The sequence below is a fragment of the Bacillus rossius genome, chromosome 8, assembly GCF_032445375.1.
Source record: "Bacillus rossius redtenbacheri isolate Brsri chromosome 8, Brsri_v3, whole genome shotgun sequence".
NCBI classification, from domain to species: domain Eukaryota; kingdom Metazoa; phylum Arthropoda; class Insecta; order Phasmatodea; family Bacillidae; genus Bacillus; species Bacillus rossius.
In genome coordinates, this window is record NC_086336.1 from 2,403,954 (window position 1) to 2,475,244 (window position 71,291).

The window sequence follows — 71,291 nt, forward strand, 5'->3', positions numbered from 1 at the left end:
AGTAAAAACAATCATTCTAACCATCCCTACTACCAAGTAAATGGGTGGAGGTTCTACCATGTTAAAAATTACCTGGTGCACCAATTCTAGTTCCTCCAAACATGATTATTTTTTTTACAAGCTTCATAAAAGAACATATTAAAGTCAGCTTATACAACCAAAATTAAATAATAGCAAATACATATATTCATTTTATACAATCTAAAGGAACACAATTTGGAAACTATCTTTTCAGACAACTCCAAAGTAAATGGCCATCACCAGATAATTATAACCAAAAAGGGTCACATTGTGTGTGTGCATGAAAAAGTATGCTGGAAATTAAAGTTTCATGAGTAAAAACAGTACTATTTATTTAGGGACTTTTCCCAACCCGTAGACAGCCAGTTCAAATAATGAAAAGTATTGTTGCACGCGATCATCACGGGCTGAACAAATAAAATTCAGCAAGTGCACACAAAAATTAACCAAGGATGAGTAAATGGCAAGACTACTCACTAGCAAATGCTTAGACCAAGTTCCACTAGTATCATTGCACCTGACAAGCCAGACCCCCACAGCAACTACGGCGACCAAGAATTGAATGTGACCAGGAAAACATGTCCTGTGACCACTCGCTAGCAAGCACTAAATGAAATCAGCCTCCAAGACCCTTGCAACAATCACTGTACTGAAAAAAAAAAATATATATATATATATATATCCACTGCTTCAAGATAGCTACAAAGGAGCCAAGAGAATTTTACTGTCCTGTAATACTTTAAAATGTGCAAGAGATTAAGCAGCACAATAATGTTAGTTCTGGAGCAAAAGAAAATTTCTGGACTTTTCGTAAAACAAATCACAAAGCTTTAATATTATTCCTACCTCCGTGGGTTGCAAGACCATTATTATGTAGCAGGTTCCATATACACAGATACCTAACTACTCCACTCTTATAGAAACTGCAAAATATGTCTGCAAAATTGCACAAATGTCCAATATCAGTGTTCCATCATAGGACAAAGGAGCATAAGTAATACACGACTACCACAAATAAGGTTCTTATTTTATTTATTTAGAAATGACTTCACAGTCTCAGATCTGCACAAGGGAATAAATACGTAGTACCTATGCCAAGTGACTTATCACAAGCATTGGCTTACAACACCAGACTCCTTGCTAAAATAAAAAAAAAATCATCACATTACAAAACCTTTCATACATTCTATATTACAAATTTCAAAAATGTTGCAACACTTGAAAACTTTCTCCTGCGGAATGCTTTGCAATGCATGTGGAATGCTCAGTCGTGTATAAACAGAAAAAAGGAATGGCGATTGCTTGAGGCAGCTATAATGAAACGGAGCATGTGCCCATCTAGAAGCACTTCCTGTGCACGATGGAGGGGCCGGACTCATCGTACTCCTGCTTGGAGATCCACATCTGCTGAAAGGTGGACAGCGAGGCCAGGATGGAGCCACCGATCCAGACGCTGTACTTCCTCTCCGGAGGTGCAATGATCTTGATCTTCATGGTGGAAGGTGCCAGGGCCGTGATCTCCTTCTGCATGCGGTCAGCGATGCCAGGGTACATGGTGGTACCACCAGAGAGCACCGTGTTGGCATACAGGTCCTTCCTGATGTCCACGTCACACTTCATGATGGAGTTGTAGGTCGTTTCGTGGATGCCACAGGCCTCCATGCCCAGGAACGAAGGTTGGAACAAAGCTTCCGGGCAGCGGAACCTCTCGTTGCCGATCGTGATCACCTGGCCGTCGGGCAACTCGTAGGACTTCTCCAGGGACGAGGAAGATGCAGCGGTGGCCATCTCCTGCTCAAAGTCCAACGCCACGTAGCACAACTTCTCCTTGATGTCGCGCACGATTTCCCGCTCTGCCGTGGTCGTGAAGCTGTAGCCACGCTCGGTCAGGATCTTCATCAGGTAGTCCGTGAGGTCTCGTCCAGCCAGGTCCAATCGCAGGATGGCATGGGGCAGAGCATAGCCTTCGTAGATGGGCACCGTGTGAGAGACGCCGTCTCCAGAGTCCAGGACGATACCGGTGGTCCTACCAGAGGCGTACAGCGACAGCACTGCCTGGATGGCCACGTACATGGCCGGGGTGTTGAACGTCTCAAACATTATCTGCAACACAAACAAGATGATAAACTCTGCATCCCAGCATCTGATTTAACTATGACATTTTACTATTTTAATAATTCTCATTGTTAGCTGAGCTTGTTCATGGCTATAAATTCTTCATAGAGCTATTAAGTCACAGTAATATACAAATAATGTATTTTTTATGAACTACCTCCCCACTTGTCCAGCTATATTATTTACCATCAGAAAATCACTAATACTTTCTGTAGAAAAAATAAATTTAAAAACTAATTGTATTGATAAACAACTCTTCATAAAAAGGTGTGTGTCTTAGGGTGAGCTGCACCAAAATAGCTACATGCTGCATAAAAAAACTTAATTATAACTAATTTATTAGTACGCCTGTGCGAGTATCAGATTTTTAGTTCAAACCTAAACCAAATACATCTGTAATACTAACAGAAATTCAAAGTTTAAGAATACCAATTATAATCCCAATAATTTTTTTTTCTTGTCAAATCGTGTAACAAATACACAGGGAAAGAAAAATTACGTATTGTAGTACTTCTGGGAAATTACAAAGAAATACTTTAGTTGAAAGTGAGGATATTATTTAAATTTGGAACAAAAAAAATTGGTTTTTAACTATGCAAACCTAGCTTAACCTAAACAACCAACATTTCCTATTCAAATATTTTCCAAAACTTGCTACTCCGCATATTGATCAAGAAAATTTTAGTGAAAACCAATACAATCCATTTTACAAAAAACTAGGGATGGGATTTTCGAATCTTGGATTCGTCGAATATACCGAATCCTATGGATTCGAGGATTCGTAGGATCCGAGGTGGGATTCGAGGTGGGTTTTTAAGAGTTTTAGGTAGTAATTGATAATTGTAGTGCTGGGCGAAGTTTGAAAATTTCGAACCGAACCCTTACGTTCGGTTCGGTTCGAAACCTCTTAAAATATATTCGAAAAACCGAACGTTAGTTTAAAAAAATTACGTTTTTCTAACCCCCATTTGAGACCATTCACAAAACAGCTCAACAAAACTCTATTACTTGTAATATTCCGACTTTTATCGCATAATCGTCGCCTCAACAGTTTCAAGCTCAGACAAAATAAAATAAAAAATTATTAATCTTCGCATAACTCGCATACAGCGAAACCCCTTATTTACGTTACCGTTATTAACGTTTTCCCGTTATTTGCACTATATTCTTCAGGTCCCGTTTGGTTCCCATATAGTCCAATACAATACTTTCCCGCGAATTACGTCTCAAAAATCGAATCAATCCCGCTATTTACGTCACGTAACAACCATAAACAACCAGAAAATACAGTGGAGCTAGTAGGCAATGAACATTTTAAATAGCAAAATATACATATTTTATAACATGAAAAGTTGCTTTTATTTCTAAACATGTAATAATTTAAGCCTAGGCGTGTAAAAGTACGAGTAATTATAGCAGGAGACAATCTAAAATGCACGAGGGAAAAACGTAAACTCATGAATGTACAAACATGGCTGCTTGTAAGTTCTGATACTGTATTTATGTCACAACTTAGCCGAAATACTGGTACGAGACATAAACTTCACAAGATAAAATGAGCGGTGTCTTGGTAACTGTTTTATACGTCTTTTATAATTTGGGAAGTATTGTACAGTTGACGCCATATTTTTTAAACTAACCATTTATTTCTGGGGATCGTAAATAATTAATTATTGGTACCAAGACATCATGATAATATAAACATAAACTTGAACATGTCACGGCAGCGAGAAAACTGGTGCGTATACCAATAAACTGGTATTAGAACTGGATAAAATTGGTACACGGGAGGTGGAGCTTATATTTTTTTCCGCTAAGCTCGCATCTATTGGTTGGCGGCTGATGGCGTCATGAGTCTGGGCGGAGCATAGAGTGCGCATGCGCCGCCGCGTCGTTACAGCAGCTGACCGAGTACAATGACCTTTCTCCGCGTTTGGCGCGCTATTGACGGTAAACATTCATCAATTTGCGGCCTTTTCTTAAAAATTTTTTTACTGTGAGCAATGTGTATGTAGCCCGTATTTGTTATAAACCCTGCCGGTTGCAACTGTATTTATAATTTGGAGAGGCAAATAATCTCCTTGAACAGCCAAAAAAGCAAGCAGAAGAAAATTTCAAATTTATTTTTTAGGAAGTAATCAGAAAAACATTTTGGCTTTCATTCTCTTTTTATTTTTGTCAAATGTGGTAAATTAATAATTGATTAAATACTAAAGTAAAATTTGTTGTTAGTGTGTTTGTACCTGCATTGTAGTATGTGCTATTAAACAAAAGGAAAAAAATTCTAAATAAGGTAAACTGTACTCCTTTTTATACTTTTCCCTTTATTTACACTTTCCCGCTTTTTACACTTTTTTACTTTGTCCCCATGAAAAGTGCAAATAAGGGGTTTTGCTGTAGCATTTTTTCATATGGGCGCGCTTTGTTTTTTGATTACTTTAGAGAATTTTGTATGCATTTGTCGTACTACGTAATATAAACTATCGTACAAATGCCAAAGGTATTGTATATTATACCTTTAACTATAGTGCGTGTACGAGAAGTGTTGTAAAATCACCAAAAATTGCGTACCCCATACGTTAAACTAAAGCACATGTACGAGAACTCTCGTATTTCGGCAAAACTAACGTGATCAAGTTAACACAAGACAAATGCGGTAGGAAATGATTACGTAAATTACGTATTTTAAATTACTGGGATGTATATTTCCTTTGGCCCTTTTGGTTATAACAGTCAGGTAATGAAAATATTAATTTAATCTTTTTTATTAAAAGTACTGGTCCAGTAAATTTTACAGTACGGTACTAATTTGACTAGCGTAGTCGCGGCAGCCATCATTATTTCTCGCGTTTTCTTTTTTCCGACGCAAATTTCTATAACCACACTTTTTACGTTACGTTTACAATATTATTGTTCTTGAGGTGATTTGCGATGAGCAGGCTAACGTCGTTTAAGTTTTCCAAATGGAGAAAAGATAATGATGACCCGGATGACCCAGAACCACCCCCAAAAAAAAACGTCTAAAGTTTCTTCTAACGAGCAGCATTCTTCCAAGAAAACAGCAACTGCAGTCAGCAGGTTTTGTAATGTAGATAGGTAACTTAATTCACATTCGCCTTTTTTTTTATGTCCTATTAAAAAGTTTCACTTATTAAAAATGTTAGGTTATGTCTACCACAAAAATATGTAGATAGGTAACTTAATTCACATTCGTCTTTTTTTTTATGTCCTATTAAAAAGTTTTACTTATTAAAAATGTTAGGTTATGCCTACCACAAAAATATGTTATGTGGCCTTATGCTGAATGTTCGTCATCTTTATAATATTTTTTTAAATGAAGGTTAGTGTACACTTAAAAAGGAATATAGTCTTTTTGAAATTTAGATGTAACTTCTTCACGAATTAAAAGTTGGTATATATATAAGCTAAGCTATATAATGTTTAAATTTTACATATGGCTGGAGAATCTTTCTTTCTCACCACTCAGTTAAAGACCAAAATGCTGGAACTTCTTCATAAATTAAAAGTTGGTATATATATAAGCTAAGCTATATAATATTTTAATTTTACATATGGCTGGAGAACCTTTCTTTCTCACCACTCAGTTAAAGACCAAAATGCTGGTCATCGGTTCATTTTAATTCAAAGAATTATTTCTGTATGAGGTTCGGTTCGGCTCTGTTCGAAACCAGAGAACTGAGGTTCGTCCAGCTCTAGAAAGTTGTATACCTAAACTATATTATAAAGGTAACGGAAATGGCACAAACATAAGATAAACTACACTGCATTTTGTCAATTAGCATAACTACTCTATCATTTTCAACCTTCAATAATATAACATTGCAGAAAAAAACATAACTTTTTTTAAATAGTGTCTGTTATACAAACGTATTTTATTGAAAACATAGGAAGGATTAATTTAACAGAGAATTCGACAGATGCAAACTTATGTGTGTGGTTTTTGAGGTTATTTGTCTTTATTTTATATCAGGTGTATACACTATGCACTTATTTTATAATTTTATAAATACACATGTGATTTTTTTTAATACATAGGTCTATGTAATTTTTTAAAATAAATGTGTGATTTTTTTTAATAACATGTGGTGAAGTTTAGTGTGGGACTGGGATTCGAGATTCGATGACAAACACTGAGGATTCGAACAAGGATTCGGATTCGACCAAAATGTGGATTCGTCCCATCCCTACAAAAAACATTAATTTTGTTTTTAAAGATGTTATATTCTCAAATTAGTTATTCATGTGTCTTCATTGTTAATGGCAGTAAGGTAAAACTATTTTAGTTCGGCAATATTAAAAAAAAATTTCTGCTAATTTCATTTTCAAATTTTGTTTTATTAGTTGCAACATACCTATGTTAAGTCATAGATACATACAGTAAGTATGTAAAGTAAGCTGCTACTATGTCACATGATTTAGGATAGATTGAGACTAACTTTATATACCATTGTAACAATGGCATTCACTTTTTTTAATGCAACAATGGAGTGCCCACATTTTGTGGTGTTTTTGTCGATGGTTATTTTTTTATCACTACTGGTACTAGCGACGAAAATACAGATAATATTTTGTTTACAATTTCGAAAGATCAAAAACTGAGTTTTGAATTGTTCACGAGATTGTTCTTTCCATTACTGTTTAGAGACAGTAGTGAAAAAACAACACTTATCGAGTGTTTAAAACACTGCTTATTGTTAATGTTTTTAATTATGAAATCCCAGTAAACCATAAAAAAAACTATATTGCACAAATGACAACCTCCACAGTGAAAATTGGTGTATGACAACTCACCAGGTATACAGTATTAAATATTCATAAGCAAACTAATATTTATTATACCATAGTGTTTAGTATTCAAGGTAGGATCACATATTAAACTATTTGTAGGTATTCAAATATTCACACAGGACTATCAGCTAGTTTCTATATATTATATATATATATATATACACATACATACACACACACACATATATATACACACACGTACTAAACCTGGACACAGTAAATATATTGTAATGAAAATGTTTTGAGAATACTCAATAAGCTATTGAAACATTTTAAAAATATCACAAATGTATGGAATTTTTTTTTAACAATATTGGAACGTTTTTCAGGCATGTAACGCTACCCACTACACAGTACATTGTTTAATATTTACTAAGATCTTAATAAGGCTTTGGTAAACGTGAACTCTGCAGCGGCAGTGGCTCACCTGCGTCATCTTCTCGCGGTTGGCCTTGGGGTTGAGCGGGGCCTCCGTGAGCAGCACGGGGTGCTCCTCGGGCGCCACGCGCAGCTCGTTGTAGAACGTGTGGTGCCAGATCTTCTCCATGTCGTCCCAGTTGGTCACGATGCCGTGCTCGATGGGGTACTTGAGGGTGAGGATGCCCCTCTTGGACTGGGCCTCGTCGCCCACGTAGCTGTCCTTCTGGCCCATGCCCACCATCACGCCCTGCAACACGGGCCCCCGTCAGCGCGCCCGCCACACGGCACACACGGCCCTGTGCCGGGACCACCCGGCAGACTCACCTGGTGCCGCGGGCGACCCACGATGGAGGGGAAGACGGCGCGCGGGGCGTCGTCCCCGGCGAACCCGGCCTTGCACATCCCGGACCCGTTGTCGACCACGAGCGCAGCAACTTCCTCGTCGCACATGGTTAGGTATTAGCAATCTGAAACAATCACCATCTTTCATTATAAGATGCAACAATTTTTCCACACAAGTCAAGTCATATCTGAACCGAGATGAGCCAATTACATTTCAAACTGCACTAAATAAAGCCGGCACAAGAGGTATTGCTGACAACTGTTCCTTGGTAAAATCTAATTTAACAATTTTTTTTTATTTTTACAGCAAAATATAATAAATTAAGTAATTTGCTAAAAAAACATAAAAATATTACCCACAAGGTAACCCCCTGATATAAAATACAAAAATCTGCATACCAACTCATTCAAAATTAAATAACATTAACAAGATTAGTCTATGCAATGATTTGACAGCCACATTAAAGGAAGTCCCATTTTTTTGAACTATTGCTTATTTATGAACCAGCTACAAATTTTTTTTATATTCTAGCCCTTAGCACTAGTTCATTGATTGTAATTACATTTATTAATACACTAATCCTGTTACAATACAGTAGAATCTCAACCCACGACTTAAGAATTTCTGTGATAAATATATTTTTTACTTGCAGTTATATTTCCCTATTGTATTAATGCATTACTTTCCCACTCAATATGAAAAAAAATTCCCGCAATTTACATTGAAACAGCACCACATTTAATGGCAAACTATCAGAAAAGTTGGTGGAACAATGAAAGTCTACAGTGAATACTGTATAGTTTATAAACTATAAGTTACTGCATGAGCATGAGGTCACTGCAACTTGCAACTCTGCTTGCCATTACAAACTTATATTTTATTGTGTCGGGGTAAACCATACAGCCATGAACCAAAACTATGGTGATGTGAAAGTGAAAATTATGTTTATTATAAGGTATTTGTTTATATATCACACACATGAAGTGTTTTGTGCATTGATGGTTTGGAAATCTGTCAATTTCAGATTCATTTAATCCTTACAGTAAAGGATTTTTTTTTTAACATCTCTTCAATGATTAATGAACTGTGAATTCAATCAAAAAAGTCGCTGACCCTTTGACTCACCCTAGTTTTGGCATGAAGTGAAACAAGCCTATCACACGGTATTAGTAAACGTATAATATACCAGTTTTATTTGCTGAACGAATTTAAGATTCCAATAACTTTTGTTCTAATAATTCTAGGTTTCATTATATTTCACTGAGGAGTTTGGTTATAATTTGTGAGCTTTTATTTTAAGAACTTTTAAATTTATAAATTGTCAGGGTTTAGGCTGGTAAATTTTTTACCATTTAGTTTATACTTTATTGCTTTTTATTACAGTATTGTATAATCATTTGTATCTAAAACATAACCTTAAATTCTCTGAGTGTGGAAAGCTAGAGGAAAGTTTCTCTATGAATTATTTTGGCAGCCAATCAGTATTAATTTTTAACCTTTTAGACCCCCGTCCTCTTCAACTTCTAAGTTTTTTTCAAGTATGAAAATTAAAGTAGACCAGCTGCTTAAATAATTCAATGTCATAATGCTCTGGATTAATAGTGTATATTTTATTGATGCAAAGGTTTTAAATTTGTCTTTGATATGTTCCAGCAATTTATTTCTAAAAAACCAATTAGTAACCCTTTCAAGCTTTTGAATTTTGTGACCAAAATTAGTTATTTAAAGGGGTTTGCTTTTAACAATTTTATAGGGATACTAACCAATACCAGATGCTTTGCTTGTGCAATCTCAGGGTATTTCTGATAACTTACTATTGAAAGAAAAGTGTGTGATTTATTCCAAACATCTTTACTAAAGAAATAGGAAGAACAAAATAATTAATTCATAACAGAACAATTTCAGAATATATTTTCAAGTGGTTATGCATACGCCTTTTAATTTTTAGCTGCAAATTCACAATGACCAAGGGGGGGGGGGGGGGGGGAGGAAATAAATTATACAGAACCATGCGCTTCTAAGTAAGGATAATTATAGCAGGTAACAGAAGTTAATGCTATAGAAGTGAAGAATAATTAGCCTATATCCAAGATATGACAGTTAAAATTACATTAAAATTTCTTTGTGTGACATGATTTCAAGCCATTATGAATTGATTTCAGCTTCAATAATATGTACTTTAGAATTAAAATATATGCAGTTAAAACAACTTAATATTTATATTTGGACACTAATTTGCCCCATCACCCCTCCTGCCCCGTCCCGCCGGCGATACGAGAGTGCGTCACAACTACTGCAAGAGGGCGCGGTCACGTCAGCGTAATACAAAATACTGTAAACCTTGTTTTTATTCATCAAATTAAATATATATTCACTAGATATTAAAAGTTCAGAATGGAAAAATTATCGAGAACACTTCACATTGTGATATCGTAACAATGGTGGCAACAATATCCAGTATCACATTTTGTTAATGGCATGTTGTAATATCCTCAAGAATCACACTAATAAAGATATGTTTCTTTACGTTCAAAACACCATACTCTCACTCTTGTACCATAAAAAACTTACAGGTCTTAATTACTTCAGCACCATCTTGTTTGGGACTTCCATCTACTATACGGTAGGGCTACTATACCTAATTGTTTTTGAAATCATGCATACTATGCATTAAAGCAGGGCACAGTTTTGATTTAAGTCTTGTGTAGAAATACAGGTATCTTAAGCGTATACATGTCAATTATACAGAAACTGTTGGCTCATTACTAAAAATTTTTTTTTACTGCAAAATCATTTGCCAGTAAATAAGTTAGAGAACCTGTATGCCTTATATATAATAAAGTTATACTAAAAAAAATATATATTTTATTCTTAAGTACATATTAAAGCCAAAATAAATTTATAACATCCAAGTCGTCTTGTCCCTCATACGTATTTAAATATAATATAATCAAATATTGCATACATGTATCCGGTAAATATTTACTTGGGCGGTATTTCCAAAAAAAAATGTTAAAAATTCGAAAATACCTTTATTTAATGCTCTTCAACTTCCTCTTTTCATTAAAAGTGGCGGAGGTAAGAAATTCCAAATACTTTAGGAGATATCGAATTTTTAATTTTCATCATATGTAGTTGAGCGGTATTTGCAAAAAAAAATGTTAAAAATCCGAAAATACCTTTATCATATGCTCTTCAACTTCCTCTTTTCATTAAAAGCGGCGGAGATAAGAAATTCCAAATACTTTAGGAGATATCGAATTTTTTAATTTTGCAATACAAGACCTGTGGAACCATTCGAGCAGCGCCATTTTTGTTATTTTGCCGTGTGTTCGTGAATACGTTAATCGTGAATACGTAATTAATAAAATGGTTGATTAGGTCAGGTCAGTTACATTATTAATACTTTCAAACTAAGCCGACATTAAAAATTATTTCGTGAATTAATTTTAATGGCTGTTTAGTTTTAAAATATTTATAATGTAACTGACCTGACCAAACAAACCCGGACAGAGGGTGAACAGTAAACTAAAATGGTCGATAAGGTCAGGTCAGTTACATTATAAATACTTTCAAACTAAGGTGATATTAAAAATAATGTGAATTAATTTTAATTATTCTTTAGTTTTAAAATATTTATAATGTAACTGACCTTACCTAACAAACCCGTAACAAAGGATGTACATTAACTCACGTAAATTTTTTTTGTTACTTATTACTTGCGCAACCATATCAAAATAACAAATAAGACTTTAAAATTAGAAACGTTAAAAACTCACATAAGTTGGAGGCGGTAATTAAACACCGTTTTAAACAATAATTGAACTAAATAATCACGTATTAGTTCATTTGAATTCTGGCCTATCACGAACAATCACGTGACGGTGACATCATTATCCGATAAAAAAAATAGATACTCGTACGTAAACAAGAAACAATGGTGCACGCACGCCACAGGAATGCGCTGGTTTTGTGCTGAAATTTAAAAATTCGATATCTCCTAAAGTATTTGGAATTTCTAATCTCCGCCGCTTTTAATGAAAAGAGGAAGTTGAAGAGCATATAATAAAGGTATTTTCGGATTTTTAACATTTTTTTTCGCAAATACATCTCAAATACATATGAAGAAATTTAAAAATTCGATATCTCCTAAAGTATTTGGAATTTATAATCTCCGCCGCTTTTAATGAAAAAAGGACGTTGAAGAGCATTAAATTAAGGTGTTTTCAGATTTTTAACATTTTTTTTCGGAAATACCGCCCAAGTAAATATTTACCATGTATCCTTTTTCACTTTGATAGCATTAAGGTAAATGTACCAGTAGTCGTCATGCTAAGAAGAGTTTTAGGAGAAAAAAAATTGTGTACATAACCTCGTAGGTGAATTACTGCCCCTACATGTTTGTTTTTAACCTCAAACTTTACTCTACAATGCTATCCAACACTCTTCGATAAAAATAAATTATTTTTGTAGATTTATAATTTTGAAAAAAGTGTGATTTCGAGCCAGTAGTCATGCTAATTTTCGTGTTTGCCAGTGTTCGTCACATGTTCGTGCCAGTAGTCGTCATGTGCGATTTCGGCTGCATTAGTTTTAATTCATGGATCCAGAATGATAGTATTGTACTATTTGAGCTTCAAATTTTATTTTGTACTATATTTTAAACATAAAAATGGCAATTCATAAAGATTGTTTAGTAATATAATGAATAATCCTCATTAAATTTTGAATTTACTTAGAGCACTCACGGAACAAAGAGGGACAGCACAACTAACATGACAATATATAGAGCTGTAGCAAACCGTATGTATTCGGTACTGAGTAACAGGTGCGCCATCTAGTAACGAGTAACGAAACGTTACACACGAATGCATTTTGTTACTCGCATTTCTCGTATATTTTACGCATGTGTGCGCATATTCGATGAATTTACGTTACAAAGAACGATGTTTGTTTATTAAGTAAAGTATAATTTGGAAATTCCTCGTCTAAGTTTTTTTACTGTTTATTAAAGGTATTATGTGTGTAGACAAAGTTTGAGATTGGAACAGAAACAACGTAACAAAGTATTTTTTTACAAATTAGAAATAAGTATGTTTTTGTTTTTCACTATCGCGTATTTTCACGTTTTTTTGTTCTTATCTTAAAAGATATAATAAAGCCGCTCTAATGAGATTTAATTGTTTCTTGGTTAACAAAAACTGTTTAATTATCAAATATTGTTAATTGTTTATATTCTATTTATTATTATTTACGCGACGTCATACTGTACGCGTACGCAATACGACTCGATTCGTTGCTGCAACATAACATGGCATGTTATGCGGTATCAGAAGTAAACTTTAAAAATGAATCAGGGCCCATCTTCCTACCCAAGGGCGATTTGCCTTTGTGTTTATCGGACAATGTGTTTCTTGGCACACTATTTTTTTCCTCTGCTCGTTTTATACTCATACCATTCGCTACATCTTTAAGAGCAGCTTCCATGGCTGACTCTTCATACAACAGTATTTTCCGTTTTGGCATTTTGCCCTGTAATTAAAGAACGAGACACATTACAGTGTTTAATTTACTTATTAATGTCAAAATATATATAGAATGACCCCTAAATTAATGTAAACAACAATGCCTACACAATTTCTGCAATCAATAAAGTTAAGTAATTTCCGACCCAGAAGTCGTCATACACATGCATCGGAAGTCGTCATAGGTGACGCCTACTGGATCTGATCATAATAATGTACTTTGTCTATCAACAACAAAGAACCAATATTATTTAAGAACTCTAGGGTGTAACTTAGCACAACTTTAAATAAAATATTAGATGTACCAGTGCTCGTCAGGTATGACGAACACTAGCAATACAAGGTTTTTATTGAGCCAGTTTTCGTCACCCTAACTAAATCATACAAAGAAAACTTTTTTTTTTTAAATAAACACTTTCACCTCTTCAAGAACATTTAACTAACACATTCAGCACAAAACATCACGAATAAACATGAAAAATTACAGAATTAGAAGTAAAAATTAACGTACGTCCTTAGTGTTTTAGTATAGGAATTCCCCTATTTATCTTCACTGCTCTACGAACTTTTGATGCACGGACTTTTTTTGATTGAAAATAGTGTTTGTTCCGAAAACTATTGTGGTAATTTCAGCTAGAACGTCGACCAAATTTTTGTCAATATTTAAGTTGGCGATATATTGAGCTACTTCTCTATTATTTACATTTGAAGTTGCTAGTGACGACCATTGGAGCAGTGACGAGTACCGGTGCACTTACCTTAACTTCTAATAACTCAGAAATATAGCCTGTTCTTAATTTTGTTTGAGAATCCATGATGCATTCTCAGGCACTCACATAATTAGGGGCTGGTTTTTAAGAACTTCCATTAAATCTTAAGAATAGCCTAACTAGTCAACATTATACACACCTTGAACAATAAAAATTTAAGTTTTTTAAAGGACCCCTTTATTTCATTGCCCTACTATCAAGAGTAGAGAACCATCTGTAATATCACAAAGTACTTCAAGAAAATAACAAAAAAAAAAAATTTACTTTGTTAATTCTTACTATCTCTAACACCCCACCCAAGAAGTGTATTTGAATTTTATACCCCTAACCTTTACTATGATCACTAAATTCAAAGACAATAAAACTAACCATTTTAGTTTAAAGGCGAGATATAAACAATGAATAACAAATTCAAAATGTTTTTACAAATTTTACTGGGGATGCACAAATTTTTTTTTACCAAGTCTGAAAAAATAACCTTAAAGTATCCTAAATTGTCCATCCTTTCAAGCTATCTGCCTATTAAGGAGTTTTAAGTCTAAGGAGAGTACGGACACTGTTGTAGTAGACTAACCAAAACCTGAAGCGTGTGGTATTATATTGGATGAGTTGGTAATTAAATTAAGGTTGGCTGTTATTTTTTTTTTTTTTGGTGAGATATTGTGAATTCTGAATCTAATGACATCTGCAACAAAAGTAATTTATCTAACAATACTTTCACACCTATTCCACAGAGACAATTGGCGTCATAAAGACCGCTAGCGATATATTGATTATACACATACTTCCTTAATTCTTTCTAGCTCTTTTTGAAATATGGCGCTGCCTCATCAGTCATGGTGGCCACTCAGTGTCACCAAAAATATTCCCTGATTTTTCCCCGATTTCCCTGATTAAAAATTCAAAATTTCCCTGATTAAAAATTCAAAATTTCCCTGATATTTACAATTACAAAAAAAAAAAATACTTTTGATGAAATAATATAATATTATAGAAAGAGATTACTCACATTTTAGCACCCTGCTGTATTTTCTTCATTATATACATACGGAAGTTCGTTAAATAACATAATACATTTTAAATGTCACTTTACATTTTAGCATCCCTTTCAATGACCTGCAGTCTGTTTTGTTTTATGGCTCTTCACAAATAACAAATAAAAATTAATTAATTACACACTAGCATATCTTGTTACAAATTGCAGCAATTTCAAATGCACACTACAGTTTTCATTTATGATAATGATAAATGATAATGATGATAATGATAAAGCAAACAAGCAAATTGTCAATAAACCAAAATGTTTTCTCCGCAATACATGTATCACAGGAGCATCCTGTTGGAGAAATAAATTTACTTGGTTGAAAACAGGAAGTGAACTGCTAAGAAAATAACAGTAAAGTTTCGTAAGTGGATCCTGCATTAGAGATTTTACATTTTCATACTGTGAAGTTGAAGACTTTTCAGGATCACTACAAAAAAATAATAGCTTTAGTGCCTCCCATTTTTCCAGCACTCTGTCAACTGAATCTAGGAGAGAGAGCCAACGTGTGCTAACATATTTCAAGATTTTGTGTGACTTTGCCTCACATACCTCTTGATACACTTTCAGATGATTCTGGCATTTTGAACTTTTTCCAAGTAATAGAAAATATTAACCAAAAATGTCTCAATGCTAATTGTTAGCTGTGCACTGGCTTTTTTAGCAGCTAAATAAATGAGGTGACATGAGCAGCCTTGCACAACAATAGTGGGATGTTTTTCTTTAACAAATGCCACCACATCTTTGTTTGTGCCAATCATAGTATTGGCATTGTCACATGCAAACGCTACACAATTTTTCCAAGAAATTCCAAAACGTTCAAATACCTTATCCAGCACAGAGAAAATACCATGTGTTGTCTGTACTCTCAACAAGTGATAATAGTACAGTGCAAATTTTACCTTGTGTTTGATTTAAAAATGAAACAACTAATGGATAAATCTTCACTGCATTACAATCAGTACTCCCATCGATAGCTAAAGCAAATGGTCCACTTACTAAAGATTCAACAATTTCACTTTTAGTTTCACCAGCCATATACTCCACTAAGGCAGATGTTTTTGTTCTCGCAGAGCTGTATTTCTGTGCAATTTTTGAGTCCGGAAACATAGCTCTATACAAATTACCGGAATGATCGGCTACTGCTATCGGTAAATTGTGTTCTACCAGAAAACTTGTAAACAATAACTCTGCGTTATTTCTTTCGTTTCTTCAGATGTAGCGAAAAACGACGATATAGATTTATTGCTCGTCACGGCTTTAAAATGTTCTGCATGTTTCTTTGATTCAATATGCCGTCTACAGTCATCCCTTCCACCATGTGCAATCGAAAAGTCACACGTGCATACATTACAAAACGCGTGGTGTTCCGAAACATTTTAAAATGACAAGCATGGCCATTCTTTTGAATAGTTTGGTCAAAAGTTCTGAAGAATAACGTTCTCTTTTTTTGCCCCAGATACACATTGTTCTGTCACACGCTTCATTTCTACAACCGGTACTGAAGAACACAACACTATCGAACAACATAAAAAGGTTTCATGACTGTAGACACGACAAAAACACATTGATGAAAAAACTGGCTTTCAAGAAAGTAAATAAAACAACACAGGTTAGCCAAAGTACCGTAAAAAAATTATCGTGATAAAAGTAGCTAACAAACGATAAGTCCGAGAATATGTACTAGTTTTATCGTACAAAGGACGTAATACCATACAATTTATATTACAAAACACAAGAATTAATCTACTTATTTCGACAGTACATGCGCACATTTATTAGTTCCGTTATCTGCGCAATCACGTGATGTATTCGAACTACATTCACGAAACTGAATTTTTTTTCCGTTACCATGCAGCACAAAGCCTCGTTTCCGTAATAAACCAGCGATGTTCCATAATTCCGTGTTGAATCCGTAATAATTACGGAAAATCCGTAATGGTTGGCAGCTCTGCGGAAATATACATGACACAAAAAATTCCCGGTTTTAAAAAAAAAAATTCCCTGACATTTCCCGATCAACGTGATTTCCCTGATAAATCCCGGTTTTCCCGGTGAGTGGCCACCCTGTCAGTGCGCCCGCGCGGATTTTAATGGCATGATTTTTTATAGTACCAGTTTAATTTCTGAATCAAATATCATATATATTTGCGAAGAAATTAACTAAGTAATACTTAAAAATCAGGCCAAAAATATCTGTGAAAGTGGCTTCGCCAGTAGTGTCATAGCAGGGTCTAATGATAAATTAATTTAATCCACAGCAAACTGAAATGAGTCTACACAAAAATTACAGAGAAAATAGATTTAAAATAAATAACTATTATTTTCTACCTTTGTATTTAATCTATTAATGTAGACCCTGCCTCATGGCAATTTTCATTTCACTAGTTTGGGTTTTATTGGCGTGCCATTTTCATTTCAATGATTAACGACACATTTTACTTATATGGTAAAAAATAGATTAAGTTGCAAAATAGGGTAAGGAAAAAAAAAAAGATAACCTATATTTTCACATTTAATTCTAATTAGGCAAAATTGATCTATGCTGAACTCTTAAGTACATTTCAATCCAGGAACAGGGTTACTTTATTACAAATAAATTTGCACAAATATTCCTATCACAAGTTCTAGTAGTTAATCTACAGGCTATTTGTCGCATACCAGTTTTATTGGCTGGAATGACACTTTTTGAAATTTTTAATGCACTACATATATATATATATATATATATATATATATATATATATATATATATATAAATTATTCCCTTAGGGATTAATTAAAGCCAAATATAATACCTATATGACTCAACATAGACCTACCGACATTATCACATCAAGTCATTTTTTACCTAACTTCAATGAATGGAAAGAAGCATTGTGTACAGTATTTCATTAGTTCTTCGAATCCTGCTTTAACTCCATTAGAACTCCCAAATTATCAGTCCCACTATTACTAACTTCACCTGATCTCACCAATTTATTTCCTGAAGCTTGTTAGTTCCAGGTTAACCAGTTAGCCACCAAACCATGGTAAACTTTAAAATAAGGGATATCTCAAGAGATCATGAAATAAGTGAGAGCAATCTTGCAGTTATATTTTAGCCTTTGGTTTACCTTAATATTAAAACCAGCCCTCAGAAAGGTAATTTAGGGCAGGTGTGGCCATTATGTAAATAAAACCTAGACCCACTTACATCTAATTTTTTACACAGTTGTCTGCATGCAAGGGGGGAGGAGGGGGGGGAAATTGTTTCCTTTAAAATTTTATGCCACAATCAAATTTTCTGTAATCCGACATCATGTCAGAGGGCGGGTACCTAGTCATTCTTTACACTTTAGTGACAAAAATAAACAAATTTACATCACAATATTTACAATAATTTTACACCACCCCTTAACACAGAAAAACCATTAACCTGGGCTAGCACAGCAGCAGCAGTCACCACACAGGAGCACAATTACATAACTGTTTTTGTATGCACCTCGATAATTAAAAATAACTTCAAAATAACAGAATAAATCCATTTTCGCAGGTTTGAATTTTTTTTTTTAGAGTGGCACATCAATAGACAATCGCCTAATTTTTGTTAAAAAAAAAAAGCCATTAAAACGTGTTTAAATGCAGCCTAAGTTAACAAAATAATTAAGGAAGCAGCTAAACAATTTAATTAAACCTACTTAATACCTTGTAATGAGATTCTACACAAAATCCCTGGCCAATATTTAGAGGGTTATAATTTCATGAGTCAGTCAAAAGCATTAGTAACCCAACATTTGACAGACGGAGGCGACGGACTATTGCTTTTCCAAACATCTCACTTTCAATGGCCAACATTTTTCCCCACAATCAAAATCTGTGGTTAAGGACCGGTATTCCGTTTTCAACTTGACCCTAATTTAATAATTAACAGCACTCGAGTGTGTGGTGTAGTGCCCCAATAGTCTGAACTCTTAAATCAAGGCAACATACATATGAGTGAAATCGGCTTCCAGAAGTGAGAAAAAGCACACATCTTTATCATTTAGTACCTTATTTTATTTTAATCAACCAAACTTTCTGGTACATACGAAGCCGGTAATTGTAGATTATACTTAACTACGCACTTTAGTAACCATATATAAAATCAACTTTGGTGGAATTTGTTAGCCTTCACAAATAAAAAATAACACAAAAGTGCTGCAAAATGTCTGAGAAGTAACCATACAGTCGGAATAAAGACATAAACGGCAGTCAATCCCCACCCGTCTTCAAATAAGGACATGGCAGCAGCAACCAATGGCAGCGCACTTGCCCATATAAGGAAGTCTGCGGGCAGTATGGGTTGAAAGCGCCCCACCAGACTACCGGCAACATCACAACCGGCAAATTAGTGCGGGCAAAAAACTTAAGCCACTTAAATCAGAAGTAAAACTATTTAAACTTCATAAAATTATGACCACAATGGTCCCTCTGAAGCTTCGACGTAACGAAGCTGTCAAATCCACGTTTACTACGTCGGTGCTCAATTTGTCGTAATTGACCAGTTCTCCCATTAAACGAAAATTAGCACATGATACGCAAAAACAATAACTCTAGATAATGTCCTAACTAGAAACCCTAATTAGAGAATAAATTATAACAATTAGAAAATCGTTACGTGGCAGAAGCAATGTTTAACATTTCCATAAAACAAAACTCCGCGACTCACGCAGGTTTCACACAAAGACCTCTAACGTTGAAAACAACCTAGAAAGAAAAACACAAAAACTATTACATACCTAAGAAGTATTAGTCAAGTCCCACACGCCACAACCACCGACTCGCTCCAACCGACACTACAATATTAACGGAAGTGAACGATGCTGCCGTTTGAGCAAGGACCGAACTACAAAATGAACTCGTCCAGTAAGTAGGGGAAGAGAGGAATTAAATAGTTAATAAAAAACTACCTACTTAAACTTTAAACACAATAAAAAAATATCAACAGGTCAGAAAATGTTAAAAACCTTTTAAATATAAAAATTTGAATAACTCCACAGCAAAAATTATCAACGAAAACCATATAAATTATTAACAATAACAACCAAACTCCCCTTAAAATGAAATCGCCCAACATCCCCTCCCTTTAGAAGACATGACGTTGTTCCATATATGGGCATAAAACAATCGCAGATATCTGATTGGCTAGTTGGAGACAATCCAAAGATTAGATACATTCCACAGAAAAGGTAGTAAAAGGTTAAAAAGATAGACAAGAATATTTGTTTGATACGATTTGTGCAATCTAAATAAAGTTCTAGAGCGTTTGAAAAGACATTATAATATATTGAACCCAGTATTTCTTTACCGTATCAAAAGTACCTTGCCTAAGTTTGAGGAAATAAGCAACATTTATAATTTTTAGAATAAGAACTTGATATTTCATTTTGATTTTCAGAAAATACATAACACAATTACAATGCAAATTTACAGTTAAAAACTTTTAACAGAGTATTTCACAAAAATTTGTAAATATGAACCTGTACAAGGAGGGTGATTATCCACACTCTCGTGGTGAACATCTCTTCTGTTTCGTGACCCAGTTTGTTAAGGGTTTTAATTTTTAACTAACAAAGCGAATAACTCATACTTGTGAATATGATCATACAAGGCCCTACAAGGACCCGATTCTTGATGCTGTCGGTATGATTCTGAAAGTGGAATGACTGAAAATCAATAGAAATTTGCTAAACTGTATTCTTAATTACATGCCAACGGTAATATATGTACTATAACTTTTAAAACGAAAGGCAGATTAACATTTCCAATGGATCGCAAACGTAGATAAATGTTTTGCAATAGGTACATTTTTTGAAAACATTGGAACTTCATTCATGAAAAATATTTTTTTTCTGCTAATTTTCTGGCTTTGAAACTTGAGACTGAGTCAGGTGTTAGTGGTATTTTCATTCCGAAGGTTTTATGAGAAGTGTAACCATTAGGCAGCAAAATGGAAGTAATAACGGTAAAAGCCATACATTTCACTTTACACTGTTTTCCAGTAAGCATGTAGACTAGAGTTTTATAGATGAAGGTCTTTCCAGTAACTCCTTGATCATCAATGAAAAAGCATTTTGTTTCACCATTTGTATCATTTACAAATTGAAGATTGGTGTTGAGACACTTCGGGTGTCTCATGTGATTATGTTTAGTGTTTATTATGTTTAATTATAATTTTAACGTAATTTTTTGAAGTAATGTTTTAATATTTATTTTTATATACGTCTTTACTAGTTTTAGTTAATATTTAATCAAGTACTGTGGTTTACCGTGCGGCCATTGACCCCCTGCTGAATGGACTTGTCCACCCATGAGAGAGGGGGAAATTAGCGGAGGGAGTTGGCTGACGTCACGGCAGTGTGACGTATGCGGCGAGCGAACTTTTTTGGACACTTGGCAGTCGAAGTTGAGAGAAGCTTGCGGGCGGGTCAGTTGTGAATATGAGATCCCAGGGTAACCCCGTGCTCGGGGGTTGGGACGCGACCCACACTTCGGTATGAACGGTTAACTATGGATACTGCTTCGCGGATTTATCGTTGCCGCGGCCCGCATCAGCTGCATTATATTTTGGATAACCTGTAATGTACGGCAACATAGTTCGCATCAACGATTTTTATCTTTTTCGCAAGTCGCGAGTGTAATTCCACCACGCCCCGAAGTGCGTCGACCGGCGCCATTTGACTGTGCAACATGGTCGTCTAAGCCCAGTCTACAGCCCAAGTACCCGAGGCGCTACAGTTTGGTAAATTTCTACGGCACGGCGAGCACCAATGTAAGTAAAACTTTAATTTTATTAATGGTGAAAGAAGAGGTTGTTTTTCGGACGGTAGCCAAGATTTCGTGTGGACTCTCCCTCCCCTCCCTCGCGCGGCGATGGACAGACTTAGACTCATGCGATGGCAAGGTTGTTTGTGCCGCAGCTAACGTGATCGCTACGGCCGGGCGTCACGTATAGCATTTGTAAATTTTATGTCGTTTTTCACATATTTTTTTTACTTGTCTGTATTCTAATTTAGCGGGAATAAATTTAAATGTTTGCATATAATGTAATTGTTTTGGATGCTGCAATAACCTACTGCACACCCAATCACACTTGTAATTTAGTTTTGCGTCTCTACTGCGTTTACGCAAGTGACCTTGGTAAAGTCAAGGTTAGCGGGGTTAAAAATAATGCTTGTAACTCGCGGTGCAGGTAGAGATGGACGTGGGATGTTTGCCCCCGCACGGGGTAATTTTTTACACCCCGCAGTATTTAAGATTTCCACCTGTTTTCCTCTTAGTAGTTGATACATTTGTTCTCCTAAAACTACTGATAATTCTGTGTTGAGTATTTTGATTAACTTATTCAACATCGTAATCCTCAATGTCGTCAAAGCCAAAATTCTGTCCCAGTATTGGACATTTCTGCCTTCTGTATCTTCAGTGTTAAATGTATGGCAAATAATTATGTAGGCGCTACTAATTGCATTATCTAGAGACTGTCCATTTCACCAGGCTGTAAGTGTATTTTCTTTAAATGTTTCCCATAGTCGCTTTGGGTTTTGGGGGATCCGTAAATTAATACTTTTATAAAAAGGTAATGCATTGCAACATGAATTGTAGATAATACAGATTCTAGTAACCCTTCTATCCATTGTTGATCATCGTCGGCTAAACCAAGCGCTAAGTAGACTTGCTTATATTTCTAATACTGTGGGAGTCATTCACAGTTCGAAGTTCTTCTAAACTTGTTGCATTTTTTACATGATACAACAACAATCGCAAGTGTTATAGTTACGGTTGGGCGATGTAATTAACATTGTGAATTCTACCAATAACTCGCAATTGACATAGTCTTTGCTCCCATTTACTCGATATTTCGACCCATCTGAAATGTTTAGGCATGTGGCAATAATAATGATATTCTATAATATCAAATTGATCATTTAAGAAGAGTCTAGTGACAGCAATACTACCTTCCTGCAACTGGCAACTGGCTCGTTCCGGGGCCGGCTGCCGCACCGCTCAGGCTCGTTCCGGGGCCGGCGGCACAATCATATGTCATCTGAAACTTCCATTCGTCGAATATGGCCTCGTGGCTGAGCGCTCAACGGCGCTATCTTTTAATCGTAAGGTTGACGGTTCAAATCCCGGCAGGTGCGAATTTTTTTGTACTTGTAAAAATAAATACGAGCACGTATAATTTCAAAAGTAATAAATATATTTGAATAATGAATGCAAATAAAAATAAATTTATTAATTAAATTGTAATTTTCAGGTAAGGCCATGATAACTAATGGTCAATTAGGTTAGGTTAGCTACATTATAAATACTTTAAAACTTTGTGGACGGTTGATTTGGTTAGGATAGCTACATTAAAGATACTGTGAAATCATGTAAACTGTTTCCTAGCGCTGGATAGCTACATATTAAAAAGTTATTTGCTAAGCAACCATAAAATGATTTTACAGTATTTTTAATGTAGCTTTACTTACCTAATATAACCAACCATCCACTAAACAGTCTATGTGGCATTTTTATACTGGAGAGAAAAAACGCGCGCTTAAAAATAAAAAAAACATCCAGGGGGTAGGCGCTCCCGATCGGCTAACTTCGGAAAGGATCGGCATTTGCGGCCAGTTGCAGGAAGGTAGCATTGCTGCCGCTAGACTCTTGTATCATTTAACCGATAAGTTCTGTCTGTTGTTTAATATGTTTATTATGTCTAAAATATGCCTCTAAAGAATATCATCTTTGGCCAATATAAGCCAAATATTCCTGAATTTGATCTAAGTTTGTGATCCGATATTGACCTAGTAAGTGGATATCCAATTGTTAAACACTATGACTTTTTTTATTTTATTTCAAAAGCAAATAATCGCCAACAAACTTCTGGCAGTGTGACACGACATCCTTCAGTGTGTGTGATCGCCTCATTATAAATCAGTGGTCTTTGTATTTCAACAATTTGATCGGTGCGCAGTCGTGTCCTTTGTGAATATATTTATAAAAAAATACTACACAGCACCTGACATCGTACGGCCGTAGGCCACCCCAAAGCCCGACCTGCACCCGCCAGTACTCGGCTCCGCTAACGGAAAGCACCCCTAGCCATGGCCCACCTGATCAAGTGAGCGGACCGCAGCCCAAGGTAGAGAATAGCGGACCATCTTAATTACACATGCAACGCACTTCCCGGGGCTTAAAAATTCCCCACACAATAATTAATTAATCAGAAACAAACAAAAGCCCCTAACTAATAGAGTGCGACGTAGGAGTGCCCGGGTCACTCACGTGTAGCTTTCTACTAAAACAGCTGTGAGTGCAACCCTTGCGGCCTTCAGCCTAAATTCAGTACCGTCAAATGGGGTGAAATTGTGCCACTTTTTGTGTATTTGTTAGAATAATTCCAAAACGATTGAATTGTCTCGTTAGTAAAATACTGTGTTAGGTAGGCACATTCTTCAGCTTTTATTAGATATTCAAGGAACATTCAATACCTATTTCCATAAAGGCTTAAATGTGAGAAAATTCATGGCACAATCTCACCCCTCCATAGGGGCGAGTTTATGCCAAGTGTTACTTCAGTGTAATTTGCCTAAGAAAATTATTCTGGCATAAACTCGCCCCATTAAAGGGTCACTTTGTTCCACATTTCAAGTGCATAATATAAATAAACGTAAATAATGCTGTAAATTTACCTTCTAATAGCTTTTTGTATACTTATTCAAAAGGAGAAATTTTTGGGTAACACAACTTTTGATAAAACATACATATATTGAAATTATGTTTGCCAATTAACAAACACGGTAAACAAAGCTATTACTACTGCAAAAAAAAAACATGTTACACATAAAATACTAGTGCCTAGCGTGACTTTACAAGGATAATTTTCACAAAATTAACATAGGTTTACCAAATCACATTTCTTTACCTACTTGGAAATGATACCATATACCGGTACCTAATTACTTGTGTACATACAGTAGGCAACAAAATAACATTTACATAGGTAAGCATAAACGATTCATTTTTTTAGATCCACCAAGTACAGCTCCCTTCGTGATAATTGTTTTGGGTGAGGAAGCATCTTGATAACAACTGTTTTCTTATACCAGATTTCATCTTTTTTTTCAGGCCACTTCCAGTATTTACCAGTCCAGCTCATAGCACTTATTCTGACATCTGATTCGTCTATCGCTGTAACTGTCCCAGGATAAACTATGTCATCATAAAGAAATGCTACAAAGTCCCCAATACTAAGATCTTTCGACAGAGAATCACACACACTTGATGCCAATGTGTCTGTAACTACCACACGTCCATTTGAATCATTAGATTCAGAGTCTGACTCAATAAGATCTTCTACACTGGCATCAGTATCATCATATTGCACATCATCTTCTATATCACTGCTACTGGTGTCTTGTTGATCTCAGGTTTTCTGTTTCTGATTTTTCCGACCTGTTTTCGGTTGACTGGTACTAGGCTCATTTTCATATGCATTGCTTGACAAATCATTTGCACAAACACTTTTTCCTGGTGGTACAGTTAATTTCCGCCTTCTTGTTTTCCCATGCGTTTTCACTTCTTCGTGCCTTCTTTTCTTCAGTTCCTCTAAAAAACTGTCACTGATCCTTAAGGTTGGAGAGTTATCAGCATCTGTAACTTCTTTCATTACACTGTCACACAGTTTTGCTAGAACTTTATTTCTGTCTAGTGGCACAAGCCCACATTTCTTAAAGCCAGACTTCAAATTTTGTTGTCCTCTTACTGCAAGGTTATCCAACAAGGTCTTCAAAAGATGTGGAAACTGATCTTTTGGTATAGTAGCACATCTGCTTCCATAGGATGTCTCTTTCCACTCACTCAGAATCTTTCGCCACTCACCTTTCATGGAGCGAAAGTATGCTACGTCCAAAGGTTGTAGTAGATGTGTAGCATTTGGAGGTAACAAAATGAACGAAATATTTTATTTCTCACAGAGATTTAGAACTTCTATATTCAAATGGGCACTCAAATTATCTCCCATTATAATTTTCTTTCCTGGTTGCTGTTTAAGAATTGGGAGCATAAGTTTTGTGAACCAGTCCTCAAAACACGCAGCATCGAACCATCCGGATCTGGTTCTATTGTAATGAGCCCCGTCTGGTCCCCCCTCTGTCCAAGTCTGCCACAGATTCTCAGCTTTGTAATTAATGTAAATGGGGGCAAGAATCCCTTCTGCATTTCCACATAACATTATAGTGGTACATGCTTTCGTAGCATTTCTAATTTTTTCAGGGTACTTTGTACCTTTCATAACTATAACTTTTTTACAGCCCGGATCGTCTACCAAGTTACTTTCGTCGAAGTTCCATAAATTAGAATGTGGAACTCCTTCCACCTCTTTGGAAAAATTATCAAAAAAAGTATTGATGGTCCCTTCATCAGAACGAGCCCTAGCATGACTGATATTTCTTGCAAGTCTTGTACTTAAATCTTGTTTGTGCCTTTTGAGAAATGATTCTACCCAATCCCGCCCTGGGACATTGTTTTTAAACTTCTTTACATGTCTACCACATTTGTCAAGGTAGTTCTTTACAGTCATCTGCAAATCAAATGCAGTCAGTGGGAACCCATAAGTTGACATAGCAATAATGTACTTCGCAAACAAGCCTTCTTCATCGCTGGAAAATGTTGTCTGCCCACCTGAAGCATTTGGATGTTTACCATGGATTTTTCCAGAAAGTGTGTTTCTGTGAATGCCATATCTGTAACAATATTAACCAAGTATCAGTATAGATACAGGAAATGTTATTGCACAGAAAAAGTGTAAAGAAGTTACAAAATTTTTGGTAACTTACTTTTCAGCAGCTGCACGAACAGAAATCTTCTTTGCACGAACCTCATTCAAAGCTTTTTCCAGATTTTTTTCTGAATAATTTTTATATTGACGACTTCCACGCTTTCTCACATAGTGCCGCACCATTATTAATGAACCTAAAATGAAAAAACAAAAATACCAACATGCATTACTCTCGTTTTAATAAAAGTAATTCTGCAATGTGTTCTTTCGAAATGGTATTGATGGAAAAAATTGAGCTAGCAGTTTTTTTTATTATTTATTATTGTTGGTGTGAATTATATTTATATAATTGTTGCTTTAACTTTGGTATTTAGGCTAGATTGTTTTTATGTTGATCCAAGATGGCGTCGATTGTTCTACTCAAGGTAATGATTTTATTGTAAATACTACAAACAAAGGGGTGACTTTGTGCCGAATTAATTGGCACAAAGTCCCCCCAATAATTGTTGTGCGAAACAAAAAAAAATTAATTCATAAAAATATTTTTTACCTATCTTACTATACATCACATCAAATTAATCATAATGAAATGCACAACAAATTGGTACTTACAAAGTTTTGTTTCAACCACTTCAGTATTGTGTTCCAGAACAAAGTGTCCAACATAACCTGCAAATGCTACTCAACCTCACAATAAACAAATAGTCACTACTTAGAAAAGGCGGGAAACAGAATTTCCAAAGATATGTACAATAGTAAAGTATCCATAGGAGCATCAATTTTCTGTCATAAAGTCGTCGTAAAACTAACACGAATCGAGGGACATTAAGAAATACGATTTTGAACAATTTCGCCCCCTATGGCACAATTTCACCCCGTTTGACGGTAGTGAAATGTGTGACGTAACGCAAACCGCCCCAAATTAGCATTATCATTCGCCACTGGAGTAGTTATCAAGAAACAGACAGTCTCCAGCTTGACTCTAATATTCAAACTTATTTTAGACAAACTTATTAAATGTCAATTCTAAAACATATATAGATATTAAGTTAATCATTAATTTTTATTGTATGAATTTAGAGCCACTTGCTTTTTATTATTAATGTAATTTTTTACGAATAACGGAACTTTAGAAACTCTGGCGCGACAGGGAGCTCACCCCTCCCCTCGCGCCAGGGCCAGACGCCAGTACAGCGCGACTCGTGGACCGGGACGGACGCACGTCCCACGGGGAGCCAGCATTTCTTTGTTTCACCGAACGTCCATCTGGTAATTATTATAGTCACCACCAAAACCTTTTTTTAAATACTCCCTGTGTGCGCCCGGTCCTTTTCCAGTGTAGGGCCTAACCCAGCCGCGTCAATTTAAAACGCCCCACACAAAGCATTACGTGGGGCCGTGCAGTATACGGTACGGGCCGTCTCCCGCCACCCAAGAACTTTAGTTAATCGCCCAGTGCACAGGCACAGGCTGCATCCAAGCTTAAACATGTTTTTAATTTAGTAGCGAGCCGCGGTCCACACAGGTGAGCCCGCGCGTCGCAATTTACCGATTACGAGATTAGCCGACGCTAATCGAACGCTCTCCCTCAACTGCGACTGGCGTGAGGACTTATAAGTAAACACGTAGAGGCATGCAGGTGTCCCTCTCAGATAACGTGTGGAGTGTAATCGTGTACGTAAGAGCACCACAGGGTGCCGTTTTGTCAAGTGTAATTGTAATAACAGTGTAATCAAAACTTCTACGTGTTCCGACGCCTCATTGGCAGTCATGTACCGCCGAGTAGACCTCGCGCCCAATGTAATGAACCAGTGTAAATCGTGAACAATAAAATGTCCACCCCGCACCTCCCGTGCGCGACGTGCGACCCGTAGAACAACCAGAACAGTGTATGTAAATTCGAGCCCTCGGGGTTTCGTGTCCTGATGTTTAATTCAGTTAATTGAGGTCACGCCCGGGGCACTCGCTTGACTCAATCCGGCTGAGCGAGGGGCGCGCTCCGAAAACGGGATACGGTACTGGCGGTGCGGAGCACAGGCTTAACGGCCATGGTCGGTACGACGTCACTATGTATTCAAACCCAACAAAGCTTCCAAATAAATTAAAAACCCTAAACTTTACACAACGTTTAAAACAAATTTTTTTTAAAAAGCCTACTTTTAATTGAAACTCCCATTCAACATAACGTTAACGAAGGAAACACCTATTACTAGCGCCAATAGTTCGCAGGCCACCGCAAGCTTCATCAAGCTGACAAGACACACCAAAGCAAAGGATAGTAAGTGCCTGACCTATCTATATGACGGTAGTTTAAACTCACCAGTAACAGAAACATTGATACTCTGGAAAAGGTATGGCAGAACCTAAAAATAATGTAAAAAAAAAAAAAATGACAGTGGGATCTTCAGGACTAAAGAGGGTGTAGAATCTCTTGAGGCTCAGACTCTGTACTTATAAATTAAGCTTCACCGGCAGTTCTAATCGAACCCACAACCCCCTACTCTCTTCATGTGATGTGTCATCAATCGTAGCCATAATATAATCGCCTGTGATTAATAAAAGTTTTCGCATAATGTTTGCTGCAACCACTTCAAAATGAATAGATACATGTTCACCACTTTTCAAACAATACCTAATCAAAACATCAGAATCCCTCCAAAATAAATTACAGTTTTTAACACTAGGTGCACACTAGTTTATTCTGATTAGATAAAATTTCCACCCTGTACGAAACCTTCCACAGAAATTCGAACACGAACGATTACAAAAACTTCCATGAAAACAGCCAGCCCTTTGTTAATTCTTCCACAGAATCACCCATACCAGCTTTCATGGAAGACCCTGCAATGAAACTTCCATCGTGTGATAGGGCCTTTAGCGTTTACACTTGAGACAAGAAAGTAGTGCAATGTGTAGCTACCATTTTAGTTGCATGTGTACGTAACATTTAATGTTAGGCATGTTCACACTGGTAATGTGAAAATGTCAGAGAGATATTGTATGGTATATGTAAGTGGGCCTTCAGATGAGATGGAAAATTCCCTATCGATGGGGTTACGTGCTAATTACTAATGTCTACAGTAACATGTTGTAAACAAATTCTACTAGAGGGCAGTAAGCAGTTCAGTTACATGCCATGCACATTAATTGGGGAGTGGGGGGGGGATGAAGACTGTACTGCAGAATTATACATAGTGCATCTGAAGGGAGAAAAATAGCACCTGGGTGGCCCACAAAGATGCGTAGACACTAATTGTATTTTTAGAGCTAGAGGAGGGAATCACACTACCACAGGCACGAGCTACACTGTACGTGAGCAGAGACGCATGGGCGAGCAGACTAAACGACCCTGGGAACCGATGCTGCTACGGCAAGTAGAAGACAGTGACATGCCATCTTGAGACTACAGACGGACGTGTGGCGAGAGCACGGCGAAGCCAGGCATCATGTATCGCACAGCACGGTGAACTGGACTCCAGCCGATTGCACGGGACGCGTGTGCACAGGCTCACAGCCAAGAGCTTTAGACAAAAATGTTGTTGCCGAAAAATTAAATAAGTGGCACAGTCAATTGGCCTGAAACTGGTGGAACCTGTAGGGGCTGATGTGATGTTATGGCATCAATTCATTAATCAAATTGCACGCCTGTTCGAGCTCTTCACCGCACAACAGATCAAGTTGTTCCACCGCATCGCACCAGAAGCCAAGCTGACCAGCGCAGTACCCATCAAGCAGTAGCGGATCCAGAGGGGGGGCTAAGGGGCACAAGCCCCCTCCAAAAGCATCTGGGTCCACTATTGTTTTAGTGTTTGCCTTGATAAAGGCTAGCCTCAGCTGTGTCAAGCCCCTCCCAAACCAAAATCCTGGATCCGCCACTGCCATCAAGTCTCTTCTAGATGAGCTGCAACCTTTTCTCTGGCCCTGCCCCCACACGACGGTGGAAAAACACATGCAACAAAAGAGAAACCTACAGCTCGTGTGGCACCGGAACCCGTGGGACCAGGTGCTCTTGGTGCCGCCCCAACAGTAGGCCGGCGAGGCGACACCGCCCAGACGCGGTACAGCAGCGGAGTACCAGCCGGCCCCAGGGAGCACGGACTATCAGCACCGCCCCGGGCCTACTGACACCTCACTCGTCCCTATGCTGGGTAACTATACATGTACTTTTACAGCTAGTATGACTCGCAGTATTTTTTTTGCACAGGAAACATGAGACTTTATGTCTCCATGGTTCGTACTCTCTCGTGCAATCAAAAATTAAGGAGTTTTTAAGGACCCCCATTACTTCATCGCCTTCACCATTAACCTGAGGTAGAAAACAATTTGTAGTATCACAAAATCCCTTCATAAGAAAAAATTGTATATCACAAAATACTTCAAGGAAAAACCAATGTTAAAAATTAATGCACAAAAAATAATTTTGTTGGTTGTTTCAATTCTTATAGAAAACCCCTATTGTCCATCATTATCTCTGGAACACATCTAACTCAGCATTGTGTCAATCTGAAATTTGTAGTCCTAAAATCTATTTTGATCACTAATTACATTTAAATTAAAAGTTCAAAGTAATTCATAAAAAAAACAGCTTTTATTTGTTTAAAAGTAAAATACAAAATAAGAAAAACAAATCAAAATATTTTTATGCATAAATTCTAATCGTGTGGCCCAAAATTTTCCAATTGTACTTGCACACGCAAAGCATTGTTTGTTGCCAAGTCAGTAACAAAAGAACACGAAATACCCGGATTTATCCATGAAAAGCATACTATCAGTCTTTATTAAGAAGTTTTTAAGGATTCTTAGTGAATTTAAGGACTTCTAATGGCCCTTATTCAATCAAAGACAAAGTAAGAATTTTTTAAGAATACTAAGGAGGGATACGAACCCTGGTCTCTGGTTTATTTGTTTACATAAGCAACCACCTACTGCATCCCAGTGGAGCTGAAGAGCTGATCCTGAATCATCCACACCATCATGTCCCATTAACCCACCAAGCCACTGTATATATGTGTCAAAAGTGAAAGGCAAGATGTATTCGTCATGGCTGACCCCTCCTGCAATGCACTATAATATCCCGTCACATACCTACAACCTACGATCAATCTATTCACCAATGCTAACATGGCTACAGTTTCTGGGAGCAGCGCTTGAACCGAAAGCAAGTGCTGGCGAAGCTACGGGGCGAGGTGACAAAAACCTGAAACAACGCCTACAATGCCCGTGTTGTATTAGCACCAGAGAAAGATGGAGCGCCGGCTTCCGGCCGCTGAACTCCACCCCAGTCAGCTGGGACCAGCGTCGACCCCGCAGTAGCCTGGCTGGGGTATGCCAGGGTGTTCCATCCAGCCTGTACGATGCGAGAACAGGGGCCACACAGCGTCCTCCATGCCCCAATGTCTGCATTCACGAAGGGTTACGACTACCTGGACGACGTCATTCCACTTTCAGACGAGTGGGAAGACCCCACTATTCAGCGTGCTCAACATCCACAGTGTGCAACTAAAGCCGGCGAGCTCTCGGCAAGCGCCAGGGAGTGTGCCGCAGCGTGATCGGCACGCCAACGGACATGCGGCTACGACCCACCACAGCAGCCATGCTGCCGCTCGCACACGTCACGTCTGGTCGCTCAGACGTAGCTATGTCCACCCTGGACCACAGAGGAATGACACAACACAACAGAAATTTAAGTTGTTCCCTGTTTCATGGTGTGGCGCTATAACTATGGTATGATTAGTTTTAAAGCTAGGAGGGTAAGTTAACCTACCTTCAATGGCCCAAAACCAAATATTACCATACCCCAGACAAGAATTGGACCCAGGACTCAAACCACTGGTCTAATTCAAACTTAAATTTATATAAATAAGAAAAACTTCAAATGTTAATTAGTGATAATAAAAATTAACAGCTATGTTTTTTATGTATTAAATAGATTTTTATTTGGATAACATAGTGTCCTACTTTCAATATCTATCAAAAAGCACTGCTTTGCGAATAAAAATGTGAGAATCAAGTATGGTACTGAATGTAAATTTGGATGAAACTCAACTTATATCTGCATATTGACAAAAATATTTCTTGGAAAAAACTTTGAATATTCAAATTTTATATCTTTCCAAAACTGAAGGAAATAAAAACTTGAATTTGATTACATACTATTTTTAGAACTGGAAGCAGTCTAAGTGTGAAATTTATGGATTTGGAGTAAAAATGTTATTCATATAATTACAGCTCTTCAAAAAGAGTGTATTATCAATTCAATACTTGCTTGTAACAATACAATGTTGTGCAAAATTCTGGTCTTTATAGTATTACTGCACACACTCAGTATGGCCTATGTTGGCCATATTTCTGGCAACTAAACCTAAAGTTTGAGAATATTAAGACATTAAGCACCTAACCAACAATTTTCGCACTCATGGTACTTTGTGGTTTTGCATGAAAAATTAAATAAAAGACCTGCTTCCATTACATACTAATTTTAATTATTAATACAAGCAGCTGGGTTCTGTATGCACAATCTACAAACAACACTGTATAAGCCATTTTCTGAGAGAGCATTTGTTTGAACTCATAAGGAAGCAAATTACTCCTTCACATAAGAAATAAAATATATAACTTAAGCTTAAACATTTTATGTCAGTCACATGAAGGGTCTTTGTACTATCTTCTTGAGGAAATTTTATTTTATGAACCAGTTTCATAAACATTGTACAGTATATTGGCAAGAACTTTAACACTAAACCTGACTGTAGCTATGGCAATCATGTAACCACACAATATTGCATGTCTAAAAATGTCCACACATTTCGACAGACATGCCAACCTAACAGTGACATTTGGCACGGAGCGAACGCACACAAGCCGGACTGTAGCTCACGTCTCAATGGAAATGCACATTTCGACAATTGGCACTGCAATGGCAGGATCGTACAGTTTAACATACACAGGTGTGTTAAGTTTGCTGGCCGTCGAAAAACCGACAGATAGCCACTTCATTTCGACTAGACACGTGAAAACCTGTAAAGTTAAAAACATAAATAATAAGAATTCACTAATGTGTACAATAAGTGCTACATTGCTGCACCTTTGAAATGCAAGTAGAAATAAGTATTATAAAAGTCTCACACTTGATCAAGTATGTTCTCACTACATGCTCTATAATCAAATTTTTATCACCATAATCTCGAAGACAATCTCGCATCTTGGAAAAATCTCCTAATCTACTAGCTATGAAATTTCTATATTTCATTACCTTTTGCGAAAGTTTCTTAGTGCAAAAAGCAATTTACTTTCACTTATGCCTACACACACAGTATTGTACAAAAGTCTACAACACTAATGTTCACAGATTACAAGCACAATGTTACAGTTCACATCTGGTATGTATAATAGCATTATTGTACATGGTTATCTATTTGGTAGTAAACACAAACTTTGCAGTCTACAATAGGTACAGCGTACAAAATATGTGGAGCAATTCTATATGTACATACAATAAACAGTTGTAACTAATGTTGATGGTGTTTGTACTGTAACCCCTGGACGCCTCCACACCACGAGACGATCTACACGGCCGCGTGCCGAACCACAACAGTTGTGCGGGAAGACAAGGCAATGTACAGACTACTGGGATGTCACCGCAGATGAAGAGGGTGAATAAACTGAACACCTACGACAGAACGAGAGAATGTAGTTTCTGAAAGAAGGCACCTTCCCATCGGGACATGAAGCACAGGCTGGCACGTGGCCAGCGAGTGAGCATTCCGAGTGAGCTTGAGAGACACAGCTGACGTGAGGTCGCACTAAACTTGCTTTTAACATTTACTTGTACAGAGCCATCCATATACGTCCTCACCATTTCATTCGCAGATGATATTGAACACTATGGCGGATCCAGAAGACAGAGACAGTTGATATGCAGCGGTAATGTTCTGTGGGCGTGGCTCCTACGGGTTTAAGCTGAGAAAGAACTTCTACATCCTTGTATCCTTTCATTGATCACTTTGCAGATTAAATATTAAAGTTCATCATGATGTACAGAATCCTCTGGGAAACAGGTACAGACTGAGTGACCCAAAATTCCTCATGCAAGAATAAAAAAATTTAAAAAAATTACATTCAGTTATAGTTAGTTTTGCACAAATATTTATGCTCTGTTTGGGAAAATTTTTAAAAAACTTAACTCTTAAATTAAACTACAAAAATACATAATAAAATAATATGGATGGAGTTCAATAATCCTTAATAGGAGCCACAATAAATTTGGTGAGGTCAGTAAGAGGACAGAAAGTCATCTGAACTACAATTGGAGCTTTTCAGGTTGAGGTTTCCCAAATGCTTAAAAGTAAGCCAATTGTCCTCAGCTTTCTTAATATTTACAAAAATTGTTTGGCTTTATTGTAAATTTAACGTACTTAATAGTTTTTCAGAAGCCAGTTTTCATTTTGAATAGTGAATTTGTAATCCCGTACATTTTCAGCACAAACACACACTGTGCAGAAGCGAGTAGGTACTGCATGCTTGCGATACAGACAAACAAATCCCTGCATCACGCCCCACAATAATAGTCTACGGTCACTACCAATGTCTACCACAGACGAGTGTGCCACGGAATACTAATCAACGGGAATGTGCTATTATTTTTCAGATGCTGATGACTCCCAAAGAGTCCAAATGGGAAAGGTCTACACGGATAGCTCTGAACAGCAAGTGTGAACACATCCCTGGTGTACGCTCACTCCGGCAGCCAGACGCAGACCGGCGGAGTGGTTGATGGAACAGGAGAGCAGAGGGAGCTAGCAACTGTTCCACACAAGTCACGAGTGGCACTGCCTTGCGCAACACTTCAACCTCACGGGCCTCGCAAAACAAATTTCAGGCTGTAATAGTCTCGTTGAATAATTTGTAGGGAAGAGAGAAATAATGCTGAACAAAATGCACCACTCTTGGATGTCAGAAATAAAAGTTTAGCTCCATATATTTCCTGACTGTTCATATCCTAGCTTCTTATGCTGCATTTTTAAACACATTTGAAATAATTATGACAGTGTCAATGCATGCACTCGACAATACCCTAACAAACTTAAGGTGCATGGCACTTAACATATCTGCACATTGTACAAATTAATTAATTTTCTGTCACACAATATGATCTTACAAAAAAAAATGGCTCACACTTGAAACAATGTGGTACTAGATAATATAAGCCCAAGCAGTTGTTTTATTGAACTGAACAATGTATTTGTGGTACACTTGCTGTTCAATACAAAAGCTTGAATATGTATATCTTTACTGTACTGAAAACCACAAACAGTCACTAACCAGACAACATACTACTGTACGTAACAAAAAAAATTAGTTGAGAAAACAAACTGAGGTACAAACACTATTACTTCCATAAACATTTCCATTAAGATGTGCGGACAAAGTAGCATGGTGAACATCTTCAACAAGTCTACAATTTAACATAAGCCATGTTTGTCAGACAGCAATGTTCAAATAAACTGCTTAAACTGCCAAAACAATAATTAGCAAAACATACAGTTTTAAATTCTTTCATTACTTCAGAGGTAATTCACATACTGTTACAAGGATGCTAGAGATGGGGCAGGCCTGTGTTGCGAGGCAGGCCGGCCAACCCGACGCACCGGCCAGCGGGAGTTCAGGGGAGGCCTCACCTTCTCGCACACAGTCCCTCCCCTACCGTTACACGGATATCCAACTAGCAGCTGCACCTCTCTGTCCCGTCCACGTGAAGTGGCGTAACTAGGACGCCACTGTTCTGGCTGCTGAGGGCTACCAGACCTGTCCCGGGCGGGGCTCGCAGGCACGCAAGGCGACGACGACGACCTCCTGCGGGGGGCTGGTGGCCATACCGGGGGATCCTCGGAGGTACCCGCCAGAGCGGGCCTCGTGTGCGGAGACCGGAGCAACGGGAACAGTGTCGCGGCGTGGAGCGAGTAGCCCGAGGCAGTGTGCTGGGACCGGGACGAACAGCAGAGAGAGCCATTGTCCAGTCGAGGTCCAGTGGACTCACGAAAGTGGGATTACTTTGTGGAAAAACAAATTGTCATAATTTAATTAATAGTGAAAATATTAGCTAATAAAAACTACAATTAATTAATTGGGCTATCCTGTTGGACTTGTTTTTCCCACTTGTAACAATATGTATCCCTATAATTAAAAAGCTATTAAATGAATTGTTTTAGTAACATACAACAAATTTTTAGCCACATGCAAGTATGAAATACATAATCGTACAGAAAGTCAATCCCTCTGTAATGGTAAACTAAGAAGTAGCGAGTACTGTCCGACTATATGCTACCATATCATTAATAATCGCCAAAAGGTCACTTTTCTTTTTCTTCTGTTTTCTAGAGGGTTACATTTCCATTGTGACTTTTTTTTGAAGAAGAGAATTGAATCACGGATGCAACGTCATAGCAGAGACTTTCTAACAGTAACGCTCATCTGTATTTTTTCTTTCTAGACAGCCACTTTTCATAACTTGTTTTAATAACTGTACTATATTTTAATTTTTCTTTGTTATTCCCATTAAAACTATATATTGACGTTTAAAAATGTTGGCAAGATCACTAATTAGGAATGGCCCTGGTGTGGAATGTGCAGGGTTACGTCCCGTTCGCGATACAGCTCCCCCCCCTCCCCTTCTTTTTCCTGACGACCACATGCCAGCCGCACAGTCAAGTTCTTACAAGGTCCTAAATATAACACCACTAATGGATTTTGAAATGTGTCTCTTCCGTAAGTCAAAAAATACTAAAACAGTGCCTGGCGCAGTCTGCTTACCCGAAACAGTGCAATGAGTGACCATTTACAAGGGAAAACGACACTAAATGTCTACAAATTGAACAGTAACAATATGAAAACACACATGTTTGCCAAACTAAACTGGTACACATAAATAACGGGAGTGCAGGTACGGTAACCTGGCTTCTGCAGGCGTTCAGCGCACTGCCGAGTGTAGCCGAGGAGCAATACAGCTGTCAACGGAGCGGTGCAAGCAAGACGCGATGTTGCACTGCAGGCATCGAGACAGACACGTCTCTACCGCTTGAGGAACAACAAGGTTCCATCCACGAACTGAATATTTCAGCATTTTGCTTTTTATTATTGACAAGATTTTAAGGTTTTATATTTAGTCCAATATATATTTTTTAAAACAGAAGAGTAGGGTATTATTGGTTAATTTTTCAATTAGCTGAATTTTTAAGACATTAATACATTTGTAATAATTTTGTCTAAAACATAAAACAAAGAAAGAAATCGGCAAGTGATTCAATAAGAGATGCACGATCAAACAAATTAAATTAATTTTTCTGATGAAAGATAGTACAAATTTTCTGTTATAAATAATGACATTCCATGAAATTCATACATTAGAAGATTTTTTTTTTTTTGTGATTTTGAATTTAGTTTTGGTTAAAATATGCTTGAGTCCATGATATAACTTGCATTTCAATGATATATATGGTGTTATAACTTGTATTTCAGTGTTGTATGGTGTATACCGACATACTTTTTGGTGTTATATTGTGTATACTGACATGCCTTTTGGTGTTGTACTGTGTACATACATGCTTTCCGGTGTTATATGGTGTAACTGAAATGCTTTCCGATGTTGTAAGGTTTATAATGAAATGCTTTTTGATGTCATACAGTGTACTTATATGCTTTTTGGTTTTGTACGATATATACTGACAAGCTTTTCGTTACTGTATGGTGTATCCTGACATGCGTTTCAGTGTTGTACAGTTTACTGACTCGTATTTGAATGTTGTATGGTGTACTGGCATGCTTTTCTGTGTTATTTCAGCTTTACTGCAATTCACCATATATTCTTGATTTTTATTACGAAATATATCAAAAATGGACCCAAAGGCATTTGTAAGTGAACACGCAGTAAACAACCAGACAAGGGGGGCGGGGAGGAACTCTCATTCACCCCGGCAGCACAACACACGACCAGGACTCATGGCATGTCTGCAGTGAAACAACACTATTCATGTCTGCATTTGGCCAACAATTGTCACTTTATAATAAAACTAGGCAATGCTCAAAGTGAAATTACATTTGTTAACATCATAACGCCTGTCATTTTTCTGAGATTGTTTTATACAAGTAACAGGATATTTGAACAAACCCCATCCAAGTGAAAGCAGAAGCATCCAAATTGAAAACTAATATATCACAAAAAAATTCAATAATTACTTGACTATTTCAAATATGATATAGTTAGTATTTATGCTTTTTTTTTTTTGCCTGAAGAACATATTTACATGCTTAGTAAGTCAAGGTGCTTAGTTCAATTTTTTGGGAAAGAACAATAACAGTTTAAAGAGAAACTTGCTAAAATAAATCATCTGTAAACAGTGTAGAAGGTGCAAGTTTGAATAAACGATAATTCTCTGTACTTCGAAACTAGCAATTTCTTTAGTGCACTAAGCTAGCACTGAAAAAGCCAAAAAGCTCATCACTCCAAAAAAAAAAAAATACTTTACATAAATTTACAAGAAAAGAAAATGACAACTCTTCCGTGGCGAGTGCAAGGCAAGAGAAGAGCCAAGTGGATATGAAGCACGTGAACATACACAAAAAATTCTGGTCTTAACTCAATCTGCAATAACTTTCAACAGAAATACAACATTAGTTTGGTTTATACTTTGAAGAGAAAAAAAAAAAGAAAAAAAAAGGAGGGGACAGTTCAACTGAGTCGCTAGAAAGAAAGGAGGAGACAGTTCAACTGAGTCGCTAGAAAGAAAGGAGGAGACAGTTCAACTGAGTCGCTAGAGAGAAAGGAGGAGACAGTTCAACTGAGTCGCTAGAAAGAAAGGAGGAGACAGTTCAACTGAGTCGCTAGAAAGAAAGGAGGAGACAGTTCAACTGAGTCGCTAGAAAGAAAGGAGGAGACAGTTCAACTGAGTCGCTAGAAAGAAAGGAGGAGACAGTTCAACTGAGTCGCTAGAAAGAAAGGAGGAGACAGTTCAACTGAGTCGCTAGAAAGAAAGGAGGAGACAGTTCAACTGAGTCGCTAGAAAGAAAGGAGGGGACAGTTCAACTGAGCCGCTAGTGAGAAAGGAGGGGACAGTTAACTGAGCCGCTAGTGAGAAAGGAGGAGACAGTTCAACTGAGTCGCTAGTGAGAAAGGAGGAGACAGTTCAACTGAGTCGCTAGACAGAAAGGAGGAGACAGTTCAACTGAGTCGCTAGAAAGAAAGGAGGAGACAGTTCAACTGAGTCGCTAGAAAGAAAGGAGGAGACAGTTCAACTGAGTCGCTAGAAAGAAAGGAGGAGACAGTTCAACTGAACCGCTAGTGAGAAAGGAGGGGACAGTTCAACTGAGCCGCTAGTGAGAAAGGAGGAGACAGTTCAACTGAGTCGCTAGAAAGAAAGGAGGAGACAGTTCAACTGAGTCGCTAGAAAGAAAGGAGGAGACAGTTCAACTGAGTCGCTAGAAAGAAAGGAGGAGACAGTTCAACTGAGTCGCTAGAAAAAAAGGAGGAGACAGTTCAACTGAGTCGCTAGAAAGAAAGGAGGAGACAGTTCAACTGAGTCGCTAGAGAGAAAGGAGGGGACAGTTCAACTGAGCCGCTAGTGAGAAAGGAGGGGACAGTTCAACTGAGCCGCTAGTGAGAAAGGAGGAGACAGTTCAACTGAGTCGCTAGAAAGAAAGGAGGAGACAGTTCAACTGAGTCGCTAGAAAGAAAGGAGGAGACAGTTCAACTGAGTCGCTAGAAAGAAAGGAGGAGACAGTTCAACTGAGCTGCTAGTGAGAAAGGAGGAGACAGTTCAACTGAGTCGCTAGAAAGAAAGGAGGAGACAGTTCAACTGAGTCGCTAGTGAGAAAGGAGGGGACAGTTCAACTGAGCCGCTAGTGAGAAAGGAGGGGACAGTTCAACTGAGCCGCTAGTGAGAAAGGAGGGGACAGTTCAACTGAGCCGCTAGTGAGAAAGGAGGGGACAGTTCAACTGAGTCGCTAGAAAAAAAGGAGGAGACAGTTCAACTGAGTCGCTATAAAGAAAGGAGGGGACAGTTCAACTGAGTTGCTAGTGAGAAAGGAGGGGACCGTTCAACTGAGTCGCTAGTGAGAAAGGAGGGGACAGTTCAACTGAGTCGCTAGTGAGAAAGGAGGGGACAGTTCAACTGAGCCGCTAGTGAGAAAGGAGGGGACAGTTCAACTGAGTCGCTAGAAAGAAAGGAGGAGACAGTTCAACTGAGTCGCTAGAAAGAAAGGAGGAGACAGTTCAACTGAGTCGCTAGAGAGAAAGGAGGGGACAGTTCAACTGAGTCGCTAGAAAGAAAGGAGGAGACAGTTCAACTAAGTCGCTAGTGAGAAAGGAGGGGACAGTTCAACTGAGCCGCTAGTGAGAAAGGAGGGGACAGTTCAACTGAGTCGCTAGAAAGAAAGGAGGAGACAGTTCAACTGAGTCGCTAGAAAGAAAGGAGGGGACAGTTCAACTGAGTCGCTAGAAAGAAAGGAGGAGACAGTTCAACTGAGTCGCTAGAAAGAAAGGAGGAGACAGTTCAACTGAGTCGCTAGAAAGAAAGGAGGGGACAGTTCAACTGAGTCGCTAGAAAGAAAGGAGGAGACAGTTCAACTGAGTCGCTAGAAAGAAAGGAGGGGACAGTTCAACTGAGTCGCTAGAGAGAAAGGAGGAGACAGTTCAACTGAGCCGCTAGTGAGAAAGGAGGGGACAGTTCAACTGAGCCGCTAGTGAGAAAGGAGGGGACAGTTCAACTGAGCCGCTAGTGAGAAAGGAGGAGACAGTTCAACTGAGTCGCTAGAAAGAAAGGAGGAGACAGTTCAACTAAGTCGTTAGTGAGAAAGGAGGGGACAGTTCAACTGAGCCGCTAGTGAGAAAGGAGGGGACAGTTCAACTGAGTCGCTAGAAAGAAAGGAGGAGACAGTTCAACTGAGTCGCTAGAAAGAAAGGAGGAGACAGTTCAACTGAGTCGCTAGAAAGAAAGGAGGAGACAGTTCAACTGAGTCGCTAGAGAGAAAGGAGGGGACAGTTCAACTGAGCCGCTAGTGAGAAAGGAGGGGACAGTTCAACTGAGCCGCTAGTGAGAAAGGAGGAGACAGTTCAACTGAGTCCCTAGAAAGAAAGGAGGAGACAGTTCAACTGAGCCGCTAGTGAGAAAGGAGGGGACAGTTCAACTGAGCCGCTAGTGAGAAAGGAGGGGACAGTTCAACTGAGTCGCTAGAAAGAAAGGAGGAGACAGTTCAACTGAGTCGCTAGAAAGAAAGGAGGGGACAGTTCAACTGAGCCGCTAGTGAGAAAGGAGGGGACAGTTCAACTGAGCCGCTAGTGAGAAAGGAGGGGACAGTTCAACTGAGTCGCTAGAAAAAAAGGAGGAGACAGTTCAACTGAGTCGCTATAAAGAAAGGAGGGGACAGTTCAACTGAGTTGCTAGTGAGAAAGGAGGGGACCGTTCAACTGAGTCGCTAGTGAGAAAGGAGGGGACAGTTCAACTGAGTCGCTAGAAAGAAAGGAGGAGACAGTTCAACTGAGTCGCTAGAAAGAAAGGAATTGACAGTTCAACTGAGCCGCTAGTGAGAAAGGAGGGGACAGTTCAACTGAGCCGCTAGTGAGAAAGGAGGGGACAGTTCAACTGAGTCGCTAGAAGAAAAGGAGGAGACAGTTCAACTGAGTCGCTAGAAAGAAAGGAGGGGACAGTTCAACTGAGTCGCTAGTGAGAAAGGAGGGGACAGTTCAACTGAGTCACTAGTAAGAAAGGAGGGGACAGTTCAACTGAGTCGCTAGTGAGAAAGGAATGTCAGTTTCCCGTGACTGGTGACCAGCCAGGGGGCCCGGGCAGACACGCTGACACGGCTCTGGTCTCGCGTGCCCTGCACTTGCGTGCCGTAACGCGCGGTCCTCACATTCTGCCACTCTCAACTGGAAATACCTTTCTTTAAACGAAGGCACAAAATACATCAACATACAAAATGTGTTTGCTTCTATGAAACTTTGGTTTCGAAACACATGCCACAAAACAGTTTTACGCAGTAAAGAAATAGTGTGTATAAAATTCTGACATGATATACAAACAATGTCTAAGCCAGCATGCATACATAAAGCTCCCAATGTGCTAACAATAGTTATTAATACTGTGAAAAGATTAAAAAATAAGTGTGAAAAGATGGCTCAAACTTAACACACCTTTTCTTCCAAATACAATAATTCATACACTGCTTCAAAATTAGCCATGAACAGTTAGTATTATGTATTCCAATGAAACTACTGCAAAATATGAACCTTCACTATGAATTTACATCCTGATGGGCACAAAATGGTAATTAAAAAATTATGCGTACTCTTCATGGATTGAAAATCACGTCAATACAATACATTGCACCCTGTGTGTGCATACTAGAACACAATATTTCTTATTCTTATTTTAAGTTGTTTTCTAAAACAATATTTTCTGTGCCTAGCACTATTCCGTGAGTATTTTGGCTTTGAAATCTCTGTAAAGGTGAGATTAGAAAGTACAAATTTACAAAACACTTTAAGAAACAACCTTGTAAAATAAAATAAAAATATATATAAAAGAATACTAGTCTACTTACAAGTAAAAAAAAAAATGGCACACTTTAAACTCAATAAATATAAAATAATTAGGAAGGTTATCACAACCAACATGAAAAATGTTTGCTAGCAATCCCAAAACTGTAGCGCACTACTTCACAGCTGGATGGCTCTACCTTGAAGCTACCTGACTCTGGCACAATACAACTGTTCAAACTCAAATGATTTAAAACACAAATTAATTTCAGATTCACTGCTGGTATCCCAATGTTTAGATTTGTACAGGCTAACACGAGATAAGCATACAAAGCATTGGCATTCGCACCAATTCTGCATAGTACTATAAAGTCAGTTACAAACTAAACCAACTCAAGATTTTAATTGATAGCGATTCAAGTGCATACATGATGTAACAACTACAGCACCTTTCTTTATCTTACAATTACACCAAAACACACAGTAACAATTTCTATCACTTCACACATGTACAATAAATAAGTTAAATTATATCACATTTTTACAAGGGTTTCACGATAGCAGAGACTCTAATTCAGTCTTGCACTGTTTGCTGGAAATGGCAAGCAAAGTACAGTAGCTCTAAGTACGCCGACACGACCGTACAGGGCTCTCCTCCTCATAGGCTGTACAGAAACCACCTCAAATAAAATACCAAAATTAAATTCCGTAGGCCCAGCCTCAAAAACCACATGCTTACACCCAAGAGAACACGTCACGCTCTTCCGACCATTTCTTAGGAAAAACTAAGCATAAAATTACTAGTCGCAGCAGCTTAGAGAAACTAAACCTAGAATTGATGGCACTAAAAAACAAGCTGCAACATGTCAGTTACGTTTGGGATCGCTCGGGGGAAATGAATCATACATAGCCAGCGATTGTGACGTCACAACAGATAAAGGTTCAGAGGGAACCTATACAATGATGTAATATCAACATGCTGTGGGATATACACAGGCTTTTAAAAAAAGAATGCAACCCTCAATTACAATTTGTATTCAAACTGAACATGTCTAAATCACAAAAGATGTACTTTATATGTTAAACGTCATTCCCCAAAACCTAAATGTAGATTTTAAAATTCAACTTGTTCATTACATTTTCTGGCTACATTTGTTCTGCAGAATGTCTGCTACCCACGTTATGAATGGGAATTGGTTGAAAACCTACACTTTAGATTATCCAAGTATAAAAAATCTGGACCCTACCAATCAAACATTTTTTTCAAACTTGGCATTCGAAACTACTGCAACACTATCTTGCATCCATTAGTGCAAATACTATGGGATATGGTCCACATGAACTTCACTTCACCCACGTATAAAGGCTCAAACACACATCTAGAAAATTATATGCTAAGCCCCAATATCCCTAGCATGTAACACTTGCAAAAAAAGCAAGGATTTTCACAATTGCACAATTACCTGTTTAGTTCTTTCACACACCAATCCCAGCAGAACAGAGTTCATTTCCAATTTCACCAATGAGAGCACTACAAATAATTTCTGAGACCCAATTATTTTTGTTTACAAATGGCAACATGTGGATAGTATAAATATCATAGCCTGGAATCAGTAACTGGTGGCTGTCCAACTGTGAAGATAACGTTCGACAAGACTTTCTGCTCCGAGCCATGAAATTAGATATTTTCCACTTGTTGACAGTTGCCAACAAAGAAAACAAACTCAAACAATAATCACAATACATGCTTTAAAGCAAAGTAGCTGACACAACACAAACGTATAGATGTTTGAGAGAGCCGCAGCACAAAAGCGTGCCTAGACTGCTGAAGGATGTTGGCAGAGTGCCGAACCTGCCCCGAATGTTACGACATTCGATGAACGTTAACATAATTTATACAATTATATTTTTAGGGCTGCATTCTTTTTATACAATCCATAGAAATCCCCAAGGATCATCATTTACAGTAAGTTTAAAAAATATCCGTAAAGTTCAAATAAAATATTTTTAGACTTGTGAAATAAATGTGTAACAGAACTCTCTATATTACAGCCATACTAATCAAAAATATACTGATCAAACATTTTGATTATATCACCAGTGATTTAATTCATTTAATGGTCTCACAACATTTCAAATACTAAACGATGATTCAGTGTTGATGACTATCACAGTCGAGCCCAGGAACCAGCAGGCGACACCGGTGACGTGAGCACACGTGAGACGGCAGAACCTCCCTGGCTGGCGAGCTTCCTGCCGCACGCTCGGAACTACAACTACTGCGTAGAAAAATAAGCACATCTGTCGCAGCGAGTGTTCATCCACATACTCGTGTTTCCCAGACGCGTCCCAGGGCTCGGGCTGCCCCCGCAAGCAGCCCCCTCGCAGGACTAGGCAACGAACTATAACTAGGGAATACTTCATGAGCTCTTTCACGTCTTTACTGAATGTGAGGCGAGGAAGCTGTGCCCTACACAGACTAACAGCAGCCTACCAGTGATGTGCTGCAGATGAAGACCGGGACGCAGTCATCACGATGAGCTCTAATCACTTGGAAAGCCACTTGGTGACAGTGAGGCGTGGGATCGAACCCGCAACTCTTTTCTAAACGACCCAGTACACGCATGTCAAATGTTGACAGTAAGGTGGCACCAGCAGTCAGAATGACCCAGGAAGACTTAGGTAAAAACTTCATGCCGAGCAAAGAGACCTGATGCAGGTAACCACTAAAGCAAAAATACATACCTCTATGTTTGCACAAAATGAATGTTTCATAAGCTAGGGTACAGAACATGAAGCACATGAATGTCAGCACCGACAAGGGCTTGCATTGCGATCGCCATATTGTGTTCCCCTCGCGCTCTGGCACACCGTCATCCCCGTCCACGGAGGGTGAGCCGAACAGAGCGGGGGGCAACATGCACACGTTGGTCTCAACAAACAACAGGGATGAGTCTAGCCAGAGGAGCTTCTACAGCCAACAGGGACAACCATACATTAGTCGGTATCGGGTGTTAAAGAGCTGTGTCTTGCCTCTACTACGGTATACATGCAAGCCCCGGCAGACACTTCAACTGGGCAGTCACGTGGAGACTACACCAATCCCTCACTTAGCACCGCTAATGCCTTCCAAAAAATGTTCATTTCATTCATCGCGTATTTTGAAACATCAGTCTTCACAAATAGCGTGATTAATTTACTTAATGTGTCACGAAATGTGTAGGGAAATATTCTCCACGTACTATAAAAGCATAGAATAACATTCAATGATAAATACATCACACCATTTATCTTCATAATCCTACCATCGAACACTTTGTATGACAAATACGACATCGCGTAAAGGGAGATAGGTGGCTATGTACTTCAATATTAAAGTGCTTATTCGTGTATAACCACTTGGTTCACACCAATCCTGTAAGGACAAGTTTTTTTTTATTACACCATTCATTTATCAACCTTTTCCATGTGAATCATCCATTCATTTCTGTTCCGGTATCTAATGTCAAATATATTCCCGCTAGTACAACTTACAGCATCAGACTTATATAAACTTTTGATAGAGTACTTATTTACGATATGTACGATTGTGCGACCAACATAACTGTGGCCTTCGTGAAATTCTGCTCGCTGTAATACTTCTAATTATGTCACAACTCAAATAATTTAACATGAAGCATTACGCTCTCACTAGGAAGCCATGATTCCAACTGCAGGTGCTTGCATACGTACAGTTACCGGCAGACAAATGGGCAGACGTTGCTTTGTGTTTGAGCATGCGAGTTCCCTGCCACTGGCTAGACTGACATGCATCATGGCCCGGCAACATACGCGCGGATGTAAAAACATTTGGTCCTTTACACCCAATAGCCGCAACTGAACTTGCCGTAGCTGATGTTTGTACAACAGCCAATGACGTAGGCAGACCTGCGCGCGTATGGCTAACTGTATGCCACGATAAGTACATCTGTTGTTTACCGAGTTGAAGCAGACTTCGTGGCGTCATGGCCGTTTTTTTTTTCCTTATGGCTATTTGACTATTTCGTGCTAACTGAAATTTGCAGACGTGCTATTTAAGAACGAGACAGTAAAATTAATATCACTAAATAATCAAGCAATTTTAAAATGTGCAAAGTAAGGGATTGGATTATTTTACGTATCTCTTTACTGATTTAAGCCTTTTCAATTAATCAAATGGGCAGCCTTTTCCATTTTATAAAATGCAAATACAGTTAATACTTATTAGTCTCAACTCTGCCACAGTAAGAATAATATTAATATTTCAATACAAACTCACATGTGTGCATTTCTAATGTATTTTAGACATCCATTGTGGCATAATACAGCTGGAATACATTTGTATTGTCTCTAGTTTTGCAGGATGCATTAGTACCTACAACGGAATATATCCACTCCACCCTGCTATATAATGATGCTGTTATGTATTTTAAAACTTTCAGCTATAGCAGTATATTCAAACATTAAAGTGTCTCTTTTCAGAACATTGCAGGATTGGTACTGAAATGTGTGACACAATGGACAGGTTTACGATGGTACAGAAGGTGCAGATGCTAGCAGGACTGGTACCGGAGTGTGTGACACAAGAGACAGAGGTATGACAGTACAGAAGGTGCAGATGCTGGCAGGACTGGTACCGGAGTGTGTGACACAAGAGACAGAGGTATGACAGTACAGAAGGTGCAGATGCTGGCAGGACTGGTACCGGAGTGTGTGACACAAGAGACAGAGGTATGACAGTACAGAAGGTGCAGATGCAGGCAAGACTGGTACCGGAGTGTGTGACACAAGAGACAGAGGTATGACAGTACAGAAGGTGCAGATGCTGGCAGGACTGGTACCGGAGTGTGTGACACAAGAGACAGAGGTATGACAGTACAGAAGGTGCAGATGCTGGCAGGACTGGTACCGGAGTGTGTGACACAAGGACAGAGGTATGACAGTACAGAAGGTGCAGATGTTTGCAGAAAGTGTACTGGAGTTGCTGGCCAAAACCCCACCACCTCATGATGCCTACCACATTTCACAAAGGAATTCACGAGGACTAAACCCCGATAACCTGGTGGAAAGGCATGGGATCTGCTCATTGCACCACTCTGTTCACTGAGGCAACAACATAATACAGTATCCAGGAAATAAGCATGTCTGTTAACATCTCTAGAAACCAGTATCACAATTGAAAACAATGCCTATACCTCACTATCAATATCAATGTGAAACATCTACAGCATTCACACAGATGCCTACAGCAGACCTTTTTCAGCTGTAAAATGTGAATTACAAATTGGTAAAATCTTTGTCATGTCAAATAAAAAAAAAATTACCCACACACACCACAAACTAATAGACTATGTGTATGCATGCATATTTACATATCTAATACTGTAGTGTACGCCAAACCTCTTTGGTAATATCACAGTTTATGCTTCTTCAATGCAACTAGTTATTTCTAACTAACCCATTTACAAGTAGAGGAAGGTTCGAAGCAGCACAGATCTGTCAAATAATACAGGAATTGAAAGGCATTCAATATGAGGACTGGTATCTGGCCCATACTTTGTATCTAGTCAGGTAAACATATTTAAGTATATGGATGAACACACTGCAGACATTTATAAAAGTTCTCCTAAGAGAGAACTTTTATGTTATTTTCAACCTGACAATGGTAATTTTTTAAAAACTATAGCTTGTCAACTGCGAAAGACAAGAGATAGCTAAAAAGATTTGATCATATTATTCTACACCATGCAAAAACACACCCTGAATTATCATCTAATTGCTTGCATTGTACGAAAATCTCTCCAGTACTAACCATGGCGCACTTTAGACGTCCAATGACGCGATATGCAAACGGGTCGCAATTATAATATTGGCTCGACCGGACGCCAAGTAAACGTTCCAGTCGGAGACGTGACATTGAAACATGCCAAGTTTATGTGACATTGAAACATGCCGAGTTTATGTGACATTGAAACATGCCGAGTTTACGTGACACTTAAAACGTGTCGAGTTTAGAATGCATCCTTAGCAGCGGACACAAACGCCAGGAGATCCGAGTTGAGGAAGCTGGGAACGTTGGCATAGTTCCCATTGGCCGCCATTCAGGAGAGCAGTGGCGGGGCTTGCTGCTCCGCAGGCACTCCCATCAGCTGCTGGGGCCCCTGCTGGGGCTGGGGGGCGTGCTGACTCAGCTCCGCCTTGACGCGGCGCGCGATGTGGCTGCGCGTGTGCTTGCGCAGGTGGTCCTTGCGGTAGAAGCCCTTGCCGCACTCGGTGCACACGTGCCGCTTCTCCCCCGAGTGGATCACGAAGTGCAGCGTCAGCTGCTCCTTGCGCTTGAAGGCCTTGAGGCAGACGGTGCACACGTAGGGGCGCTCCGGGTTGTGACTCTGCTTGTGGCGCGTCAGGTGGTCCTTGCGCTTCAGGCCCGCCCCGCAGATGTCGCACACGAATCTGCGCTCCAGCGTGTGTCCCATGAGGTGCTGCTCCAAGAGCTCCTTCTCGGGGTAGGCCATGTGGCACTCGGGGCAGCAGTACAGCGTGGAGCCGTCCAACGCCGTCGTCAGCCGGATCTCCCCGGGCCGCGGCCGCGGCTTCTTCTCCTTCGGCACCTTCTTCTTCTTCTTCTTCTTGGTGCCCGGGCCGGTGGGGGCCCCGCCCATCACACCCGGCGTGGTGGTGGACACGCCGAGCACGGCACCGCCCGTGTTGGCGTCCTGCTCCTTCTTGATGTTCTCCGCCGAGTACTTGAGGAAGTGGTGCAGGCTTATGGGCAGGGTGGAGGCAGGCAGATGTGACAGGTAGTCCGCGACGGTGGAGCCGGGCGTGGCGAGGCTCTGCCACGTGGCGGGCATGCCGGTCGTCTGCGTGCCGTGATGCTGGTGGTGCAGCATCGAGTTGTACTCCACCTCCCCCGAGCCCGGCCGCTCTTCCTTGTCCTCCTCTCTCTTCAGCTCCTTGAGCGTGGCGCACAAGTCCTGGGGCTGCCCCACGTCCCCGTGGTACGCCTGCCGCTTGTCTCCCACGGGGGATGCCGGCGGAGCTTGCTGCACGCCGCTCGCCTGGCCGTACGGCACGCCGCCGTAGTGGTGCCCGCCTTGGTGGTACTTCGAGTTGGGGTTCATCACGTTGGCAACCTGCGGCTGGCCGCCAGCACCGTTCGTTTCGCGGTACTTACCCATGTTGACCGGCATGCCGATAGGAGGGTGGTGCTGGTTGAAGTGCGCCGGGCCGGGACTCGAATGGTACCGCGCTCCCGCGCCACCCGCATCTCCTACCGCCTGTGGTGGCAGCCCGCCGCCATTGCCGTCGTGAGTGAACTTTGCTGCAAACTGATGTATTGGTATCGACGCTGCAGAAAAGTGACCTCCAAACGGTGAGAAATTCATTTTGTAGGTTGTATTTATGTTAAGTGACCTTACTATGGAAAACTGTATCACTTATTCATTTCTCACATACCTGAAATAAAACACATAATAATTACAAAAAAAAATTGTGAAAAATTTAAAAAACCTAACAGATAATTTACAAACTTGGTTAAAAGTTGGTTCCAGGCATACACATTCAACCTATACCTGGACCCTTACGAAAAAATTAAAATTTATTAGAACATGTACATATTTTAATGGTACACATATCACTTACATATTTTATATTTTTAATCTCGCCACACCGACACCGCAAACACATACTATATAATAAAAACCTAAAATCCATTACGCAAGCAATTTGGCGGCCGACAACATTTGAATACAGGAAAAGTATTTTCTCGTATATCGCGAAGGTCACTTCTCAGCCTGGGAAACGTTTGGAAACTTTTTGTTAGTTTATCATCACAAACATGACCAAATGTTATTTAAAGTGATATAAGCGTGCGCTGGCTCATTGCTAGGGGTACAAGATGGGTCCATTGTGAACATCTTTCACAAATAACTGCTCCAAAATTGTCGTTGCTTTTCTGCTGGCGCGGTGCCGGCTGGCATAGCAGTCATTCGTGCTATCAGATCTAGGACTATTCATGCAGGCGCTAAAACTACGGTACAACAAGTACTCACTATTTGTAGTATTGTTGATCCCATTATATTTTATTCTCATAAATAAAGCGTCTTTGACAGAAAATATAAACACCTGCTGTGCAGTGTGATGCTCGCTTGTTCGAGAGCTGCGCGTTGCAGCTGGCCTCTGCCGGCCAACCCGAGAACTATCTCACGTGCCGCGGGATTATGAAAGTGACGTTATTTTATCCAGCAATTAAAATACAGAAAGAACAGGGAATGTTTTCAGCACATAAGCTAAATACCAATGTATATCAATCCAAACGCGAATTTTATTCTCACCAGATTTTTAATGTATGGAACAAGGACACATGTTACTGCTAAATGGCTAGAAACTGAAGTGTTTTACATTTATTTATTTATATCATCCTATTTTGGAAATTTTTTTTTTGTAGGTGGGTAGGTAAATATGGTTTTAATAAAAAAGAAATATAAAAAAGAGAAAATGTACAAATTGTGTATGTAAACTCATTTTACACTAATTTGAATAAATTTTCTGAATAAAAAAATATTCTAATTTTTTTGCCTGGACCTCCAAAAGCTATTGAGGGATACATATAACAGATGTTACAAAGATTATAAAATATTGGGAAAGGGATGCTTGTGCTTGCATTGAACATGTTCAAATCTTCACCAGCTCACTGTTGTAGCTTTCTTTCTGTTTAAAATGTAAACTTAAAAAAATAACATATCTGTGTTCGTTTGTAAGTAACAGGAGCCAAATATGTCATGTTTGGGAATTATTTTGAGTGAATCAAGAATTCTTACATGGTTTCTGTGAGCATAACCAGTTGCAGTGTGTGTTGCAGGAGAACTTGCACTAATTCGTACATTAAATTTTACTTCATTGTTGGTAGGCTATGTGGTTAGCTTAGTTCTGGCGAAAGCTCTGTAAGTGTTCTGTTCAAGTATGTAAATGTGTCTGCACCAACCCTTGCACATATTCCTTGAACTTGTGATATGACTACGTTATAGCATAACGGTGATTGGCACCCGAGTCTTCCTCCCTGGTGGTTGGTCGTCCTCTGGACCATGAAGACCATACGAGTAAATCTTCCGACAAAGAAGCTGCACTGGGCAAGTGCAATGGTTCCCAATCTCACCTCTGAGTGCTTCGTGCATTTCTTGTGACTCAGCCTCTTTCATGTGGAGGGTCCATGGTGCCACACAATAATAATAAATAACAAATGGAAGAACATCTATTACTAAAATTTTTTTTTGAGAAATATAGTATCAGGATTAATTATAAATGTTCTATCTACAGCTCCTTGCTTCTTGTCTTCACTTCAGAAGGGAAAGCAGCTCCACCCTCACCCAATGCAGAGAACACACGAGAGAGTAAATAATTTTTTTACGACAAACAACTCGTAAGAAGTTGGTTTAAGATGCAGTTTTTTAAACATCCTGAAACCTACCAATTTCAACATTCCAGGTTTTGCATCTGCAGCAACAATGTTCAGAACTTGTTCAAGGGAGGGGCGTGTAACTAGATTACACCCATTTGTAGCTAACCATTAAATAATTCAACTATTGAAATTATGTAAGTAATTACAGTCTGTTAACAGTGGCGGTTGCAAGGGGGGTGAAAGGGGGAATATATATATATATATGTATATATATGCATATATAGACACACACACATGAAAAAATCTGCAAAATATCAGTGGTCAGAATGTTACTGTAGCCTACGGCTACTGCTGTAGGGCCATTCATCAGTGTTATTGTCAATAGTAATGTAAGTTTTTTTTTACATAAAGTTGTTTAATATTTTTTTTCCCTTTTTCTTCTCTCGAAATCCCCTTCTGATGGAAAAAGAAATTGCTGCACCCGCCACTGCCTGGTGAGGTACGAGGCCGGGCCAGCCGAGCGACTCGGGACGGCGGCCGCTCTAAGATGCCGTCCCACTGCACAGTTGCCAGGATGTGCGCTACATGCCAGTTTCTGTGGAGTGCCGCGTAACCGCACCGGCTTCCGACAGAGCCTCCGCCTGCCTTGGGATCACGTGATGTCCTTCGCACGTGGACTCTGCGGCTCGTCGGCGGAGCTCACACTCTACTTCCTCCTGCTCGTTAGGTTCTCGAGTGCCCTGTCCACTCGCACACCACCACTTACTCTGCACTGCAGTCTAGATCACTAGCATGTCCACCTTCATTAGGGACTAATTGGGTTCTGCACTTTTTCTTATTTGCGATAACCTGTACTATTTTTGAAAGATTTGTGCAATGGGAGTGCATGACTTGATGTAAGCTTTTGGATAGGCTTCTGCGAGCAGAAGATTTTCACTTCGAGTCGAGCTCGAGCGAGTTTGCTAAAATACTCGTGAGTATCGAGTCGAGTTCGAGTTTTTTTTTTTCAGTTTATTGCACATAAATTTACTGTGATGGAGTAATAAAATGTGAGAACTTTTGAGAAAAATATGGAAATAAAAAAAGAAACCATTATCATTGTTAGCCTACTAAATAGATAGACCTACATTAGAGGTCTGCGAGCCTAAGAATTTTACTTTGAGCCAAGCTCGAGCGAGCCTACTTGAAAGTTCTCGAAGCTTGAGCTTTTGTGATACAGTTACACTTTTGGGAAATTATTTTTACCTTAAACTTAGTAGGTATAATGTTTGAATAAAGTATTAAAATGAAGTGGGCTTATTAATTTTGGGTAACTATTTACAGAGTGCTTTTATAATTTGCACTGCTAGGAAAAAAAAACATGTTTTCCATTGAATCTAACCTGTTTCCATTGGTTCATTAGTAACTGATATCATCCAACTAACATAACCACAGTTTACAAGTACGTATATGTTTGTGTAAATGTAACATAACTTTGGAATAATTTCATCCTTGTCAATTTTTCTGGAGTCCTTACTGAGCTTCAACTAACTGAACACCAAAAATCATGTTGTTTGAAAAGTACATTCACATTGTTTCAACATTTCCACTTTTCGGCACAAAAATTCTGAGAGAGATTGTCATAGAGTATTAAATTCTGTTCTTCAATCTATCATGCAGAAAAATAATTTGTTCTGCACGTTCAGGAGTTAAATTAGCTCTACGATTGGAGATGGTGTTTACAGCAGATGAGAAGCATCTCTCTCTGGCAACCTGTGTGGCTGGAATGCTTTAGTAAAATTGTTGGTAAATATGTAGAGTCGCGGTATATGCGGAAAAAAAATGCTAAAATTCCGAAAATACTTTTATTCTATGCTCTTTCACTTCCTCTTTTCAAATCAACCGGCGGAGATAAGAAATTCCAAATACTTTAGATTATCGAATTTTTTAATTTTCATCACAATACCTGGGTATTCATGCGGCGATCACCATTGTTTCTGGTTTACGAGTATCTATTATGTTTCTTATTGGACAATTTTGTCACGTGACAGTTCCGTGATTGGCCAGTATTCAAATGAACCAATACGTGATTATTTATTTATTTATTAATCCGTCGGAGGTATCGCGACGTAGGTGAACGACTACATCATTTCCTTCTAATGGCAAAGGAAATGTACCCGCCTCCAACTTAGGTGGGTTTTTAACGTTTCTAATTTTAAAGTCTTATTTTTTATTTGGATATTGTCCGGGTTTGTTAGGTCAGGTCAGTTACATTATAAATACTTTAAAACTAAAGAACCATTGAAATTAATTCACATTATTTTTTATGTCCGCTTAGTTTGAAAGTATTAATAATGTAACTGACCTGACCTAATCGACCATTTTATTTATTACGCATTCACGAACACACGGCAAAATAACAAAAATGGCGTCGGTCTAATGGTTGTACAGGTGTTGTATTGCAAAATTAAAAAATTCTATATCTCCTAAAGTATTTGGAATTTCTTATCTCCGCCGGTTGATTTGAAAAGAGGAAGTGAAAGAGCATAGAATAAAAGTATTTTCGGATTTTTAGCATTTTTTTTCGCATATACCGTTACTCTAAATATATACCAAATTGTTTAACCTCAAAATTAGTGTCAAATATCTGTAACTTGTCATTAAGTTTAATCAATTTAAAGTAATAAAAATAGAAGCATTTTACTTAATTCAATTTACACTTGCAAAAAAAACTTACGCACAATAAACCTACATGGAAATTAAAGTCTTTTTCAATGTCCTGTAGTCTGAAATATGTTTACTCATGTCATTAAATGTAGAGCTGTACTGAAGAAGCCGATTTTGCCAATATTTAGTTGAATCGGCATTTCTGCCAACTTCCAATACTCTTGTTAATTTTCGGCCGATATTACTGAAAAACGAAAGAGACTGCCATAACCTAAAAATCCACGAGTACCCTTTTCACTTTTCGTAGTAGTACTGCATTCTTTCAGATCGCATTATTTCTTAGCAACATGTGCCAACCGTACATATCAAGATTTAACATCCTTTTTTTTTAATATGTCCTAAATAAATACATTACCATCACGGTAAATACACATCTCGGTTATTACGGCAACTATAGTGCAAATGTGGTAACTATCATGCTTCTGCAGTAGTTATGGTATCCACAAAGAATCTTTAGTTCTTTTTATGGTAATTATCTTAAGATAACTATTGGAATTGTACTGTAGTTATGGTACATCATCCATATTTCTTCGTAAGTTGTTGTTCATTTGTCTTTTCTTCATATTTATATTTACGTGCGCCATTACTGGCAGGAACTTTCATAAAAATTTTAAACGGGACTTTATATCACACATTTTATGGCGTAAATGATGAGACCCCGGACAATTTAAACGCTTTTTACAGTAAAATGCGGGAAATGTTTCCGCATAAAGCGGGAAATACTTCCGCATAAAGCAGTAAAGTGATACATTAAAACTATGTGGAAAATTATAGAAGTAAAAAAAATTCATCACGGAAATTCGTAAATCCCGGGTACGTAAAAATGATGTGTTCATGTATACGGTCGATCATGTTACATTATAAAGTAAAGGATAATAGTGTTGTAAGACTTTTATTCCCTTATAATGAGAGTCTTTTTTTTTCTATAGGTAGAGTGCAAGAAAAGCTCGCTCGAATTTCGAGTTGTTGAAAAGCCACGAGCTCGAGTTCGAGTATTACTAAAAAACTCGACTCGAAACTCGAATTTCGAGTACTCGCAGGTGTCTACTTTTGGACATACGCCATTGCTAAGCACATGTTTTTGGAAAACTATTGTGTTTGTTTTGTCTTTTCGTTTTGCCGTCTTTTTGTCTCGTTTCAACTGTTGTGCTGAATTTTTTTTTGGGTTCAATATTTTTGTGCTGTCATCATTTGTGGGTTTTTTTTTCTGTTAGTCCATTTATCTTTGTTTTTCTTTGTTTGTTGATCATATTCATGTTATGGAATATTATGTGGTGTTTATATCCTGTTGACAAGAGCAATTTTTTATTAATTTGTGTTTTTTGTAGTTTTCTTCTCAGACATACATGTGCTTAGCAATGGCGTATGTCCAAAAGCTTACAACAAGTGATAACCTGTACCTTAATATTTAGGTTTTAACTTACTTTATCTTGAAATTCTGTATGTATTTTAAACTCTGATATGGGAAGAGGAGTTACGTGACGAGCCTTGTTGGACCGGACACCGTCCACCAGCACGCACGGCAGCTCGGGTGACGGAGACGTGCGGCGCAGGCTGAGGAGTCTGCCGTCCAGCGCACTGCCTCGCTGCGTCATGTCGGGGGGAGGGTGGTACGACTGGTCAAGTCAGTGCAACGTGTTCACAAACAGTGCACATTTAAGAACACTACATGTGAATACATGATGAAAGTGTGGTGCTTAGTTAAGAGACAGTGACCGCTCTAACGCTCTAATCTTTCCTGGGCTCTGGGCCATTTACTTTTGTAGCAGGGCCCCTCACACTTTTGAGAAGTGCCTTAACAGAGGGGGGGTGGGGAGTTAAACCAGCCCCCAGACAATAATAGCAGTATACGAGCCATCTTTTAAAAATAAAAAATAAAAATTATAATAATAAACTATTGAAAACTTTTTTTTAGCCAGTCTGGAACTTGATTTTTGATAATGGATTTGCTAATTTTTCTTCTGAAATTTTGATGTTCTTATTAAAATTCTAATAAATTATTACTTTTATTTATAATTGTACAATGCACAACAACAATTGTGGACCTTTAAGATGTGCTCAACAAAAAAAATAACACAAAACATTCACATGAGACAATACAGTACAAGTAGCAACGACCCGCAGACAGGCACTGCTAGCGGGCTGACACAAGGACAATGACAAGTACATGGTCAAGTTTAACTGCAGTACAAAAAGAGTTATTGGCAAATATTTCCTTGTGAATGAAATAATTTTTGTTTTAACTTTATTGAGGGATACTTCATAAAGTTTACACCAATCGTTGATTTCACTGATATGAATTTGAAATATTAAACAATCATGAAGAGAGTTAGGTAATAGTTGTGCAAATGTTACAGGACGGGGACATGCCCAGTCAATAAGAGTATCAGAGAGTGAAGGTGGAAGGGTACACTGCCGTCGACTGTGCCCTGATCGCTGCAGACCCCTTCTCCTCCCCCTCCCACCCCCACCCCCCAGCGTGCGCGCGCGTGTGAGCTCGTGCCACAAGAGGTGTGCTCACAACCAGTGCCTCGTTACTTAATTACACCGTCTTTTTTTACATATTCATTGTTTCAATCCCCTACAAGTTTTTATGTTTTCAGGTATGCCATAAGGATGGAGCACTTTCGGAACGCACCCTCACTGGGCGGTTTACATTCAAACAAGTATGTGAAATAAGTAAAAATAATACATAATAATTAATTGTAAACTAGTAAAAGTTACGTGAAGGGTTGTACTATGTTACTTTGTTTCGTAACGTATGACCTGAAGGTGGTAACACCGCTGCTTCCTGCCGCCGTGACACCCGGACCACAGTCCTCGATCGCTGCCCGGTGCAGGACGCGCTCCGCACCTCGTCTTCACTGTACGTATTAACTGTATCTGCCGTGCTTTAATTTTGAAACCTTTTCCTTAATCCTGAAGGCCTGCTCGGGTAGCAGACTGTGTCGCTAAGTAATTTAAGTTCTTTAAGGGCGTTTTAAACAAAACGTGATCCGTGCTCTATACCGAGTCACGCGGTTGGGTCCCTGGTCCGCACGTAAGCCAGAGGAATTGCCGTCGGCATGTTTCTACAGTTTCATTAAGTTTGAAGTTGGTACTAATTGTCATTTCAAGTAGCAACTTCTGAATGAAACCTTTACCAAAGACTGTTCGCACTTTGTACTTCGTCCGCATGTTCCGTACCTCAGGACCGGGGCATGCGGGGTGCCCCAAGAGCCCGGACGAACTGCCTTGGTACGACCACGTGTCCACCGCTGAGCGGGAAAAACAGACATACTACACTATCTCTATTTCCACTATTCATGAACGATAAAGGTAGAATTATGTGATTGTCACAAAAATGCAGCGCATTTATTTTAGCAACTGGTTTTTCTGAAAGGGAAGATTTTTTACAAGTACAGTAAAACCCCATAAGTTCCTCAACGTACTTTGAAATTTTAACTTATTAACAGGGAAAACTTATTGAAAGGGTCATATTGTATCCATACAAAAGTAAAATGCTAGATTTATAAGTATATGTGTGTGTGTTATTTGTTTGTCCCTTAAGCGTTCCTAGACCATTAATCTGATTGTGTTGAAACTTAACACACTTGACTTTTGAAACACAAGGAAAGTCACTGTCTAGGTGAGATTTCGATAAAGCCAACCCTTAAAGCAGATTTTATTATTGTTGATGATATCTCACCATTTAATTGTTAACACATTGTTCATCCAATCTCTATGAAATTTTGCACACTTCACCTTTGAAAAATGAGAAAACTTACTGTCTAAGTGTGAGAACGTACAATAGGTGGCGTGCGAGTCATATCACTTAATTACCAGTAAATATTTTATGACAGTTCCACTTTTCTATGGTCCGAATAATAATGGTGGTGTGCGAGTCATAACCCATGGAGATATTAGTCTATGGGGTTGGTGTCTGTTTAGAAGTTGAAGTCAACTGGTTAGCAATTAGATAGAAAAACTAATCGTAGCTGTATACTTTGGTGAGTTGTTATGCGCATGCTCGTGAAGGTTTGTGAATGAGTACAACCATTTTACAATAGGTGGCACACGAATCATTTCAACAAATGTGTGTATTTCATAAAGTTTAAAGACAGTATGTTTTGTTATATAAGTGTGCACGCAAGACAGAACTGTAATGAATCAAATACAAACAGTGACAATTCATATAATTGAATTGAATTAAATTAAATACTAACAGTGACATTTCAAGTCACTTGTTCATAAATAATAGGTGGGGCACGAATCGTTTAAAATGTGTTTTTTTCATTGTTTGAGTGCGCACGCATGACAAAATTGAATTGAATTAAATAAATATAAAAGAGAGATAAGAGTGATAGTGAGAGATAGATGTATAGAGAATGAGGTGGGGGATATGTATATAGAGATGGATATATATATATATATATATATATATATATATATATATAGATGTAGATAGAAATATAGAATTAGAGAGAGAGAGAGAGAGAGATAGTTGCTTTGTATGTGTGTACCTACTTCAAACAAATTACAAAAAAAACAAAAAAAAACTGAATGTGGCATTGCAACGCATGCCGGGAATTAGCTAGCAACTCTATAAATATCTCAAATTCAGTCCCTTCAATCTTGTTAAACCAACACAGGAATGAGAAACCACCATTCACGCACAGATGTACAGGTTTATGTATGTATATTAACTTTATTTGCTGTGATACAAAATGATAATAGTGCCAAGACCCCGCAGCGAGCTGCAACGCTCTCGCTCACAACCACTGAACACACCCTTCGCCTGCCACCGAGCGCACACGACTCCCACAGCAGGTAACTGACAAGCCACACGCTTCACTACAGTCCAGTGAAGCCGAGGATCAAACACACCAGGAAATATAAACTATTTTGTTTCCCTAGCAAGCAGGTACTACTGTTAGTTTTAATTTGCCAGTGACCACCCAGACAAAGTATAAACACACATAGCCCATAAATGCATAATTTAAAAAAAATAATAATAATAATTGCCTAATGTTAAATCTGTTTATGAATTGTGTTTTTACATTTTATATATTTATTCATTGGAAAGGTGTGACATCACTCACATAAACTCCACTATACACAAGTACACTAACTAATTTCACTAGTGATCAACCATCTTAGAAAATAAAATTATGAAAATACAAGACATTTGAGACTTCGGCCACAATGCAATTAACATTAAACAATTTCTAGATTCTTTGGTTTTCTTTCATATTCACACATATTTTATATTCATAATTCACAAGTTGATAAGATTTACCGATATTCAAATTTTTTAATTATGCATAAAAGAAGCACAAACATCACGAACTTTATTTTCAAACTAATTATAAAGGTAGACCTGGCAGGCACACAACTACAAAAGGCTTGGCAGTGTTGCAGTACTCCCCAGGAATAAACACAGCCCAGACCATGGTTGGTGCTGCTGTGTTCTCCGAGCAGGGGTCTCGACTCTTACCACTTCCCCGCAACAGCAGACCATTGGCGAGAGAAAACAATTGAGATAAAGCAAGGCTAACCTAAGTTCAGGACGGCTGATTTAAGCCCGAGTATGCGACAGTGAAGTGGTTTCCTGTGGATGCTGCAACTGTAGTTGTTTACATTCTAACTCTGCTTATCATTACGCTGCATGTCAAAATTGACAATGTCGCAGGTCCAATGATGAGTATCCATGCACCAATCAAGTTCTACTGTGAAATTCTTTAAAATTTAAATGTGTAATGCCAAAAAAACAGGCAATTTCATTTAGACCAAGTGAAACATCATACTGTTAATGTGGGTAAACAGGGTGTAAGCCAGATGACGAGTTTGCAGTAATGTGCAGTAATTGTAGCAACATCAGTGTGAATGTACTTCAGTTGAGCATATTCATGTTATTTAGATTGATGATGATGACAACAGTCACCCACAGGGAATGCCTTCACATGAGAGTACAACTGGCCAACTTGGGAGTCCTTCTGCCTGCCTTCACAAAAAATGAAATACGGTCAGGCAAGCCAATAATAATTACAAATTAATTGTAACATCTGCAGTTCATGAGATGTACGTTTTGTGAAAAGCAATCACCCAGTAAATTGAAAAAAAAAAAAAAAAAAGCTAATTATAAAAAAATAAATTGTTAGCTATCTACATACTTTAAAGTTAAAGCAGAAACGTACTGTAAGCCCCGACACTTGCTGATTGGCTGCAGCCGAGCGTCCTCACGGTAGCGAGGTACTGACACTGGCAGTCCTACAGAACTACTTGGCCAGGAGGCCTCTCTCCTGGCAGTACCACGCTCTGCAGCCGAGCACCCTCACGGTAGCGAGGTGCTGACACTGGCAGTCCTACAGAACTACTTGGCCAGGAGGCCTCTCTCCTGGCAGTACCACGCTCTATAGCCGAGCGTCCTCACGGTAGCGAGGTACTGACACTGGCAGTCCTACAGAACTACTTGGCCAGGAGGCCTCTCTCCTGGCAGTACCACGCTCTGCAGCCGAGCACCCTCACGGTAGCGAGGTGCTGACACTGGCAGTCCTACAGAACTACTTGGCCAGGAGGCCTCTCTCCTGGCAGTACCACGCTCTATAGCCGAGCGTCCTCACGGTAGCGAGGTACTGACACTGGCAGTCCTACAGAACTACTTGGCCAGGAGGCCTCTCTCCTGGCAGTACCACGCTCTGCAGCCGAGCGCCCTCACGGTAGCGAGGTGCTGACACTGGCAGTCCTACAGAACTACTTGGCCAGGAGGCCTCTCTCCTGGCAGTACCACGCTCTGCAGCCGAGCGCCCTCACGGTAGCGAGGTGCTGACACTGGCAGTCCTACAGAACTACTTGGCCAGGAGGCCTCTCTCCTGGCAGTACCACGCTCTATAGCCGAGCGTCCTCACGGTAGCGAGGTACTGACACTGGCAGTCCTACAGAACTACTTGGCCAGGAGGCCTCTCTCCTGGCAGTACCACGCTCTGCAGCCGAGCGCCCTCACGGTAGCGAGGTGCTGACACTGGCAGTCCTACAGAACTACTTGGCCAGGAGGCCTCTCTCCTGGCAGTACCACGCTCTGCAGCCGAGCGTCCTCACGGTAGCGAGGTACTGACACTGGCAGTCCTACAGAACTACTTGGCCAGGAGGCCTCTCTCCTGGCAGTACAACGCTCTGCAGCCGAGCGCCCTCACGGTAGCGAGGTGCTGACACTGGCAGTCCTACAGAACTACTTGGCCAGGAGGCCTCTCTCCTGGCAGTACCACGCTCTGCAGCCGAGCGCCCTCACGGTAGCGAGGTGCTGACACTGGCAGTCCTACAGAACTACTTGGCCAGGAGGCCTCTCTCCTGGCAGTACCACGCTCTGCAGCCGAGCGTCCTCACTGTAGCGAGGTGCTGACACTGGCAGTCCTACAGAACTACTTGGCCAGGAGGCCTCTCTCCTGGCAGTACCACGCTCTGCAGCCGAGCGTCCTCACGGTAGCGAGGCGCTGACACTGGCAGTCCTACAGAACTACTTGGCCAGGAGGCCTCTCTCCTGGCAGTACCACGCTCTGCAGCCGAGCGCCCTCACGGTAGCGAGGTGCTGACACTGGCAGTCCTACAGAACTACTTGGCCAGGAGGCCTCTCTCCTGGCAGTACCACGCTCTGCAGCCGAGCGCCCTCACGGTAGCGAGGTGCTGACACTGGCAGTCCTACAGAACTACTTGGCCAGGAGGCCTCTCTCCTGGCAGTACCACGCTCTGCAGCCGAGCGTCCTCACGGTAGCGAGGTGCTGACACTGGCAGTCCTACAGAACTACTTGGCCAGGAGGCCTCTCTCCTGGCAGTACCACGCTCTGCAGCCGAGCGCCCTCACGGTAGCGAGGCGCTGACACTGGCAGTCCTACAGAACTACTTGGCCAGGAGGCCTCTCTCCTGGCAGTACCACGCTCTGCAGCCGAGCGCCCTCACGGTAGCGAGGTGCTGACACTGGCAGTCCTACAGAACTACTTGGCCAGGAGGCCTCTCTCCTGGCAGTACCACGCTCTGCAGCCGAGCGTCCTCACGGTAGCGAGGTGCTGACACTGGCAGTCCTACAGAACTACTTGGCCAGGAGGCCTCTCTCCTGGCAGTACCACGCTCTGCAGCCGAGCGCCCTCACGGTAGCGAGGTGCTGACACTGGCAGTCCTACAGAACTACTTGGCCAGGAGGCCTCTCTCCTGGCAGTACCACGCTCTGCAGCCGAGCGCCCTCACGGTAGCGAGGCGCTGACACTGGCAGTCCTACAGAACTACTTGGCCAGGAGGCCTCTCTCCTGGCAGTACCACGCTCTGCAGCCGAGCGCCCTCACGGTAGCGAGGCGCTGACACTGGCAGTCCTACAGAACTACTTGGCCAGGAGGCCTCTCTCCTGGCAGTACCACGCTCTGCAGCCGAGCGCCCTCACGGTAGCGAGGTGCTGACACTGGCAGTCCTACAGAACTACTTGGCCAGGAGGCCTCTCTCCTGGCAGTGCCACGCTCTGCAGCCGAGCGCCCTCACGGTAGCGAGGTGCTGACACTGGCAGTCCTACAGAACTACTTGGCCAGGAGGCCTCTCTCCTGGCAGTACCATGCTCTGCAGCTGAGCGCCCTCACGGTAGCGAGGTGCTGACACTGGCAGTCCTACAGAACTACTTGGCCAGGAGGCCTCTCTCCTGGCAGTACCACGCTCTGCAGCCGAGCGCCCTCACGGTAGCGAGGTGCTGACACTGGCAGTCCTACAGAACTACTTGGCCAGGAGGCCTCTCTCCTGGCAGTACCACGCTCTGCAGCCGAGCGCCCTCACGGTAGCGAGGTGCTGACACTGGCAGTCCTACAGAACTACTTGGCCAGGAGGCCTCTCTCCTGGCAGTACCACGCTCTGCAGCCGAGCGCCCTCACGGTAGCGAGGTGCTGACACTGGCAGTCCTACAGAACTACTTGGCCAGGAGGCCTCTCTCCTGGCAGTACCACGCTCTGCAGCCGAGCGCCCTCACGGTAGCGAGGTGCTGACACTGGCAGTCCTACAGAACTACTTGGCCAGGAGGCCTCTCTCCTGGCAGTACCACGCTCTGCAGCCGAGCGCCCTCACGGTAGCGAGGTGCTGACACTGGCAGTCCTACAGAACTACTTGGCCAGGAGGCCTCTCTCCTGGCAGTACCACGCTCTGCAGCTGAGCGCCCTCACGGTAGCGAGGTGCTGACACTGGCAGTCCTACAGAACTACTTGGCCAGGAGGCCTCTCTCCTGGCAGTACCACGCTCTGCAGCCGAGCGTCCTCACGGTAGCGAGGTACTGACACTGGCAGTCCTACAGAACTACTTGGCCAGGAGGCCTCTCTCCTGGCAGTACCACGCTCTGCAGCCGAGCGCCCTCACGGTAGCGAGGTGCTGACACTGGCAGTCCTACAGAACTACTTGGCCAGGAGGCCTCTCTCCTGGCAGTACCACGCTCCAGGGTTTCCAAACATGGCTCTGTGAATGTTCACACCCAATAAAACATATAGTGTGTCAAATTTTGCACTGAAATTAAACACAACATTGTATGTTACAAACCAATTACAATAAAGAGTTTTTCCTCAAAATAATTTTAAGTATTTACAAGGTGCCTTAATACGAAAACATAAATTAAAACATTAATTTTAGCTTGCTGGTGCAGATTAGAATCAAAAGATTTAAAAAAAAAAAAAAAACTTTTTTAAAACAGAACAATATTGTGATGTAAAATTTTCAAGGTAAACAGAAAAGCATATCACAAGAATTGAAATTTTCACTGACTCAAGTTTATGGGTGTCACTAAAGCCTTACCAGCAGTAGATACATCAGCACCCCTCCCTAACTTCTAACCGAGAGGTCACTGGTTCAAAACCATCCTGAACAGAGTTATTTTTGTAATAAGTTTGTAAGCTGTCTCCCACTAAGCCCCTTGACAAAAGGCGGGAATTAATGTTCTCTAATATAAAAAAAAAAAAAATTTCAAAATCTTTCCTCTGCTTTGATCAACATTTTTTGGTAGCCATCTGCGACAAGAGAGCGTGTGATTCTACACTGCGTCCCTAGTCGACGTGGGAGACTTGTCAGCAGTGGCTCTGTTAAGGCCTCTAGTCTCATGCAAAAACGTGACTTATCTAGAAGTCTGGCACACACTTTAGCAATAACAGATAAAAAGAGACAATAAACATAGCATCAATCAATTGCGTATTATCTTCCGTGTATACTAGTTGAGGTTTTTCCATGAAATTAGTTCCTCCGGTTTTGAAAACATGTCAGATCACATGTCACAGTGCTGCGCTTTCAGTGGCTCCTCCCAAAGGGGAAAACTGGAGGAAGGAATAAAAGACCCAAAAAAAGAGGGCACCACGCAACATGCATGTGTTCCGCCTCGTCTGGTGCCAAGGGTGCGGAAGGAAACAACAGCGCTCAGAAGGAACAGAAGTGACCGCAGTTTGTAGGCAGAGTGAGTAGTTTTTCATTTAAAATGTTTCCATCCTGCTAGGCTAGTTAATACTTCCCGGTGGCTTTAAAAAACTCATTGGTTTTCCATGGATTTCCTGGCACGGCTCATTTGAGGTTTCCTGGCATTGCCGGGCGGCCGGCCCCCTCCTAGTATTTCAAACAAGTAAGTTCCCAGCAGATGAGTACAAACTGACAAATTCCCCTAACAATACCAGGAACAGAAGCACAGTTAATATAACGTAATAACTTCTGCTGCAAATTTAAAAAGACTAAACAATCATCTGCAGAACTGTTGGTGCATGTCACTCCCGCAGACAGGGAGCTGTGGCCAGCCGGGAGAAGCCACGCTCCGAGGTCTGGTCACGTGACGCTACCGGCCGGAGAGCAGCCCGCACGCCCCTAGCCCCCGCTGCAGCCAATCACTGGACTCCCACGCACGACCGCGACCACCCGTCTACCGACGTCCAGACATTCCACACAACAACCCCTTTCAAGTTACACCTACTTCTAACCTTTTACCTCAAAAATAAAAAAAAAACCACATACACACATACCTTGTACTTGTTTTCAAATGATGTCACACAAACCAAATCGAAAAATTTGCAAATGAACACATCTGACATGTTTGTTTTGCACTTTCTAACTCTGCACTGCCATGAACCGTATTCACATAATTTACATACAAAAATCACTGCGATGAAATATGCACAACAGCTAAAAATTTACACAAATAAATAACCATGTACATATCACTATATAAAAAATCACTCTACTAAAATTATAAAGTCTTTCCACAGTGACAAGCATTGTTCCAAATTAAATTAAGATTGTTGTCATTAAGAGAGATATAGAACCTTCACAAGCAGATATAATAATAATAATAATACTTTGTACCATCAGATGTTAATGTACACAATTCATGTTCTAAAATCTTATAAAACAATTTTTTTTTAAAAAATAAAATGCCTTTTGGAGAACAAAGAGCTCTGTCATTCTGGAAACCTGCAAGCACTTGAATCAACTACAGGTTTCACAACATACAGAAACGAGTACCACGGCATTGAGAAACGTGTCTGAAACCGACAACTGGAACAAGTGTTAGGTATTGAAAGTAACATTTCATAAGTATTTATTATGCATAACGTACATATAAATAAGTTAGATACACACACGTAGAAACTGTTAGTATTTTTACAGTATGGTAAAAAAAAATTACCAAGAAATTAATACCTACAACAGTCATTTAACCAGAAAGCTTTCGGCCATGGTTAAGCATAACCATGCACACAAGCAACAACAGCAATCTCAAGTTAAAAAACTTTCTTTGTTTTCTTTTAATATATAATATATATATAAAACAGTGGACAATGTAGTAACAATAAGCTTCATACATCATAAAGTTTCAACAAAAATTGTCTGCCGATCGTTCGTGGTCCAGTTACTGTCGTAACCGCCGACAGCAACACTAGCACACAACTGTCGTCCAATCCCAGCGTCTCTAAGGCTGTCTACTCGCGGGCATGAAGAGATGATGTGTCCTCACTCGTGACCAGACATTACTGGTAACTACAGCAGTTGAAACAACAAATAATATGCATCAAGTTGCTATGAAGCATGATTTGTATTAGCGGACACCCAAATTCACTGATGAAAATGGAAATCAGCTGAATATGAACTGGCGTTGATAACATAATATTACATTACATGAACCACGAAGGCTGTGTTAAGATGTGTGGTAGCAGCTCCACGGTATTCCTTAACAACCTGGTGGGTTTACAATGGCCCTGTTCCTGTCTTCTCGACTGGAAGCGCGCCGCTCCCTCGGCCGGGGCAGTGCACGCCACACACGGCCATTGTCCGGCCCAGTGCGGCCGTGCCGCTGGTACTCAACATCACGTATATTACTATTTTTTAAAAGAATCAAACTTAAAACAAAATACATCAGCTGGGGTAAGTTTAACTCGGAAAGCTTTACATTGTCAAGGAAAAAGATTAGATTTCAAGATACATCTTGCCCAAAATATTTAAAAATTGAGCATGCATTCAGTAATACATTCTGAAAGGTAGGATTATGGAAAACTAACAAGCATAACTTTTTTTTTAAGGTTGAACAATAGAAAAAAATCAGTCTGACAAAAATATGCTTGAAGTACTGCTGTTACTATACACTGAAATTTCGTAAGATAAAATTTCATCTATGAAAATACTTTATTTACATTCACATACTTCAAATTACTCATAATTTATAGTATTTATACCGAATTGTAAGTTTTTTAGCAGTAATAAAATGCAAAAAATATATCTCTTTAACCATTTTTTTTTCTTTCCAAAACAACACCTGTTCATTCTTTCATCCTGAAAGTCTCGCACTTCACAAAACCTCATATCCTTTATTCGTAATAGGAATTTACCATTTAAGTCTATGGCTCTTAACAACATATTTAACTGTATATTTCAAAGACTTTCCCAATCTTTCGTGATTTCCTAAGAAACCGAGAAAATGACACCAGGCTATTGTAAATTAGCTCCTAAAAGTAGTAAATTTCTCGTAGTAAAAATACTTACCTAAACAATTCACACTCAAAGTGATAAAATCTTAAAAATCAAAATAAGGTACATACTCTTAACTTCTGTATACTGTTAGTATATCGTGAGAATGTACATTTATAAAATGTAACTCACACATGTATGTAGACTTATGCAACAGCTAAGAAACATGATGGTTCTTTTTTATGCAAACTGCCTCCCATTTCCTTTCAAAAATTAATTATTATTCACACTTTACAAAATAATCCTGCAAATGTCCTTGATTATGTCTGCTACTCTTTTTTTTCTCAGTCTTCAACAGGAAACTACATATGTTAACTATATTAATCTCAGCCAAGGACATTTCAGCTTTCTCCTGCACTAAGAAAATAGTGATAAATTTATTGAACCACCTATTCCTGAGAGAACTGAGAAAAAATTCTGTGAGAAACCAAAACTTAAGAGCTTCATAATTACTGTGGCTCACAAACTTATGTAGCGTTCACTCGTGAAGGCAGTTCAGGATTCAATCTGTCTGTTGCAAAAATGCACGGCCCGCTCGCAACAGCATGCAACAAAAAGGCTGCACAAAGGCCAGGCAGCAGTGAGATGCCGTCACGGGACCTGTTCCCAGGACTCCCCTCGCCCCACAACGTGTCACTCTCGTGATTTCAGTGGCAAGCACAAACCAAACTGAAATCTGGCCAGCAAACAAAGAAAAAAATTTCAATAACCAACGGTTTGAAATAAAATGGCATCATCATGGCAACAAACATGATAAATAATATAATGACCACAGGGACAGGTGTTCTATTGAGTATGCAAAGGTGAAAATTTTTATGAATCTCAGGGGGGAGGGGGGAGAGATAATCTCATCATTCCCATTTTCAGTTACAATTTTGCAAGCGCAAGCCACACCCCCCTCCTAGGATTTACGCCCTTGGATTGTACGTTAAGTTTGTGATTGTAAACGTTGGTAACCAGCGGATCACAGTGTTTATTTTGCTGAACACTTTCCACCAGCAATTCTCACATGTGTTACAAGCATTAGCTCTGAACGAGTAAGCATGTTCTTAAGAACATAGGTCTGATGATGGTCAAGGGTACGCATTATGTAAAACAAAAAACTGAGTTATATTAATGCAGTTTTGTTATTGATCAATAAAAAAACTACATTTAATTTAACTTTACTAGGGATTCACTGTGTGATGCTCTGTTCCCGAGCAATGTTACCAAGCCCAGACTAGTGATGGGACAATCTGACACAGTCATTTCACAATTGTGAATTTGCTTTATGATTGTGAATAATGCAGGAATTGTGAATAACGCTCCCCGACCGAGCCCACTGTACTCTTCACTGCTCTGCATAATGAATATCTCCCAGTGCCTGACCACCAGGATAACTTACAGACACTTTAGATGACCTTACAGATGGCAGGTGATATGTTAACAAAAGGAAGAAGTGAAATTTCAGTCAATTTTATTTTTTATCATCCTCATTTTTATTTATCATATCAATTTCTCTTTAGGTGGGAAGTTCCCTGTAGGTAAAGAAAGTTCTCTATTGCAGATAAGGTGAGAATAAACTGCTTATTAAGCCGACAATTCAGAATAAATTATTCATGATTCCTTGCATGAGTTTCATACCAAAGAAGTAAAAGCTAAGTTCTCAGATGTCATAAATGACGATTATAACCATATGATTCAGCCCAGCACTAACAGAAACAAACCAACTTCAAATTGCATTCATACAGAAAAGGTATTTGCCTATCCTTTAGTTTTGAAACGGAAGGTGTGAGAAAGTTAATACAGAATTGTAATGTTCATGGAAGTTAATACCATGGCATCCTACACTTGTGATGGCTGTTCTGATAACACTCAAAACTCACCTGTGGAATTAATAGTGGACAGTGGTCAGTGAACTTGGGCTAGCAATCTGATTAAATAATCAATATTTTTTAAAACCAAATTTCAGTTATTTTATCATATATATACATAACTTTCGCTGAATTAAATCTAGCTTATATTTAGGGCCACTTTTACAGGTTCTCACCAATATCCTTGTAACTTAATCCTCGCATCAAGGTTAGGATAAATTGAACAGAGAATTTCATTTTACATCTGTTTTTAAAATAATTACATAACAACATTACAAAAGAATGTTTTCCTTTTACCACACGGTGTTACTACTGAACTTTGTAACATGCATACTTATTGGCTATGTATACTGGATTTCATCTTCATCATCATTAAAAATTCAAACATATCATCATTAAAAATTCAAACATATGTATAAAGTACATATTGAGCACAATTACTCAGATCAATTGCTTCAAAAATTTGTGGCATGACACAATGTGTTCATAAAACAATACTACGTACATAGATGAGAGTAATTTAAACAAAAAACTGCAACTAGAACATTCAATATTCTTCTGTAATGTTCCTTAGTTCACATGGAAGTTATAAATAGAATATAAACTGCAGAGCTAAATATTAAAAAGCAATGGATAGAGCCAAGACTTCATGGTTTAATATTTTCACAATTTTGTTATTATATTTTTTATTTTAAATTATCCTGCAAAAAAAAATATATAAAAAGAGATATATATATATATAAATAAATAAAATTACTTTAATACCAAAACAATATATGGTGTTAATGGAACTACAAAACCTACATAACTGTTTAAGCAGTGGGAAAAAAATATTTCATTGTGGGGTTGAAGTTTATTCAAAGTCCCAAAAAAAATTTTTTAAACAGTACATAATATTTTAGGATTTTAAATAAAAGCCCAAACTAAAGATTTATGAATTTAATTCTGTATTTTCATAGACAAAACCAA

The 71,291-nt window shown here is 39.3% G+C and overlaps 4 protein-coding genes and 1 long non-coding RNA gene across 7 annotated transcripts in view; 1 reads left to right on the top strand and 4 right to left on the bottom strand.

Annotated features, from left to right (window-relative positions):
- Positions 1-1,036: 1,036 nt before the first annotated feature.
- On the bottom strand, positions 1,037-20,178 carry LOC134535472 (actin-5C). The gene is made up of 4 exons (XM_063374584.1): positions 19,806-20,178; positions 7,690-7,832; positions 7,373-7,612; positions 1,037-2,124 (listed from the first exon to the last, which is right to left on the bottom strand). The coding sequence occupies exons 2-4, from the start codon at positions 7,813-7,815 to the stop codon at positions 1,360-1,362; spliced, it is 1,131 nt and encodes a 376-aa protein (XP_063230654.1). The 5' UTR covers positions 7,816-7,832; positions 19,806-20,178; the 3' UTR covers positions 1,037-1,359.
- A 5,791-nt stretch (positions 20,179-25,969) lies between these two features.
- Positions 25,970-27,121, bottom strand: LOC134535474 (jerky protein homolog-like). Its single transcript, XM_063374586.1, has 2 exons — positions 26,892-27,121; positions 25,970-26,798 (listed from the first exon to the last, which is right to left on the bottom strand). Exons 1-2 carry the CDS (start codon positions 27,014-27,016, stop codon positions 26,018-26,020), a joined length of 906 nt encoding a protein of 301 aa, XP_063230656.1. The 5' UTR covers positions 27,017-27,121; the 3' UTR covers positions 25,970-26,017.
- On the top strand, positions 26,611-37,028 carry LOC134535475 (uncharacterized). The gene is made up of 2 exons (XR_010075626.1): positions 26,611-27,258; positions 35,481-37,028. It is a non-coding gene; the product is annotated as an uncharacterized LOC134535475 (long non-coding RNA).
- Positions 37,029-42,416: 5,388 nt separating this feature from the next.
- On the bottom strand, positions 42,417-51,551 carry LOC134535473 (fez family zinc finger protein erm-like). The gene is made up of 2 exons (XM_063374585.1): positions 51,434-51,551; positions 42,417-50,837 (listed from the first exon to the last, which is right to left on the bottom strand). The coding sequence occupies exon 2, from the start codon at positions 50,765-50,767 to the stop codon at positions 49,481-49,483; it is 1,287 nt and encodes a 428-aa protein (XP_063230655.1). The 5' UTR covers positions 50,768-50,837; positions 51,434-51,551; the 3' UTR covers positions 42,417-49,480.
- A 17,871-nt stretch (positions 51,552-69,422) lies between these two features.
- Positions 69,423-71,291, bottom strand: part of LOC134535476 (transcription factor E4F1-like) — a 21,395-nt gene continuing 19,526 nt past the window's right edge. For all 3 annotated transcript variants that reach the window (XM_063374589.1, XM_063374588.1, XM_063374587.1), the window contains one exon: positions 69,423-71,291. This exon is cut by the window's right edge and continues 6,667 nt beyond it. The gene's annotated coding sequence lies outside the window, so the exon portion shown is untranslated.

Excerpts from the sequence above, each read along its gene's own strand:
- LOC134535472 (XM_063374584.1), bottom strand. The coding sequence starts at position 7,815 with ATGTGCGACGAGGAAGTTGCTGCGCTCGTGGTCGACAACGGGTCCGGG. Across the intron at positions 7,613-7,689 it reads TGGGTCGCCCGCGGCACCAG|GGCGTGATGGTGGGCATGGG; the intron begins GTGAGTCTGCCG and ends CCCGTGTTGCAG. Across the intron at positions 2,125-7,372 it reads ACCGCGAGAAGATGACGCAG|ATAATGTTTGAGACGTTCAA; the intron begins GTGAGCCACTGC and ends TTTGTGTTGCAG.
- LOC134535474 (XM_063374586.1), bottom strand. The coding sequence starts at position 27,016 with ATGGTGCGGCACTATGTGAGAAAGCGTGGAAGTCGTCAATATAAAAAT. Across the intron at positions 26,799-26,891 it reads GTTCGTGCAGCTGCTGAAAA|ATATGGCATTCACAGAAACA; the intron begins GTAAGTTACCAA and ends ATATTGTTACAG.
- LOC134535473 (XM_063374585.1), bottom strand. The coding sequence starts at position 50,767 with ATGAATTTCTCACCGTTTGGAGGTCACTTTTCTGCAGCGTCGATACCA.